The sequence below is a fragment of the Mytilus galloprovincialis genome, chromosome 4 (assembly GCF_965363235.1).
Source record: "Mytilus galloprovincialis chromosome 4, xbMytGall1.hap1.1, whole genome shotgun sequence".
Taxonomy (NCBI): Eukaryota; Metazoa; Mollusca; class Bivalvia; order Mytilida; family Mytilidae; genus Mytilus; species Mytilus galloprovincialis.
The window spans coordinates 26,249,116-26,321,204 of NC_134841.1; the positions used below are offsets into that span (position 1 = coordinate 26,249,116).

A 72,089-nucleotide genomic window follows, 5' to 3' on the forward strand; every position below is an offset into this window, starting at 1 on the left:
TGATGTTTAGACGAGTTGTATATATATATATATATATATATATGTAGGACTCAAATCTATGATGGGTTCCAAATCTATGGCAGATTCCTGATCAATGGTAAATGTGACGTCATGCCATCCCAAATCTATGGCAGATTTTTTACAATCCTAATCTATGGCGGATTTTTGTTGTTTCCAAATCTGTGGCGAATTTTGAGCAAAATTAATGGAAAACAATGCAGTACATATATGATCAATGATTTGTCTGAAACCAGTGGAAAAGTACGACATGTCTATAAACATTTGTGAAATAATGGTCAACCAAATCGTGATGATAACCATTTCTTTTTGTAAATGATGGAATTCCTCAATACAGACTTCAGGCTTGAAATGTTGTGCCCCGTAAAAATTAAAAAAATATATGTAATCATGGTACATATATGTAACCCATTCCTGAAACCAACTAGTAAGTCCCTTAACAAAAAAGTTTAAACAAAATATATAAAAAAACAGTTTGAATTTTCAAATAATATTGATTTTATCGTTAATACATCTTTTTAAATCAAATAGATATCCGTTAATTTTATCTTTCACTTAATAAACTTTTCCAACTGCAGATAGTAAAATATTTACTATAACTCCTTTTTTAATAATCCAGTCCCTAGCTTGTTCATCGCGGGTTTGGACCCTCTTCCGAATAATAGGTCACATCTTCCTTTAAACCATCTGCAAATTGTTGTCCAGGATATTACCTTCATCTGGAATCGTGTTCAAATCTATGAGCTTCGCAATCGTTTGTGGCGGCGACCATGTAATATTGCGTTATTCCATTGTGACGCAATTTAAAGATCTGCCATAGATTTGGAGAAAACAAAAATCTGACATAGATATATAATTTCTGTTCTTTCGAATTCAGAGGAAAAGGGGGAGGGGGTAATCAATAAATATATTTAAAGTTTGAATTATTTCATGAGACGCTTTCAATTGTTTTTTAAAAACAATGTTAGATACTTAACATTCTTTTTGCGAATCGCCTGTATGCAGTGTGTCTCGTACAATTAAAGAAAAGAAACGAGCCGCTATGAGAGGAGCACACTTGCCGAAGGGGAACCAACTGTTTATAAAGTAACAAATCCATTAAACGTTATAACCATGATGCCAATTAAAAGAAAAAGAATTTTCAAGATGCTAATTTCAGAAAAAAATGATAAAAAGGATTTATTGTTTTAGTAAGTTAAGGGACTCTCCGTTGTGAATTTTCCTTGGTGTTCGATATATTTGTTAGTTTACACTTTAACCCTCTTAATCAAGATTTTTTCAATGTGATCTTTCACAAATATTTATAATGAATAGGACGATTTTTATCCTAGTACCTTTGATAACTATTTACATGTCCTGTCGTTTATTTTCCTCTTGGTAGAAGTGATTTTCCCTTACCTTCAATAAAAGAGGGACGAAAGATACCAAAAGGACAGTCAAATTCATGAATCGAAAATAAACTGACAACGCCATAGGTAAAAATGAAAAAGACAAACAGACAAACAATAGTACACATGGCACAACAAAGAAAACTAGAGAATAAACAACACGAACCCCACCAAAAACTAGGGGTGATCTCAGGGGCGCCGGAAGGGTAAGCAGATTCTGCTCCACATGTGGCACCCGTCGTATTCAATAAATGGTACGTTTCTTTATTTTTAAATGTATACATCTGTATTTGTATTGCATACGATCGTGTTTTTTTTTACAGTTTTGAAGTATTGCATTAAACTTCTCCGGAAGGAACGCGGTCTATATTAGAGCGCCCACAAATATGTTAAAGCTCGACAAATTATTCTTGTGCCTATCGCACGTCATGAGTCTGTCGTTCTAGAGTTTTCGTTGGTTAATGTCATATTTGTTTTTCGATTCGTTTTCAGCATACATCAGAACGTTAGTTTTCTCTTTAGAATTAGTTCTCATTTTTATACGCCCGTCAAAATTTTGACGGGACGTATTATGGTATACAAATGTCCGGTGTCCGTCCGTCTGTCTGTCTGTCCGTCTGTCTGTCCGGCGTAAACATGTCGCACCGTAACTTGAGAACGACTTATCCAAATTTCATGAAACTTAATATAGTTGTTTCTTATAATGGTCAAATGATCTGTATACTTTTTGGTGAAAATAAGATTTAAACTTTTTGAGTTACAGCACTTTGTAACTAAAACAGGGGTATGTTTTTTTTTCACATGTCGCACCGTATCTCAAAAACCATTCTTGATTATTGATTAAAACTTTACACACTTCTTAGTTATATTAATCTTAATATCTGTATACTTTTTGGTGATGATTCAAAATTTCATTTTTGAGTTATTGAGTATTTCGTAAAAAAGGGGGAGGGCTTTTTTACATGTCGCGCTGTATCTCAAAAACGATTTATGATTATTGCTTAAAACTTTACACACTTCTTTGTTATATTAACCTTAAGATCTGTATACTTTTTGGTGATGATTCAAAATTTCATTTTTGAGTTATTTAGTATTTTGTAAAAAAGGGGGAGGTTTTTTTTTTACATTTCGTGCCGTATCGCAAAAACGATTTATGATTATTGCTTAAAATTTTACACACTTCTTTGTTATATTAATCTAAAGATCTGTATACTTTTGGTGATGACTCAAAATTTTATTTTTGAGTTAATGAGTATTTTGTAAAAAAGGGGATGTTTTTTTTTACATGTCACGCAGTATCTCAAAAACAATTTATGATTTTTGCTTGAAACTTTACACACTTCTTTGTTATATTAATCTAAAGATCTAGATACTTTTTGGTTTGATTAAAAATTATATTTTAGTGATATTTAGTTTTTTGTAAAAAAAACAAAAAAAAAAAAAAAAAACAGGGTGTCTCAAAAACAAATGGTTATTGCTTAAAATTTTCTCAGAAACTATTTATGATTATTGCATAAAACTTCCACATCAGACGTCGGGCGTATCATGCGCTCATGGCGCAGCTGTTTATTGTTTATGCCAGGATCTTTTCAAAGTAACGTTACGATATAGGTTTGATCATTTAAGAATTCCGTAATGTACCTTTAGTTGTTATTCTTTTTTTGTTCTCCGGTAGTTGCCTCATTTGCATTCCTACATATCCTTTTTATCTGTATTTATCTTTTAATTTCGATAGCAGAATTTTTTTTTCATAATCACATGGAAACATAACTCACATAACATTGCATGTCTAAATTAACCTTAGGTGACTTTATGTGTACATCTGACTGGCTTAAAACTGGAATTCAAATAGATTTCGGGAAATGTTTGCCTATCCAAAATATGGATAATAAGGACAGTCTAAATATAAACATGAACTTTAATCATAAATGATTATCTTCACATCTAGTTACAAAAATGACACATACATTGTAGAAGTCCGACACACTGAGTTGGATTTTAAGCGTGATAGCTAGTAAGATTATAATCCGTTACACTGTCAGTATACATTATTTGACCCCAAGACAAGATAAAAAAGACAAGCATCGTGTTGCTAATTTTGTAAATTAATAATCCAGATATGAGTCAAATAGACCAGATAACAACACTGGAAGCATTCACACGAATCAACGATTTGAAATCTAAAACGTAACCACTATAAATTGCAGACTCCTGGCATGAAACATGCACATAAAGAATGTGGCGGGGTTAAACATTTTTGTTAGCGCTCGACCCTTCACTTACCTGGGTCAGTGATGGAACAGCACAACATTAGAATAAAATGCAATAATAAACTGTTTTGTTTGGCTAATCTCTTATTTACGTATTATCTAAGCTCAAAATAAGAACAAAATATAATAATATATTCTTTTTTGTTGGGCTAATCTCTTATGTATGTATAACCTAAGTCTCTTTTCATTAACATTTCTACACTTGGTGTTTTATTAACCTGATTTATTTGGACAATTAACATTTAAACTGAATTTGTTTATTACACTTGTCCACCATACAACAGGTAAATGTCCTTTCAAACCATTCTAGCGTACACTTTTTTAAATGCTTTACATACAATTTTAATTGTATTCCCCATCATATATATATGTAACATATACTAATATTTTATGGTGTCTCGCATCATTTAATGTCGAAATTTATAAGAAGTTGTCATTAACATATTTCCTATTTAATAACAAAGCATATATATTTTCATGTATAACAGGAGAGTAAATATTCATACAACAGATCTACAACAGTGTAGTTAACAATGACAGTTGCCATTGTGACTGGAGGAGCAAAAGGTCTTGGGAAGGCGTTTTGTGAAGCTCTTCTGAAAAGAAGTTACAAGGTAAGTTAGTTATGTTTAGGTCACAATTATGGCTATTCATCCAATGATACTATTAGGGTTTGTAGCATAGTTTTTATAATTTATTAAGAGAAACGAAAATGTTATTTTAAGTAGCCGTCAATTTGAATAGAAGTTTCCTTTGAAATGTTGAAAAAAACCTAGATAAGTCAGTATGGGTTTATATATCGAATTTAGGGGACCAAGCGTGACTTTTGTTTCTGGAATAATTTTGCCAGTGCCGACACGATGCACGAAAATTACACAAAAATATTTAAGGGCTTGAAAAAATAAACATAGGACAAAGAGACTATTGTAGGTATAATTTGGACGAGGAAGTAAAAATTATAAAAGTTTGACACCAAATAAAACCTGGGACTTTTGTACTAACCATATAATACCGGTATATCCTAGAGAAAACTGACATTAAAAGAGATACTTTGAGTTGAGTTTTAAAATTCATAGGTATTTCTTCTTCAGAGACCTAACAAAACAAGCTTTAAAAAAAAAGGTTTTATAGCAGGTTTCTTTTATGTTTTGGTAAAGACTAGATTAGAATGATGAACAGTACAGATATAAGAAAATAATTTAAAAAAAATCCTTCAATTTACTAGTAACTAGCCTTGGTGAACCTGACGGCTTGCAATAACTCATGACGGAATGATGTCAGTATTTTTCAATTTAATCAACGAAACAAAATACCCACAGAGATGTTATCTCTCAATCGATTTATGACTTTCGAACAATGGTATTATACTGTTGCCTTTATTTATCTCTGGTTGTGTGATCAATGAAAGCATGCAAATTGTTTCAAACTGGCGTATTACGGACAATAAAATCCAAATAAAGAGATTGTTGTTTGATGTTATGTTGGATGGTCATTTTTTAAAGGGAAAAAAACTATTTAACTTTTCAGAACGTGACAGTGAAGTTACATTATCCTGACACTTACATTGTATATAATCTTATAGTACATGTATCGTCATTATTATTCTTTGTGTGGTGTTGTGTAATTTAAACTGACATTTAATTATCTTGTCGTTTTTGTCTGGTCTATACGATCTCGACAATTTACACATCTGAGATTAAAAAAAATAGACGTTAATCAGTTTAAATAAAAGGATATTTTAACGTGAGTTTAACTTGATCTTTTACAATGTGTTGGTATGTTTATCCTATCTTATTACAGGATATAGATGATTTTTTTTTGGCTATTTGCTTTTGTTGTCCTTATATATTTAATTCTTTCAAGTTATGAAAAGAAAACATTTACACAATGACGATCGTGCATTCAAATCATATTGTACAAAGGAGTAACTTTAGTGTGAAGGTATCTGATGCGATATAAATTGTTTCTACTACCTGGAAAACCCATATCTTAGCATGAAATGAGACCAGGGGTAGTTCCTAGAATATATATAATGCATTGACAAGAATATATTTATTTGCATTCAATTTTCCATATCCAATCATTTAAATTTTCAAATACTAAAAGTATGAAAAAACATTTCTTTAAAAGTGACGATGTACTTGATATTCAAATAAGGTATAACATTTCTATTATATAGTATATTTATCTCTATAAACATCCGTTCAATAACACAGAAAATTACTCTTTTCTATTTGACCTGCAAAGTGCAAATTTAGTAATCAATACAGTTTCTTTAAAGTATTAGTTTTTTAAAGTAATCCGCATTTGTATTTAAATTTGAAAAAGGTTGAGTTTTTAAAATAAATAGGATTTCATTTGTAAAAAGTGTGTACTCTGCTGTAATAGTAACGCTATAATGAAATATTCCCTCTGAAAACACTGGATCTGATCCTGTTAAACGTACACTGCCATGAATATAACTAGATAGTAAATAAACTCATCATAGATACCAGGACTAAAATTTGTATATACGCCAGACGCGCGTTTCGTCTACAAAAGACTCATCAGTGACGGTCGAATCCAAAAAAGTTAAAAAGGCCAAATAACGTACGAAGTTGTAGAGCATTGAGGACCAAAATTCCTAAAAGGTAATCTATGCATGAGGTAGAAAGGCCATAGTATTTCGAAAATTCAAAATTTTGTGAATAGTAAATTTATAAACATAACCATATCAATGATAATTCATGTAAGCACAAAAGTGCTGACTACTGGGCTGGTAACTCCTGAATTTAAATTACATTCAACTCTCGACTAAATGTTATGAGGTGTTCCTATCCGTCGGTCTGTATGTTTGTTTTTTGTTTTGTTTTACTCTACTTAGAGGCATTATGCTTTTCATTCTGTGTGAGGTGTGTTCTTTTGTTTGTTCATCCGTACAAGGTAGTTTGAAGGTGAAGTCCAATCAATATGACACTTAGAACACATTTTCCTTTTGATTTGATCTTTCTAATTGGAATGTCAAAATAGAGTTTTGACCCTTATTTTACGGTCCACTAAAGATAGAAAATGATATTCCGAATGGGGCATCCGTGTACTATTGACACATTCAATTATTTTACTTTTTAGAATGATATCGTTATCAAATTATATTAAAACGCATTTGAAATGTTTAATAGGATATGATTTTTGTATTTGTTTTATTTTCTGAACATAGAAATGTGAAATTAGTATATTTTCATGTTAACATGTTTGGTTAAGGAAATTAAAAACGGAGCTGGGGTTGCATCAACTTGATACTTGAGAAAAGTTCATTGTGAGGTGCCACTTGTAAATTATTTGCTTTATAACGATCTTGAGCACTGATTAAACAGTTTGAACAGTGTTATGCTTCTGTGGCCTTTATTTAACCATGGACATATCATAGTGAGAACGGAGAATAGTGTCTAATATAATATAATCTTGTTATTAGTATAGTTTATGCTTTATAAAGCTCTACACAAAACAAACCACATATCCTGTGCATATCCACCAATCTCATGTCTTTACAAGCCTCTTGTTATAAATTTGAATATTTAATAGTATCGAAAGTAGAAATACCGCATCACAATTGATGTAGTGGTAGAATAAGGGTGGATGTTCCAATACTCAATAGTTTAGACTAAAACATTAACTTGATAACGAAACCATGTTGTTGCTGTTTCTTCCAGGTGTGTTTTTGTGATGTTGATACAGATGAAGGTGAAAACACACAACAGTTCTTAGCAAAACAATATGGAAACGGAAATGTTTATTTTCAAAAATGTGATGTGCGAAGTGAAAATGATTTCACAGGTATGGCATAATTCCAAATACATATGGTATTTCAACGCCAATAAATATTTTATTACAAAATTAAAAATAAAATTGTTCATGTAGACAGGTCTTAAAAAAAACCTTTATAATATCTAAATTTATGATTTGATGTTACCATATATATGTAGGACTCAAATTTATGGCGGTTCCAAATCTATGGCAGATTCCTAATCTATGGCAAATGTGACGTTAAAAACGCCAAACAACTCAAATCTATGGCAGATTTTTGTTTTCTCCAAATCTATGGAAGATCTTTAAATTGCGTCACAATGGAATAACGCAATATAACATGGTCGCCTCCAAAAACGATTGCGAAGCTCATAGATTTGAACACGATTCCAGATGAAGGTAATATCTTGGACAACAATTCGCGGATGGTTTAAAGGAAGATGTGACCTAAAATAATTATTCGGAAGAGGGTCCAAATGTGCTGTACTAGTCAAAACCCGCGATGAACAAGCTAGGGCACCACTTTTTTCAGTACCGGATTATTAAAAAAAGAGTTATATTAAATATTTTACTATCTGCAGCTGACAAAGTTTATTAAGTGAAAGATAAAATTAACGGATATCTATTTGATTTAAATTGTCAATAAATAAAAAAGATGTATTAACGATAGAATAAATATTATCTGAAAATTCAAACTTTTTTTTGTTAAGGGACTTACTAGTTGTTCTAAGGAACGGGTTAAATGTAGGAACCATGATTATATATTTTTTTTAAAATTTTTACGGGGCACAACATTTCAAGCCTGAAGTCTGTATTGAGGAATTCATCATTTACAAAAAAAAAATGATTACCATCACGATTATTTCACAAATGTTTATAGACATGTCGTACATTTCCACAGGTTTCAGACATGTCATTGATCATATATTAAAATTTGCCATAGATTTGGAAACAACAAAAATCCGCCATAGATTAGGAAATTACAAAACTTGCCATAGATAAGGATTGTAAAAAATCTGCCATAGATTTGGGATGGCATGACGTCACATTTGTCATAGATTAGGAATATATTATAGATATGGAACCCACCATATATTTGAGTCCTTCATATATGCACGATATTATTCTGTAATATAAGTCTTTGTGTGATTTTGTCATTTGATTGGGGACTTTCCGTTTTGAATTTGACTCGGAGTTCAGTATTTTCGTGATTTTTTCTTTTAAGCAAAATCAATATATAAATTTGAGAATGGAAATGGGAATTATGTCAAAGAGCAACAATCCTACATAAGAGCAGACAACAGCCGAAGGACCACCAATAGGTCTTCAACACAGCATGAAACATGTTTTGTGAGATCGCAACACTCATCTATACCTCTAGCCAATGTAGAATAAAGAAACACACATATCAATACGTACAGTACAATAGTTTGTGTTTGCTTCTTTACGACGGGTTTTAAACTTGTACCATTGAAAAATAAAGAAAAAATAAATTTTAAGTTTAAATTTAACTAGAACACACCCGCGAAATTGCGAGCAATAGAGCTTGTGGGATATTGTGTCTGGAGAATTTCAATAAAAGATTTTATATCTGGAGAATTTCAAAAAAGGTATCAAAATTCATAGGTACTTGGAAACAGCTTAAGTGCGTTATTATTTTCTGTTTAATTCCATTATTTTCACGTTTCTGTATACTATTAACATACGTTTACTATAAATAAAGTGTATTTGCTATTAGCTATGAATTTTCCTAGACGATCACTGCTATATTATTTGGAGAGTCTCTATCAACGCAATAATTATTGCCCTGTCATCGAGTACTCTTATGAAATTTATGTGCAAGTTTAAAACTAGAAGTCCTGTTTGACTTACATTTGAAAGCGAAATTACGGACACTAAAGCTTGGTTTAAAGTATGTTAACTATTTTAGGCTGAATTTTTGTAAAAAAAAATCATGTCTGGAGAATTTAAGAAATGATATAAAAAGGCATATAGTTACACGGAGACAGGACAATATTTCTAAGCCCTCTCTTTTTTTTCAAAGTTCGTTATTATTCTGTTTTCTGTAATATTCCATTATTTTCGCGTTTCTTTATACTTTGAACCTTTATTATAAATATTAAAGTGTATTTATTTTTCTATTTTCTATTAATTTCTATAAAGTTTCTTCTCCACTGCTATATTATATAGAGAGTCTCTATATATCATAGTAATATATTAATCATAGTATACATGAGGATGATGCAGATAAACGTGAAAATAATGGTCTTGTCCCCGTCCGAGTACTCATGAAAATTGTGTGTAAGTTAAAACCGAGGTTTACGATCTTAAAACCACGATATGGACAACGCTCTGATTGGCTGATTTATTTATCATTTTGTTATGATTGGTTATCAATGTTAAAACCGGTAGTCATGTCAGACTTAAAAGTCGGTTTGATGACGGAAACTCACTACTATATTGTATAGAGAGTCTCTATATATTATAATTGTATATTAATCATAGTATTCATGCAGATAAACGCAAAAATATTGTCCTTTCCCCGTCCGAGAAGTTATGAAAATTATGTGTAAGTTAAAACCGAAATTTAATAGTAGTGGTCTTACAATATAAAACCACGTGTGACATGAAAGTCGGTTTGATGACGGAACCAATATTCGGACGCCTGAATTTTCGTTTTTCTCCCAAAATAACCCAAACTGAAAAGTCATAAGAATGGAGGACAAATGCAACTATGCATGGTACCTATAGGACACAGAGGCATGATGATTAAATTATTGTGGAAGGAAGAGAAGCGGACACACAAAATGAGGTCTTCTCGTTAATAGTACAGATTCATGTATAATTACATGTTTACACAAGCTATTAGACGAGGAATCATATGTAAATTGTTTAACACATCAGATGCTTACATAAAAGACAGACGATTTAAATATGGACATACGTTTCACACATACATGTATAAGTCATGGAACTCATAGACAATATGCAACCCATGGCCTTTTTATTTATTTAGTTTCTTATGTTAAAGTTTTCAGTGTATGGAAACATGTATCAGTAATAAAAAAAGAATGATAACCTCGATAATAAGAATGAAATTTAAAAAAAAACGGTGTTAGAAAATGTCATACTCTGTGTTGATGTAATGTGGTAAATCAAACTGATATACATAAAAAAATAAGATTAATAGGTTTATGCAGAATACTTAATTGTTTTAAAATAAACCAGAAAGAATTTTTAGCAGAGGTCAATATCTAGAACGTCAAATTGACCTTTGACCTTGACCTCAATTTTGAGGTCATAGGTCATTGATCTGAAATAGAAAAAAACCCAGGTCAATCACTTTTATGGTTGTGGAGAAATACCGATTTCAAACACAAAAGGGGAGACAACTTATAAGGGTTAACCAAGAGTCTTCGACTTAAATAGGTTGAAGTTGCGCCTTATTGTAAACAGTAATTTGGCAAACAAATCATATCATTTACTGTAACAGTTTCTTTTGAATAACGATAACAAGCAAAATTCAAAATTTATAACATGACCTTGACCTTCGACCTTGATCTCAATTTCAAGGTCATAGGTCAGTGAACACAAAACGGAAGACCGGAGGTCAATCACTTGTATGGTTGTGGATAAATACTGATTTGAAATACATAAGGGGAGAAAACTCCTATAAGGGTTAACCAAAACACTTTGACTGAAATAGGTTGGAGTTGCGCCTTATTGTTAACAGTTATTTGGCAAACACATCATATAATTTACTGTCACAGTTTCTGTGGTATAACGATAACAAGCAAAATTCAAAATTAAGAACATGACCTTAACCTTTGACCTTGACCTCAATTTCCTTCAAATGGACCAAGGACTTCATATCAAAAGACTGTAGGCCTCTACGACTTATAACGTATGAATTGATCCAACAAATCGCCTATCTTAAATTTTCAAAGGGAAATAACTCCCATAAGATGTCTTCCGATCACTGAAGTCAAAATAAACCAAATCATTCTCAAAAGTAGACGAACAATTTGGTGAAAACAGTTTGCTAAAATCTTTTACGGTTTTAGAGATATAACGATAACAAGAAAATGTCACTCCTTGTTGATGTAATGTGGTAAATCAGACTGATATAAAAAAAATAAGATTAATAGGTTTATGCAGAAGACTTAATTGTTTAATAATAAACCAGAAAGAATTTTAAGCAAAGGTCAAAATCTAGAACGTCAAATTGACCTTTGACCTTGACCTCAATTTTGAGGTCATAGGTCATTGATCTGAAATAGAAAAAAAACCAGGTCAATCACTTTTATGGTTGTGGAGAAATACCGATTTCAAATACAAAAGGGGAGAAAACTCTTATAAGGGTTGACCAAAACACTTCGACTTAAATGGGTTGAAGTTGCGCCTTATCGTAAACAGTTATTTGGCAAACGCATCATATCATTAACTGTTACGGATAATTTTCAATAAAGATAACAAGCAAAATTCAAAATTTATTACATGACCTTGACATTTGACCTTGACCTCAATTTCCTTCAAATGGACCAAGGACTTCAAATCAAAAGACTGTAGACATCTACGACTTATAACGTATGAATTTATCCAAGAAATCGCCTATCTTAAATTTACAAAAGGAAATAACTCCCATAAGATGTATTCCGATCACCCAAGTCGTCAAAATTAACCAAATCATTCTTAAGAGTAGACGAACTATTTGGTGAAAACAGTTTGCTAAAGTCTTTTACAGTTTTGAGACCCCCGTTACTGTACAACATCATTGGCCAAAATCCATTCGATATGTTGTAAGATAAAAAAAAAAAAAGCATCTCAGACGGCAGAAGAAAAAAAAGAAGAAAAAAAATAATCAGAAGAAAAACAAAAGGTCTTTACACGAAAAGAGGAAAGACCGACTAATTAGAAGAAAAAAACAAAAGGTCTTTCCTCGAAAAGTGGAAACACCTAATAATAATAGTGATGACTGTATTAAATAAATAATTATAAAATAACGGAAATCATTTTAATTTCTTGTAGCATTGTTTAATGGTGTCCTTACAAAATACTCCTCGATTGATTTGATAGTGAATAATGCTGGAATTATACACGAAAAACAATGGAAAAACTGTGTTGATATTAACTTGGTAAGTGTTTTATTTGGAAAACGAATTGGGAGAAATTGTCAACTTAACTTACAAAGTGTTTTGTTTAGACAACTTCGCGATATTATGATTGCAAGACATACATACACAGCAATAAAATGTATACGAGAAATTAGTATCAGTTGCGTTTTATTGAAAATCTTTGATTCATTATTCCACTCATTTTAATGTTTGGTTAAAACCAAGTAGTGGTATAACATTCAAAGTTAAGTATATGGCTTAACAGAACAATAAAAAGTAAAATAATAAAAGTACCGAACTCCGAGAAATATTGAAAACTGAAAGTCTCTCAATAAATGGCATATCAAAAGCACAAGCACACCAAACGAATGAATAACCAGTGTCATATTCATGACCTGGTATAAATATCTTTCTGATGTAGAAAATGGTGGATTAAACCTGGTTTTATAGCGAGCTAAAACTCTCACTTGTAATACAGTCGTTTCAAGTTACATAATATCGAAAACAATATGTGAACAAAACAAACACACATAATAGATACAAGTGTCAAAAAGGGGTACAGCAGTCAACAATGTCTTAATCACTATAAAAACAAACAAATATATCAACAAAAATATAAAAAGGCATATAGACAAAGCACATAAGCAAAACCGAACAACAAGAATACTAAAATTACCAAAGCACAATAACGCAATGACAGAATGTTTAAGTACCGATACATGACAAATGGACTGTTAGTCTCTGTCTATTATCAGCCCGGTATCTAGTACTTCGGTACTGGTATAAAATTACAAATATTGTTTGATTACAATTTGACGTTAAAAAGTTTAATTGAAAGGAATATTTCCCCCATACAAAACTCTGATTCCTTTCCAGATTCGGCTATAGTTGATGCTCTTCAACATTTGTATTAGGTTTTAGAATTGTAAATATTTTGGCTTCGAATATCACTGAAGATACATTGATTGTCGAAACATGTTTCTGGTTCAGTACAATTGTATCGTTGATGGTATACTATGTAAAAGAAAATAAACCTAACCAACTGTTATTTCGTTTGGGAATCAATGAAATAATTAATATTTCATAAGATCAATAGAATTATAAAAAAAAAAACTCTTTAAAGAGACCAGGCTTTTAATTATGTACGCTAGACAGGAGACGTATGACTTTATAAAATACAGTACTCAAAACAGGTTTACACTGCTTTTTATGTTTTCAGAATGGCGTAATACAAGGATCAATGTTAGCAATGGATAATATGAAACATGATGGAGGTGTAATAGTAAACGTGTCATCATTATCAGGTGAGAAAGAAAAAAATCACAAAAAGTACCAGGCTTACGTAGTTTTATAAGTTCTTTAATTTCTTTTCTAAAGATAAATTGATGATGTCCTATCACTCAATAACTCAAATTTTAATGAGTGCTTATATCTCATCTCAGTGAATTGTATACTAAGGATAAATCTGTAAGTGGGTCTGCTTCATATCTTGATCTATTTCCCAATATTGACACAAAATGACGACTTATGAGACTATTTCAACTTTCCAATTATAAACTTCCCAATTCTCAGCAGTAACATACCCGCTGTTTCGCAAAGTCGTTTACATATCTCAGTAAATACGTAACGCATGTTCACACTATGCAGTTCTCAAAACAGATGTGTGTTCCTTTCACTAAACACTGCTCCAACAGACTTATGGGGTGAATGACAACATAATTTTTAAAACGAAATTCACTAATGGAAAAAAATAACTGAACTTAGACGAAAATTCAAAACGGTACGTCCCTCATAAAGCGACTCATTTCCGCGATCTTAAATGCTAATTTAGTCATATGATCTGTAATTCTAGTGATTGTGTCCTATTCCCGAGATTGTGACATATTGATTGAATGTGGATTCGCATGACGGATGATTCATGCATTAGAGGTGTAGTTTATCCTGTCGACGCATCCGATTTCGCTCTTTTTAAAGTTCATGCGATATTCTCAGATTTGTTTTTAACTTTAGTTGGTTAATCCTTAATCGATTTACGATATTGGAACATCATTTAACTACTGTTGCGTTAATTTACACACTTACAATATATGTTATAAGTTTCGCCTTCACTTTTGCATGTGAAATCAATAACCTTGTTGAAGAGCTTTGAACACCCGAATGTTCCAAAAGTTGGATCAAATCTATTCCAAAGGGAGGGCATTTTTTTAGAAGTTAACTTATGGAAAATGATTTATTACCAATGACATTTAAATTCAGGTCAGAAGTGCTTATACATTTATATAATTACTTCAATGCTGGTGATACACACAGGATAGAAACGTCCACCCGTAATGTTCACACAAGAATCATCATTTGAACTGGAATCAAAACAATTGAAAAGCCAAATAAATTATGAAGTTTAGATAAAAACGTATAACAAATATTATAAGGTAAATTATAAATCCATCATCATAAGATCTTTATCATCTGAAGATACTTTTAAAATGTGATCCAATGTTTCAAATAGACATAGATGACGACAGGTTATCCTGGTGTTTTCAAATGATATACGAGGATATACAAGTGGTTATGTAATCAAAAGGGTGCATAGGTAAATGTCAACGAAAAAGCAACCAAACGAAAAGAAACACGAAAAGACATGTAGAGAACAACAGTCGGAATTCAACAATACCCACTTGCCTCTACAATATATCTTGCTCTAAATTGTTTAAAGGCCGTACTAGTTGGTTATCAATTGAACAGAAACAATCTAAGATCTTAATTTAACGCATCCATGCAGATTTTACATTCTTTCACCTTTCTACAGCACATGACTTCACCCTGGGTTTTTGGTCGCGTTCTTGTTATTCCGTCTCTACTTTTCTTTATTATTTTGTTGTTATCGTTTGTTGTTTTGGACACGTTGTAATCTGTTTTCCTAAGACTGACGATTTTATTGCCTTTTTGGTGTCTTCTTTTATTTTTACAATTGACAAGGATTATAATTGTATACCCATTTAAATTCTATTTTGTTACTTTTGAGGGATTTCATTCGGTTATTTGTTGCAATTAAATTTTAAGTGTGCGACAAATACTATATCTAAGAAACGTAACTGATAAGTTTAGGCTAAAACAATTATGAGTCTTTAGCCGATAGTTCGATTGGCCTTCAGGATTCTATAATAATGCTAGGATATAGTAAAATATACCCACAGAAAGTTGGCGTTAACTGGAAAAGGTTTAAAATTGATGAACATTGTAAATATGTTTTTGTGGTCTTTCAATGAATACTATACAGTTATTGCCCGCTGAGGAGGTGAATATACAAAATTGTCAACCCGATTAAGGGTTATTCATCGAGAGCTTTAGTGAGGCAGACTCCTTCTGTAAAATATAGATGACTTTGAAAGGGTCGTTTTCAAGAGATATCGTCAGGACTAGATGGATTAAAAAAGCATAGACATGGTAAAACAACAGACGAAACGAGATAAATGCAGAATCAAATATTTTTCGATAAGAAATACGGGTAAACACCAATCTGATTAAAATTCAGATTTGTTTTAACTGTTGTGGTCGCAAACATTCTCTTTATGATTTTTTTTCATTGACACTTTCTTTTGAAAGAATGCGTCAAGGAAAAGAGGATATGAAATAAGATTGGGAAAACATAACATTTATAGAAATTGTTAACTAATGAATATTGGAACAGAGAACATTGATTAATTACATTTTATTACAGGTGTTCTTCCAACATTATATGCTCCGGTTTATGCTGCAACAAAAGCCGCCGTGGTCAATTTTACTAGAAGTTGGGCTGTAAGTATTCAAATGTTAAAATAAGACTGTAACAAAATAGACAGTTGGTGATTCAAATTTTTAACATAACTAAAAATAATTGCTTAAATGACAGAACTTATAAATAACGACCAAATATAATTAAATACATACACCTTTTCTATTTTATAGTACCCATTAACTTAAGATTCATGCAAAAGGTGATTTGTTGATTGAATGCCTACATATATTTCTTTTCATTTTGAAAATTTGGATCAGAATCCAATAAATTTTTAATCGCAGATATAAAATACATGAAATGTACTTTGCAGTGCCTGAAAAAAAAACTGCATTACATCACATTGTAAACTTCTATTTAATTTGATTTCATGATAAGACAGTATTGAAATAATGTTTTTTTTTTCAAAATATTCGCCAAATAGCCATTGGGTGACAAAATTAAAGACGTGTAGCCTTTTTGGGTGTTATCCCTTTTTTTGATAAATTGTATGATTGATATATATTGAATGGCATTATGCTTCAATAAAATTTGACTCAATAGCTAGTGTTATATTTGTTTAATGTAAATAGTTTAATGCATCCATGAAAAAGATCGTTTGATATCGTTAAGTTTCTGATATTTTTGTGATTCCATTTAACAGTGTGATCCTGTTCAACAAAGCGAACAAATTGGTACTGAGGGGTTATTACTCTTCTTAATTTTTGCCAAATTTAAATTAACAATTTCTAAAAGTACATTTGTGTAGTGATTAACTCTGAGACATTTATAATCATCTACGTAAAAGGTTACGACAAATTTGTCTTTTTTCTCATTTTTTTCTTGTAAAATTAAAGCATACTTTTACATTCGATGTTCATAAAAGATGATATGACATTAAAACTTGAAACTATGAAATAATAAATGAATGAATAGATAGTTTATTAGGGTGCAACCTGAATATATACAATTTAATGTACATTGTGTATTAACATAATGATGCAGCCAGCCGAATAGGTGTATGATGCACTATCATGTTTTAACTTTAAATAACAATGTGTTATGCGTTATGAATATTAAGGTGGCAGAAACCAGTTATTTTACAATAAATCTTTAGAATTTCATTGGTTTATGATTTTATTTTCTTGAAAATTCATTCAAGCTTGTATACAAATAAAATGTATGGTTTCAAGGAACTAAGATGTGTGCGTGCTTATGTAAATATATAGAAAACCTTTAAATTTGGGTGTCTGTCCAGCATGGAGATTTAAAAATTTATAAATGCATTGCAAATAAGGCAAAACATGTGATGCTCTGATACCAATCTAATCCTCACCTGCAGAATCCTGCTAAAAGCCGACAAGAATTTTAGCCAAAATTCAAGAGAGAAAGGATATTCAGTGAATTAGACCCTTGTCCGAACCTATCCTTACCATCAAAATCTCAAGATATTTTTGTTTACATAAAACTGAATTTTTTCCCCACTTTGATTGGATGCCGTCAAGTGAGGAGACCACAATTTTGACATCTGATTGGACCTATATGTGAAGGAAATCCCCAACCTGTGTATGCAACTACTTACTTGTGTAATACAGTAGCCTAGAATTTACATTCATTTATTTTTTCAGTCCACATGATGCAATTATATACCTCAATACTTAACTATAACAAAATTTCTGCGTGGGACACATGTTCTGGTACACCAAAACTGGTACCTGCCACCTTTAACCACTCATTGAAAACAATATATTTCCATTTTTTTTTTAGTCTGATTGAGTTCTATAGTCATTTACCATTAAAAATACATGCATTTTATATGGTTACAGCACAAAAGAAAACATTAATAGGCTTTGTAAGACCAAATTTATTAAAGCATTATTTGCGTCTTTTGCCGTCAAACTGCTTTAAATGCAAAAAAATTATAAAAAAATGATTGTGTTCATATTTAATAAATTTTATTGTGTGAGTTTTCTGGTACAGTGTATAAATTATCCAACAGTTTTTAAAACTACTTAAGTTTATTGTTTCATGCATGATATAAAACCACTTACAACTGATCTCAAGAAGTATTTTCCCATTGTTTGAGGTATTAAATAGTCTCAATTCTTGTCACTATCATTGTTCTGTTGACTGCAGTGCTGAAAAAGGCTTAGTTATGAGTAAACTAATATTTTTGGTACATATGTTTCACTTTGTAGATCCATGATGCCCTAAACTAAGTGTACATTTATTCGCAATCAGTCTCATATCTCTACTCCCCATGAGCTAGCTGTGTAGGCCGCATGTTGAAATTGTAGAATTGCCACACCATTGCTGATGAGAGAGACCAGTTTTCTTATTTCTGTAGCCTGTCCTACAGTATCAACTATGTAGTAGACCTATAAAAAAGGAAGAATTCATATATTCATAGTTAAAAAGTAAATAAATAAGAAAATGTCCATATCATATGAAATAAATCATTATAACAGGTAATATACAGTATAATCATCTTTTTCTTGAACTATGCTGAGGCTTATTTTACTTTTTCCTCTCTTTGTAATTGCTATTTCTATATAATTAATGATATAAAATCATTGTTTGGTGAACATAATCATTTTAAAACTAATCAATTGAATGTCATTGTTTGTATTGGGATACAGAGTTATCTGTCTTGATATTTGATAATTCTTAAAATCCATGTAAAAATTATTTGCTTGCAAACAGACCTATACATTGACTGTGAATAAAAGAAATATAATACCACACACCTGTAGAACTCTTAAAAAGGCACATTTTGTGATATGTTAAAAGCATGTTTAGGCTTAAGGTGGCAGAAACCAGTTATTTTACAAAAAATCTTTAGAATTTCATTGGTTTATGATTTTATTTTCTTGAAAATTCATTCAAGCTTGTATACAAATAAAATGTATGGTTTCAAGGAACTAAGATGTGTGCGTGCTTATGTAAATATATAGAAAACCTTTAAATTTGGGTGTCTGTCCAGCATGGAGATTTAAAAATTTATAAATGCATTGCAAATAAGGCAAAACATGTGATGCTCTGATACCAATCTAATCCTCACCTGCAGAATCCTGCTAAAAGCCGACAAGAATTTTAGCCAAAATTCAAGAGAGAAAGGATATTCAGTGAATTAGACCCTTGTCCGAACCTATCCTTACCATCAAAATCTCAAGATATTTTTGTTTACATAAAACTGAATTTTTTCCCCACTTTGATTGGATGCCGTCAAGTGAGGAGACCACAATTTTGACATCTGATTGGACCTATATGTGAAGGAAATCCCCAACCTGTGTATGCAACTACTTACTTGTGTAATACAGTAGCCTAGAATTTACATTCATTTATTTTTTCAGTCCACATGATGCAATTATATACCTCAATACTTAACTATAACAAAATTTCTGCGTGGGACACATGTTCTGGTACACCAAAACTGGTACCTGCCACCTTTAACCACTCATTGAAAACAATATATTTCCATTTTTTTTAGTCTGATTGAGTTCTATAGTCATTTACCATTAAAAATACATGCATTTTATATGGTTACAGCACAAAAGAAAACATTAATAGGCTTTGTAAGACCAAATTTATTAAAGCATTATTTGCGTCTTTTGCCGTCAAACTGCTTTAAATGCAAAAAAATTATAAAAAAATGATTGTGTTCATATTTAATAAATTTTATTGTGTGAGTTTTCTGGTACAGTGTATAAATTATCCAACAGTTTTTAAAACTACTTAAGTTTATTGTTTCATGCATGATATAAAACCACTTACAACTGATCTCAAGAAGTATTTTCCCATTGTTTGAGGTATTAAATAGTCTCAATTCTTGTCACTATCATTGTTCTGTTGACTGCAGTGCTGAAAAAGGCTTAGTTATGAGTAAACTAATATTTTTGGTATAATGTTTCACTTTGTAGATCCATGATGCCCTAAACTAAGTGTACATTTATTCGCAATCAGTCTCATATCTCTACTCCCCATGAGCTAGCTGTGTAGGCCGCATGTTGAAATTGTAGAATTGCCACACCATTGCTGATGAGAGAGACCAGTTTTCTTATTTCTGTAGCCTGTCCTACAGTATCAACTATGTAGTAGACCTATAAAAAAGGAAGAATTCATATATTCATAGTTAAAAAGTAAATAAATAAGAAAATGTCCATATCATATGAAATAAATCATTATAACAGGTAATATACAGTATAATCATCTTTTTCTTGAACTATGCTGAGGCTTATTTTACTTTTTCCTCTCTTTGTAATTGCTATTTCTATATAATTTATGATATAAAATCATTGTTTGGTGAACATAATCATTTTAAAACTAATCAATTGAATGTCATTGTTTGTATTGGGATACAGAGTTATCTGTCTTGATATTTGATAATTCTTAAAATCCATGTAAAAATTATTTGCTTGCAAACAGACCTATACATTGACTGTGAATAAAAGAAATATAATACCACACACCTGTAGAACTCTTAAAAAGGCACATTTTGTGATATGTTAAAATCATGTTTAGGCTTAAGGTGGCAGAAACCAGTTATTTTACAATAAATCTTTAGAATTTCATTGGTTTATGATTTTATTTTCTTGAAAATTCATTCAAGCTTGTATACAAATAAAATGTATGGTTTCAAGGAACTAAGATGTGTGCGTGCTTATGTAAATATATAGAAAACCTTTAAATTTGGGTGTCTGTCCAGCATGGAGATTTAAAAATTTATAAATGCATTGCAAATAAGGCAAAACATGTGATGCTCTGATACCAATCTAATCCTCACCTGCAGAATCCTGCTAAAAGCCGACAAGAATTTTAGCCAAAATTCAAGAGAGAAAGGATATTCAGTGAATTAGACCCTTGTCCGAACCTATCCTTACCATCAAAATCTCAAGATATTTTTGTTTACATAAAACTGAATTTTTTCCCCACTTTGATTGGATGCCGTCAAGTGAGGAGACCACAATTTTGACATCTGATTGGACCTATATGTGAAGGAAATCCCCAACCTGTGTATGCAACTACTTACTTGTGTAATACAGTAGCCTAGAATTTACATTCATTTATTTTTTCAGTCCACATGATGCAATTATATACCTCAATACTTAACTATAACAAAATTTCTGCGTGGGACACATGTTCTGGTACACCAAAACTGGTACCTGCCACCTTTAACCACTCATTGAAAACAATATATTTCCATTTTTTTAGTCTGATTGAGTTCTATAGTCATTTACCATTAAAAATACATGCATTTTATATGGTTACAGCACAAAAGAAAACATTAATAGGCTTTGTAAGACCAAATTTATTAAAGCATTATTTGCGTCTTTTGCCGTCAAACTGCTTTAAATGCAAAAAAATTATAAAAAAATGATTGTGTTCATATTTAATAAATTTTATTGTGTGAGTTTTCTGGTACAGTGTATAAATTATCCAACAGTTTTTAAAACTACTTAAGTTTATTGTTTCATGCATGATATAAAACCACTTACAACTGATCTCAAGAAGTATTTTCCCATTGTTTGAGGTATTAAATAGTCTCAATTCTTGTCACTATCATTGTTCTGTTGACTGCAGTGCTGAAAAAGGCTTAGTTATGAGTAAACTAATATTTTTGGTACATATGTTTCACTTTGTAGATCCATGATGCCCTAAACTAAGTGTACATTTATTCGCAATCAGTCTCATATCTCTACTCCCCATGAGCTAGCTGTGTAGGCCGCATGTTGAAATTGTAGAATTGCCACACCATTGCTGATGAGAGAGACCAGTTTTCTTATTTCTGTAGCCTGTCCTACAGTATCAACTATGTAGTAGACCTATAAAAAAGGAAGAATTCATATATTCATAGTTAAAAAGTAAATAAATAAGAAAATGTCCATATCATATGAAATAAATCATTATAACAGGTAATATACAGTATAATCATCTTTTTCTTGAACTATGCTGAGGCTTATTTTACTTTTTCCTCTCTTTGTAATTGCTATTTCTATATAATTAATGATATAAAATCATTGTTTGGTGAACATAATCATTTTAAAACTAATCAATTGAATGTCATTGTTTGTATTGGGATACAGAGTTATCTGTCTTGATATTTGATAATTCTTAAAATCCATGTAAAAATTATTTGCTTGCAAACAGACCTATACATTGACTGTGAATAAAAGAAATATAATACCACACACCTGTAGAACTCTTAAAAAGGCACATTTTGTGATATGTTAAAATCATGTTTAGGCTTAAGGTGGCAGAAACCAGTTATTTTACAAAAAATCTTTAGAATTTCATTGGTTTATGATTTTATTTTCTTGAAAATTCATTCAAGCTTGTATACAAATAAAATGTATGGTTTCAAGGAACTAAGATGTGTGCGTGCTTATGTAAATATATAGAAAACCTTTAAATTTGGGTGTCTGTCCAGCATGGAGATTTAAAAATTTATAAATGCATTGCAAATAAGGCAAAACATGTGATGCTCTGATACCAATCTAATCCTCACCTGCAGAATCCTGCTAAAAGCCGACAAGAATTTTAGCCAAAATTCAAGAGAGAAAGGATATTCAGTGAATTAGACCCTTGTCCGAACCTATCCTTACCATCAAAATCTCAAGATATTTTTGTTTACATAAAACTGAATTTTTTCCCCACTTTGATTGGATGCCGTCAAGTGAGGAGACCACAATTTTGACATCTGATTGGACCTATATGTGAAGGAAATCCCCAACCTGTGTATGCAACTACTTACTTGTGTAATACAGTAGCCTAGAATTTACATTCATTTATTTTTTCAGTCCACATGATGCAATTATATACCTCAATACTACTATAACAAAATTTCTGCGTGGGACACATGTTCTGGTACATGTGATTATGGACTTTCCGAATTGATTTTCCTCTGAGTTCAGTATTTTTGTGATTTTACTTTTTACACCAAAACTGGTACCTGCCACCTTTAACCACTCATTGAAAACAATATATTTCCATTTTTTTTAGTCTGATTGAGTTCTATAGTCATTTACCATTAAAAATACATGCATTTTATATGGTTACAGCACAAAAGAAAACATTAATAGGCTTTGTAAGACCAAATTTATTAAAGCATTATTTGCGTCTTTTGCCGTCAAACTGCTTTAAATGCAAAAAAATTATAAAAAAATGATTGTGTTCATATTTAATAAATTTTATTGTGTGAGTTTTCTGGTACAGTGTATAAATTATCCAACAGTTTTTAAAACTACTTAAGTTTATTGTTTCATGCATGATATAAAACCACTTACAACTGATCTCAAGAAGTATTTTCCCATTGTTTGAGGTATTAAATAGTCTCAATTCTTGTCACTATCATTGTTCTGTTGACTGCAGTGCTGAAAAAGGCTTAGTTATGAGTAAACTAATATTTTTGGTATAATGTTTCACTTTGTAGATCCATGATGCCCTAAACTAAGTGTACATTTATTCGCAATCAGTCTCATATCTCTACTCCCCATGAGCTAGCTGTGTAGGCCGCATGTTGAAATTGTAGAATTGCCACACCATTGCTGATGAGAGAGACCAGTTTTCTTATTTCTGTAGCCTGTCCTACAGTATCAACTATGTAGTAGACCTATAAAAAAGGAAGAATTCATATATTCATAGTTAAAAAGTAAATAAATAAGAAAATGTCCATATCATATGAAATAAATCATTATAACAGGTAATATACAGTATAATCATCTTTTTCTTGAACTATGCTGAGGCTTATTTTACTTTTTCCTCTCTTTGTAATTGCTATTTCTATATAATTTATGATATAAAATCATTGTTTGGTGAACATAATCATTTTAAAACTAATCAATTGAATGTCATTGTTTGTATTGGGATACAGAGTTATCTGTCTTGATATTTGATAATTCTTAAAATCCATGTAAAAATTATTTGCTTGCAAACAGACCTATACATTGACTGTGAATAAAAGAAATATAATACCACACACCTGTAGAACTCTTAAAAAGGCACATTTTGTGATATGTTAAAATCATGTTTAGGCTTAAGGTGGCAGAAACCAGTTATTTTACAATAAATCTTTAGAATTTCATTGGTTTATGATTTTATTTTCTTGAAAATTCATTCAAGCTTGTATACAAATAAAATGTATGGTTTCAAGGAACTAAGATGTGTGCGTGCTTATGTAAATATATAGAAACCTTTAAATTTGGGTGTCTGTCCAGCATGGAGATTTAAAAATTTATAAATGCATTGCAAATAAGGCAAAACATGTGATGCTCTGATACCAATCTAATCCTCACCTGCAGAATCCTGCTAAAAGCCGACAAGAATTTTAGCCAAAATTCAAGAGAGAAAGGATATTCAGTGAATTAGACCCTTGTCCGAACCTATCCTTACCATCAAAATCTCAAGATATTTTTGTTTACATAAAACTGAATTTTTTCCCCACTTTGATTGGATGCCGTCAAGTGAGGAGACCACAATTTTGACATCTGATTGGACCTATATGTGAAGGAAATCCCCAACCTGTGTATGCAACTACTTACTTGTGTAATACAGTAGCCTAGAATTTACATTCATTTATTTTTTCAGTCCACATGATGCAATTATATACCTCAATACTTAACTATAACAAAATTTCTGCGTGGGACACATGTTCTGGTACACCAAAACTGGTACCTGCCACCTTTAACCACTCATTGAAAACAATATATTTCCATTTTTTTAGTCTGATTGAGTTCTATAGTCATTTACCATTAAAAATACATGCATTTTATATGGTTACAGCACAAAAGAAAACATTAATAGGCTTTGTAAGACCAAATTTATTAAAGCATTATTTGCGTCTTTTGCCGTCAAACTGCTTTAAATGCAAAAAAATTATAAAAAAATGATTGTGTTCATATTTAATAAATTTTATTGTGTGAGTTTTCTGGTACAGTGTATAAATTATCCAACAGTTTTTAAAACTACTTAAGTTTATTGTTTCATGCATGATATAAAACCACTTACAACTGATCTCAAGAAGTATTTTCCCATTGTTTGAGGTATTAAATAGTCTCAATTCTTGTCACTATCATTGTTCTGTTGACTGCAGTGCTGAAAAAGGCTTAGTTATGAGTAAACTAATATTTTTGGTACATATGTTTCACTTTGTAGATCCATGATGCCCTAAACTAAGTGTACATTTATTCGCAATCAGTCTCATATCTCTACTCCCCATGAGCTAGCTGTGTAGGCCGCATGTTGAAATTGTAGAATTGCCACACCATTGCTGATGAGAGAGACCAGTTTTCTTATTTCTGTAGCCTGTCCTACAGTATCAACTATGTAGTAGACCTATAAAAAAGGAAGAATTCATATATTCATAGTTAAAAAGTAAATAAATAAGAAAATGTCCATATCATATGAAATAAATCATTATAACAGGTAATATACAGTATAATCATCTTTTTCTTGAACTATGCTGAGGCTTATTTTACTTTTTCCTCTCTTTGTAATTGCTATTTCTATATAATTAATGATATAAAATCATTGTTTGGTGAACATAATCATTTTAAAACTAATCAATTGAATGTCATTGTTTGTATTGGGATACAGAGTTATCTGTCTTGATATTTGATAATTCTTAAAATCCATGTAAAAATTATTTGCTTGCAAACAGACCTATACATTGACTGTGAATAAAAGAAATATAATACCACACACCTGTAGAACTCTTAAAAAGGCACATTTTGTGATATGTTAAAATCATGTTTAGGCTTAAGGTGGCAGAAACCAGTTATTTTACAAAAAATCTTTAGAATTTCATTGGTTTATGATTTTATTTTCTTGAAAATTCATTCAAGCTTGTATACAAATAAAATGTATGGTTTCAAGGAACTAAGATGTGTGCGTGCTTATGTAAATATATAGAAAACCTTTAAATTTGGGTGTCTGTCCTGCATGGAGATTTAAAAATTTATAAATGCATTGCAAATAAGGCAAAACATGTGATGCTCTGATACCAATCTAATCCTCACCTGCAGAATCCTGCTAAAAGCCGACAAGAATTTTAGCCAAAATTCAAGAGAGAAAGGATATTCAGTGAATTAGACCCTTGTCCGAACCTATCCTTACCATCAAAATCTCAAGATATTTTTGTTTACATAAAACTGAATTTTTTCCCCACTTTGATTGGATGCCGTCAAGTGAGGAGACCACAATTTTGACATCTGATTGGACCTATATGTGAAGGAAATCCCCAACCTGTGTATGCAACTACTTACTTGTGTAATACAGTAGCCTAGAATTTACATTCATTTATTTTTTCAGTCCACATGATGCAATTATATACCTCAATACTTAACTATAACAAAATTTCTGCGTGGGACACATGTTCTGGTACACCAAAACTGGTACCTGCCACCTTTAACCACTCATTGAAAACAATATATTTCCATTTTTTTTAGTCTGATTGAGTTCTATAGTCATTTACCATTAAAAATACATGCATTTTATATGGTTACAGCACAAAAGAAAACATTAATAGGCTTTGTAAGACCAAATTTATTAAAGCATTATTTGCGTCTTTTGCCGTCAAACTGCTTTAAATGCAAAAAAATTATAAAAATAATGATTGTGTTCATATTTAATAAATTTTATTGTGTGAGTTTTCTGGTACAGTGTATAAATTATCCAACAGTTTTTAAAACTACTTAAGTTTATTGTTTCATGCATGATATAAAACCACTTACAACTGATCTCAAGAAGTATTTTCCCATTGTTTGAGGTATTAAATAGTCTCAATTCTTGTCACTATCATTGTTCTGTTGACTGCAGTGCTGAAAAAGGCTTAGTTATGAGTAAACTAATATTTTTGGTATAATGTTTCACTTTGTAGATCCATGATGCCCTAAACTAAGTGTACATTTATTCGCAATCAGTCTCATATCTCTACTCCCCATGAGCTAGCTGTGTAGGCCGCATGTTGAAATTGTAGAATTGCCACACCATTGCTGATGAGAGAGACCAGTTTTCTTATTTCTGTAGCCTGTCCTACAGTATCAACTATGTAGTAGACCTATAAAAAAGGAAGAATTCATATATTCATAGTTAAAAAGTAAATAAATAAGAAAATGTCCATATCATATGAAATAAATCATTATAACAGGTAATATACAGTATAATCATCTTTTTCTTGAACTATGCTGAGGCTTATTTTACTTTTTCCTCTCTTTGTAATTGCTATTTCTATATAATTTATGATATAAAATCATTGTTTGGTGAACATAATCATTTTAAAACTAATCAATTGAATGTCATTGTTTGTATTGGGATACAGAGTTATCTGTCTTGATATTTGATAATTCTTAAAATCCATGTAAAAATTATTTGCTTGCAAACAGACCTATACATTGACTGTGAATAAAAGAAATATAATACCACACACCTGTAGAACTCTTAAAAAGGCACATTTTGTGATATGTTAAAATCATGTTTAGGCTTAAGGTGGCAGAAACCAGTTATTTTACAATAAATCTTTAGAATTTCATTGGTTTATGATTTTATTTTCTTGAAAATTCATTCAAGCTTGTATACAAATAAAATGTATGGTTTCAAGGAACTAAGATGTGTGCGTGCTTATGTAAATATATAGAAAACCTTTAAATTTGGGTGTCTGTCCAGCATGGAGATTTAAAAATTTATAAATACATTGCAAATAAGGCAAAACATGTGATGCTCTGATACCAATCTAATCCTCACCTGCAGAATCCTGCTAAAAGCCGACAAGAATTTTAGCCAAAATTCAAGAGAGAAAGGATATTCAGTGAATTAGACCCTTGTCCGAACCTATCCTTACCATCAAAATCTCAAGATATTTTTGTTTACATAAAACTGAATTTTTTCCCCACTTTGATTGGATGCCGTCAAGTGAGGAGACCACAATTTTGACATCTGATTGGACCTATATGTGAAGGAAATCCCCAACCTGTGTATGCAACTACTTACTTGTGTAATACAGTAGCCTAGAATTTACATTCATTTATTTTTTCAGTCCACATGATGCAATTATATACCTCAATACTAAACTATAACAAAATTTCTGCGTGGGACACATGTTCTGGTACACCAAAACTGGTACCTGCCACCTTTAACCACTCATTGAAAACAATATATTTCCATTTTTTTAGTCTGATTGAGTTCTATAGTCATTTACCATTAAAAATACATGCATTTTATATGGTTACAGCACAAAAGAAAACATTAATAGGCTTTGTAAGACCAAATTTATTAAAGCATTATTTGCGTCTTTTGCCGTCAAACTGCTTTAAATGCAAAAAAATTATAAAAAAATGATTGTGTTCATATTTAATAAATTTTATTGTGTGAGTTTTCTGGTACAGTGTATAAATTATCCAACAGTTTTTAAAACTACTTAAGTTTATTGTTTCATGCATGATATAAAACCACTTACAACTGATCTCAAGAAGTATTTTCCCATTGTTTGAGGTATTAAATAGTCTCAATTCTTGTCACTATCATTGTTCTGTTGACTGCAGTGCTGAAAAAGGCTTAGTTATGAGTAAACTAATATTTTTGGTACATATGTTTCACTTTGTAGATCCATGATGCCCTAAACTAAGTGTACATTTATTCGCAATCAGTCTCATATCTCTACTCCCCATGAGCTAGCTGTGTAGGCCGCATGTTGAAATTGTAGAATTGCCACACCATTGCTGATGAGAGAGACCAGTTTTCTTATTTCTGTAGCCTGTCCTACAGTATCAACTATGTAGTAGACCTATAAAAAAGGAAGAATTCATATATTCATAGTTAAAAAGTAAATAAATAAGAAAATGTCCATATCATATGAAATAAATCATTATAACAGGTAATATACAGTATAATCATCTTTTTCTTGAACTATGCTGAGGCTTATTTTACTTTTTCCTCTCTTTGTAATTGCTATTTCTATATAATTTATGATATAAAATCATTGTTTGGTGAACATAATCATTTTAAAACTAATCAATTGAATGTCATTGTTTGTATTGGGATACAGAGTTATCTGTCTTGATATTTGATAATTCTTAAAATCCATGTAAAAATTATTTGCTTGCAAACAGACCTATACATTGACTGTGAATAAAAGAAATATAATACCACACACCTGTAGAACTCTTAAAAAGGCACATTTTGTGATATGTTAAAATCATGTTTAGGCTTAAGGTGGCAGAAACCAGTTATTTTACAATAAATCTTTAGAATTTCATTGGTTTATGATTTTATTTTCTTGAAAATTCATTCAAGCTTGTATACAAATAAAATGTATGGTTTCAAGGAACTAAGATGTGTGCGTGCTTATGTAAATATATAGAAAACCTTTAAATTTGGGTGTCTGTCCAGCATGGAGATTTAAAAATTTATAAATGCATTGCAAATAAGGCAAAACATGTGATGCTCTGATACCAATCTAATCCTCACCTGCAGAATCCTGCTAAAAGCCGACAAGAATTTTAGCCAAAATTCAAGAGAGAAAGGATATTCAGTGAATTAGACCCTTGTCCGAACCTATCCTTACCATCAAAATCTCAAGATATTTTTGTTTACATAAAACTGAATTTTTTCCCCACTTTGATTGGATGCCGTCAAGTGAGGAGACCACAATTTTGACATCTGATTGGACCTATATGTGAAGGAAATCCCCAACCTGTGTATGCAACTACTTACTTGTGTAATACAGTAGCCTAGAATTTACATTCATTTATTTTTTCAGTCCACATGATGCAATTATATACCTCAATACTTAACTATAACAAAATTTCTGCGTGGGACACATGTTCTGGTACACCAAAACTGGTACCTGCCACCTTTAACCACTCATTGAAAACAATATATTTCCATTTTTTTTAGTCTGATTGAGTTCTATAGTCATTTACCATTAAAAATACATGCATTTTATATGGTTACAGCACAAAAGAAAACATTAATAGGCTTTGTAAGACCAAATTTATTAAAGCATTATTTGCGTCTTTTGCCGTCAAACTGCTTTAAATGCAAAAAAATTATAAAAAAATGATTGTGTTCATATTTAATAAATTTTATTGTGTGAGTTTTCTGGTACAGTGTATAAATTATCCAACAGTTTTTAAAACTACTTAAGTTTATTGTTTCATGCATGATATAAAACCACTTACAACTGATCTCAAGAAGTATTTTCCCATTGTTTGAGGTATTAAATAGTCTCAATTCTTGTCACTATCATTGTTCTGTTGACTGCAGTGCTGAAAAAGGCTTAGTTATGAGTAAACTAATATTTTTGGTACATATGTTTCACTTTGTAGATCCATGATGCCCTAAACTAAGTGTACATTTATTCGCAATCAGTCTCATATCTCTACTCCCGATGAGCTAGCTGTGTAGGCCGCATGTTGAAATTGTAGAATTGCCACACCATTGCTGATGAGAGAGACCAGTTTTCTTATTTCTGTAGCCTGTCCTACAGTATCAACTATGTAGTAGACCTATAAAAAAGGAAGAATTCATATATTCATAGTTAAAAAGTAAATAAATAAGAAAATGTCCATATCATATGAAATAAATCATTATAACAGGTAATATACAGTATAATCATCTTTTTCTTGAACTATGCTGAGGCTTATTTTACTTTTTCCTCTCTTTGTAATTGCTATTTCTATATAATTAATGATATAAAATCATTGTTTGGTGAACATAATCATTTTAAAACTAATCAATTGAATGTCATTGTTTGTATTGGGATACAGAGTTATCTGTCTTGATATTTGATAATTCTTAAAATCCATGTAAAAATTATTTGCTTGCAAACAGACCTATACATTGACTGTGAATAAAAGAAATATAATACCACACACCTGTAGAACTCTTAAAAAGGCACATTTTGTGATATGTTAAAATCATGTTTAGGCTTAAGGTGGCAGAAACCAGTTATTTTACAAAAAATCTTTAGAATTTCATTGGTTTATGATTTTATTTTCTTGAAAATTCATTCAAGCTTGTATACAAATAAAATGTATGGTTTCAAGGAACTAAGATGTGTGCGTGCTTATGTAAATATATAGAAAACCTTTAAATTTGGGTGTCTGTCCAGCATGGAGATTTAAAAATTTATAAATGCATTGCAAATAAGGCAAAACATGTGATGCTCTGATACCAATCTAATCCTCACCTGCAGAATCCTGCTAAAAGCCGACAAGAATTTTAGCCAAAATTCAAGAGAGAAAGGATATTCAGTGAATTAGACCCTTGTCCGAACCTATCCTTACCATCAAAATCTCAAGATATTTTTGTTTACATAAAACTGAATTTTTTCCCCACTTTGATTGGATGCCGTCAAGTGAGGAGACCACAATTTTGACATCTGATTGGACCTATATGTGAAGGAAATCCCCAACCTGTGTATGCAACTACTTACTTGTGTAATACAGTAGCCTAGAATTTACATTCATTTATTTTTTCAGTCCACATGATGCAATTATATACCTCAATACTACTATAACAAAATTTCTGCGTGGGACACATGTTCTGGTACATGTGATTATGGACTTTCCGAATTGATTTTCCTCTGAGTTCAGTATTTTTGTGATTTTACTTTTTACACCAAAACTGGTACCTGCCACCTTTAACCACTCATTGAAAACAATATATTTCCATTTTTTTTAGTCTGATTGAGTTCTATAGTCATTTACCATTAAAAATACATGCATTTTATATGGTTACAGCACAAAAGAAAACATTAATAGGCTTTGTAAGACCAAATTTATTAAAGCATTATTTGCGTCTTTTGCCGTCAAACTGCTTTAAATGCAAAAAAATTATAAAAAAATGATTGTGTTCATATTTAATAAATTTTATTGTGTGAGTTTTCTGGTACAGTGTATAAATTATCCAACAGTTTTTAAAACTACTTAAGTTTATTGTTTCATGCATGATATAAAACCACTTACAACTGATCTCAAGAAGTATTTTCCCATTGTTTGAGGTATTAAATAGTCTCAATTCTTGTCACTATCATTGTTCTGTTGACTGCAGTGCTGAAAAAGGCTTAGTTATGAGTAAATTAATATTTTTGGTATAATGTTTCACTTTGTAGATCCATGATGCCCTAAACTAAGTGTACATTTATTCGCAATCAGTCTCATATCTCTACTCCCCATGAGCTAGCTGTGTAGGCCGCATGTTGAAATTGTAGAATTGCCACACCATTGCTGATGAGAGAGACCAGTTTTCTTATTTCTGTAGCCTGTCCTACAGTATCAACTATGTAGTAGACCTATAAAAAAGGAAGAATTCATATATTCATAGTTAAAAAGTAAATAAATAAGAAAATGTCCATATCATATGAAATAAATCATTATAACAGGTAATATACAGTATAATCATCTTTTTCTTGAACTATGCTGAGGCTTATTTTACTTTTTCCTCTCTTTGTAATTGCTATTTCTATATAATTTATGATATAAAATCATTGTTTGGTGAACATAATCATTTTAAAACTAATCAATTGAATGTCATTGTTTGTATTGGGATACAGAGTTATCTGTCTTGATATTTGATAATTCTTAAAATCCATGTAAAAATTATTTGCTTGCAAACAGACCTATACATTGACTGTGAATAAAAGAAATATAATACCACACACCTGTAGAACTCTTAAAAAGGCACATTTTGTGATATGTTAAAATCATGTTTAGGCTTAAGGTGGCAGAAACCAGTTATTTTACAATAAATCTTTAGAATTTCATTGGTTTATGATTTTATTTTCTTGAAAATTCATTCAAGCTTGTATACAAATAAAATGTATGGTTTCAAGGAACTAAGATGTGTGCGTGCTTATGTAAATATATAGAAACCTTTAAATTTGGGTGTCTGTCCAGCATGGAGATTTAAAAATTTATAAATGCATTGCAAATAAGGCAAAACATGTGATGCTCTGATACCAATCTAATCCTCACCTGCAGAATCCTGCTAAAAGCCGACAAGAATTTTAGCCAAAATTCAAGAGAGAAAGGATATTCAGTGAATTAGACCCTTGTCCGAACCTATCCTTACCATCAAAATCTCAAGATATTTTTGTTTACATAAAACTGAATTTTTTCCCCACTTTGATTGGATGCCGTCAAGTGAGGAGACCACAATTTTGACATCTGATTGGACCTATATGTGAAGGAAATCCCCAACCTGTGTATGCAACTACTTACTTGTGTAATACAGTAGCCTAGAATTTACATTCATTTATTTTTTCAGTCCACATGATGCAATTATATACCTCAATACTTAACTATAACAAAATTTCTGCGTGGGACACATGTTCTGGTACACCAAAACTGGTACCTGCCACCTTTAACCACTCATTGAAAACAATATATTTCCATTTTTTTAGTCTGATTGAGTTCTATAGTCATTTACCATTAAAAATACATGCATTTTATATGGTTACAGCACAAAAGAAAACATTAATAGGCTTTGTAAGACCAAATTTATTAAAGCATTATTTGCGTCTTTTGCCGTCAAACTGCTTTAAATGCAAAAAAATTATAAAAAAATGATTGTGTTCATATTTAATAAATTTTATTGTGTGAGTTTTCTGGTACAGTGTATAAATTATCCAACAGTTTTTAAAACTACTTAAGTTTATTGTTTCATGCATGATATAAAACCACTTACAACTGATCTCAAGAAGTATTTTCCCATTGTTTGAGGTATTAAATAGTCTCAATTCTTGTCACTATCATTGTTCTGTTGACTGCAGTGCTGAAAAAGGCTTAGTTATGAGTAAACTAATATTTTTGGTACATATGTTTCACTTTGTAGATCCATGATGCCCTAAACTAAGTGTACATTTATTCGCAATCAGTCTCATATCTCTACTCCCCATGAGCTAGCTGTGTAGGCCGCATGTTGAAATTGTAGAATTGCCACACCATTGCTGATGAGAGAGACCAGTTTTCTTATTTCTGTAGCCTGTCCTACAGTATCAACTATGTAGTAGACCTATAAAAAAGGAAGAATTCATATATTCATAGTTAAAAAGTAAATAAATAAGAAAATGTCCATATCATATGAAATAAATCATTATAACAGGTAATATACAGTATAATCATCTTTTTCTTGAACTATGCTGAGGCTTATTTTACTTTTTCCTCTCTTTGTAATTGCTATTTCTATATAATTAATGATATAAAATCATTGTTTGGTGAACATAATCATTTTAAAACTAATCAATTGAATGTCATTGTTTGTATTGGGATACAGAGTTATCTGTCTTGATATTTGATAATTCTTAAAATCCATGTAAAAATTATTTGCTTGCAAACAGACCTATACATTGACTGTGAATAAAAGAAATATAATACCACACACCTGTAGAACTCTTAAAAAGGCACATTTTGTGATATGTTAAAATCATGTTTAGGCTTAAGGTGGCAGAAACCAGTTATTTTACAAAAAATCTTTAGAATTTCATTGGTTTATGATTTTATTTTCTTGAAAATTCATTCAAGCTTGTATACAAATAAAATGTATGGTTTCAAGGAACTAAGATGTGTGCGTGCTTATGTAAATATATAGAAAACCTTTAAATTTGGGTGTCTGTCCTGCATGGAGATTTAAAAATTTATAAATGCATTGCAAATAAGGCAAAACATGTGATGCTCTGATACCAATCTAATCCTCACCTGCAGAATCCTGCTAAAAGCCGACAAGAATTTTAGCCAAAATTCAAGAGAGAAAGGATATTCAGTGAATTAGACCCTTGTCCGAACCTATCCTTACCATCAAAATCTCAAGATATTTTTGTTTACATAAAACTGAATTTTTTCCCCACTTTGATTGGATGCCGTCAAGTGAGGAGACCACAATTTTGACATCTGATTGGACCTATATGTGAAGGAAATCCCCAACCTGTGTATGCAACTACTTACTTGTGTAATACAGTAGCCTAGAATTTACATTCATTTATTTTTTCAGTCCACATGATGCAATTATATACCTCAATACTTAACTATAACAAAATTTCTGCGTGGGACACATGTTCTGGTACACCAAAACTGGTACCTGCCACCTTTAACCACTCATTGAAAACAATATATTTCCATTTTTTTTAGTCTGATTGAGTTCTATAGTCATTTACCATTAAAAATACATGCATTTTATATGGTTACAGCACAAAAGAAAACATTAATAGGCTTTGTAAGACCAAATTTATTAAAGCATTATTTGCGTCTTTTGCCGTCAAACTGCTTTAAATGCAAAAAAATTATAAAAATAATGATTGTGTTCATATTTAATAAATTTTATTGTGTGAGTTTTCTGGTACAGTGTATAAATTATCCAACAGTTTTTAAAACTACTTAAGTTTATTGTTTCATGCATGATATAAAACCACTTACAACTGATCTCAAGAAGTATTTTCCCATTGTTTGAGGTATTAAATAGTCTCAATTCTTGTCACTATCATTGTTCTGTTGACTGCAGTGCTGAAAAAGGCTTAGTTATGAGTAAACTAATATTTTTGGTATAATGTTTCACTTTGTAGATCCATGATGCCCTAAACTAAGTGTACATTTATTCGCAATCAGTCTCATATCTCTACTCCCCATGAGCTAGCTGTGTAGGCCGCATGTTGAAATTGTAGAATTGCCACACCATTGCTGATGAGAGAGACCAGTTTTCTTATTTCTGTAGCCTGTCCTACAGTATCAACTATGTAGTAGACCTATAAAAAAGGAAGAATTCATATATTCATAGTTAAAAAGTAAATAAATAAGAAAATGTCCATATCATATGAAATAAATCATTATAACAGGTAATATACAGTATAATCATCTTTTTCTTGAACTATGCTGAGGCTTATTTTACTTTTTCCTCTCTTTGTAATTGCTATTTCTATATAATTTATGATATAAAATCATTGTTTGGTGAACATAATCATTTTAAAACTAATCAATTGAATGTCATTGTTTGTATTGGGATACAGAGTTATCTGTCTTGATATTTGATAATTCTTAAAATCCATGTAAAAATTATTTGCTTGCAAACAGACCTATACATTGACTGTGAATAAAAGAAATATAATACCACACACCTGTAGAACTCTTAAAAAGGCACATTTTGTGATATGTTAAAATCATGTTTAGGCTTAAGGTGGCAGAAACCAGTTATTTTACAATAAATCTTTAGAATTTCATTGGTTTATGATTTTATTTTCTTGAAAATTCATTCAAGCTTGTATACAAATAAAATGTATGGTTTCAAGGAACTAAGATGTGTGCGTGCTTATGTAAATATATAGAAAACCTTTAAATTTGGGTGTCTGTCCAGCATGGAGATTTAAAAATTTATAAATACATTGCAAATAAGGCAAAACATGTGATGCTCTGATACCAATCTAATCCTCACCTGCAGAATCCTGCTAAAAGCCGACAAGAATTTTAGCCAAAATTCAAGAGAGAAAGGATATTCAGTGAATTAGACCCTTGTCCGAACCTATCCTTACCATCAAAATCTCAAGATATTTTTGTTTACATAAAACTGAATTTTTTCCCCACTTTGATTGGATGCCGTCAAGTGAGGAGACCACAATTTTGACATCTGATTGGACCTATATGTGAAGGAAATCCCCAACCTGTGTATGCAACTACTTACTTGTGTAATACAGTAGCCTAGAATTTACATTCATTTATTTTTTCAGTCCACATGATGCAATTATATACCTCAATACTAAACTATAACAAAATTTCTGCGTGGGACACATGTTCTGGTACACCAAAACTGGTACCTGCCACCTTTAACCACTCATTGAAAACAATATATTTCCATTTTTTTAGTCTGATTGAGTTCTATAGTCATTTACCATTAAAAATACATGCATTTTATATGGTTACAGCACAAAAGAAAACATTAATAGGCTTTGTAAGACCAAATTTATTAAAGCATTATTTGCGTCTTTTGCCGTCAAACTGCTTTAAATGCAAAAAAATTATAAAAAAATGATTGTGTTCATATTTAATAAATTTTATTGTGTGAGTTTTCTGGTACAGTGTATAAATTATCCAACAGTTTTTAAAACTACTTAAGTTTATTGTTTCATGCATGATATAAAACCACTTACAACTGATCTCAAGAAGTATTTTCCCATTGTTTGAGGTATTAAATAGTCTCAATTCTTGTCACTATCATTGTTCTGTTGACTGCAGTGCTGAAAAAGGCTTAGTTATGAGTAAACTAATATTTTTGGTACATATGTTTCACTTTGTAGATCCATGATGCCCTAAACTAAGTGTACATTTATTCGCAATCAGTCTCATATCTCTACTCCCCATGAGCTAGCTGTGTAGGCCGCATGTTGAAATTGTAGAATTGCCACACCATTGCTGATGAGAGAGACCAGTTTTCTTATTTCTGTAGCCTGTCCTACAGTATCAACTATGTAGTAGACCTATAAAAAAGGAAGAATTCATATATTCATAGTTAAAAAGTAAATAAATAAGAAAATGTCCATATCATATGAAATAAATCATTATAACAGGTAATATACAGTATAATCATCTTTTTCTTGAACTATGCTGAGGCTTATTTTACTTTTTCCTCTCTTTGTAATTGCTATTTCTATATAATTTATGATATAAAATCATTGTTTGGTGAACATAATCATTTTAAAACTAATCAATTGAATGTCATTGTTTGTATTGGGATACAGAGTTATCTGTCTTGATATTTGATAATTCTTAAAATCCATGTAAAAATTATTTGCTTGCAAACAGACCTATACATTGACTGTGAATAAAAGAAATATAATACCACACACCTGTAGAACTCTTAAAAAGGCACATTTTGTGATATGTTAAAATCATGTTTAGGCTTAAGGTGGCAGAAACCAGTTATTTTACAATAAATCTTTAGAATTTCATTGGTTTATGATTTTATTTTCTTGAAAATTCATTCAAGCTTGTATACAAATAAAATGTATGGTTTCAAGGAACTAAGATGTGTGCGTGCTTATGTAAATATATAGAAAACCTTTAAATTTGGGTGTCTGTCCAGCATGGAGATTTAAAAATTTATAAATGCATTGCAAATAAGGCAAAACATGTGATGCTCTGATACCAATCTAATCCTCACCTGCAGAATCCTGCTAAAAGCCGACAAGAATTTTAGCCAAAATTCAAGAGAGAAAGGATATTCAGTGAATTAGACCCTTGTCCGAACCTATCCTTACCATCAAAATCTCAAGATATTTTTGTTTACATAAAACTGAATTTTTTCCCCACTTTGATTGGATGCCGTCAAGTGAGGAGACCACAATTTTGACATCTGATTGGACCTATATGTGAAGGAAATCCCCAACCTGTGTATGCAACTACTTACTTGTGTAATACAGTAGCCTAGAATTTACATTCATTTATTTTTTCAGTCCACATGATGCAATTATATACCTCAATACTTAACTATAACAAAATTTCTGCGTGGGACACATGTTCTGGTACACCAAAACTGGTACCTGCCACCTTTAACCACTCATTGAAAACAATATATTTCCATTTTTTTTAGTCTGATTGAGTTCTATAGTCATTTACCATTAAAAATACATGCATTTTATATGGTTACAGCACAAAAGAAAACATTAATAGGCTTTGTAAGACCAAATTTATTAAAGCATTATTTGCGTCTTTTGCCGTCAAACTGCTTTAAATGCAAAAAAATTATAAAAAAATGATTGTGTTCATATTTAATAAATTTTATTGTGTGAGTTTTCTGGTACAGTGTATAAATTATCCAACAGTTTTTAAAACTACTTAAGTTTATTGTTTCATGCATGATATAAAACCACTTACAACTGATCTCAAGAAGTATTTTCCCATTGTTTGAGGTATTAAATAGTCTCAATTCTTGTCACTATTATTGTTCTGTTGACTGCAGTGCTGAAAAAGGCTTAGTTATGAGTAAACTAATATTTTTGGTACATATGTTTCACTTTGTAGATCCATGATGCCCTAAACTAAGTGTACATTTATTCGCAATCAGTCTCATATCTCTACTCCCCATGAGCTAGCTGTGTAGGCCGCATGTTGAAATTGTAGAATTGCCACACCATTGCTGATGAGAGAGACCAGTTTTCTTATTTCTGTAGCCTGTCCTACAGTATCAACTATGTAGTAGACCTATAAAAAAGGAAGAATTCATATATTCATAGTTAAAAAGTAAATAAATAAGAAAATGTCCATATCATATGAAATAAATCATTATAACAGGTAATATACAGTATAATCATCTTTTTCTTGAACTATGCTGAGGCTTATTTTACTTTTTCCTCTCTTTGTAATTGCTATTTCTATATAATTTATGATATAAAATCATTGTTTGGTGAACATAATCATTTTAAAACTAATCAATTGAATGTCATTGTTTGTATTGGGATACAGAGTTATCTGTCTTGATATTTGATAATTCTTAAAATCCATGTAAAAATTATTTGCTTGCAAACAGACCTATACATTGACTGTGAATAAAAGAAATATAATACCACACACCTGTAGAACTCTTAAAAAGGCACATTTTGTGATATGTTAAAATCATGTTTAGGCTTAAGGTGGCAGAAACCAGTTATTTTACAATAAATCTTTAGAATTTCATTGGTTTATGATTTTATTTTCTTGAAAATTCATTCAAGCTTGTATACAAATAAAATGTATGGTTTCAAGGAACTAAGATGTGTGCGTGCTTATGTAAATATATAGAAAACCTTTAAATTTGGGTGTCTGTCCAGCATGGAGATTTAAAAATTTATAAATGCATTGCAAATAAGGCAAAACATGTGATGCTCTGATACCAATCTAATCCTCACCTGCAGAATCCTGCTAAAAGCCGACAAGAATTTTAGCCAAAATTCAAGAGAGAAAGGATATTCAGTGAATTAGACCCTTGTCCGAACCTATCCTTACCATCAAAATCTCAAGATATTTTTGTTTACATAAAACTGAATTTTTTCCCCACTTTGATTGGATGCCGTCAAGTGAGGAGACCACAATTTTGACATCTGATTGGACCTATATGTGAAGGAAATCCCCAACCTGTGTATGCAACTACTTACTTGTGTAATACAGTAGCCTAGAATTTACATTCATTTATTTTTTCAGTCCACATGATGCAATTATATACCTCAATACTTAACTATAACAAAATTTCTGCGTGGGACACATGTTCTGGTACACCAAAACTGGTACCTGCCACCTTTAACCACTCATTGAAAACAATATATTTCCATTTTTTTTTAGTCTGATTGAGTTCTATAGTCATTTACCATTAAAAATACATGCATTTTATATGGTTACAGCACAAAAGAAAACATTAATAGGCTTTGTAAGACCAAATTTATTAAAGCATTATTTGCGTCTTTTGCCGTCAAACTGCTTTAAATGCAAAAAAATTATAAAAAAATGATTGTGTTCATATTTAATAAATTTTATTGTGTGAGTTTTCTGGTACAGTGTATAAATTATCCAACAGTTTTTAAAACTACTTAAGTTTATTGTTTCATGCATGATATAAAACCACTTACAACTGATCTCAAGAAGTATTTTCCCATTGTTTGAGGTATTAAATAGTCTCAATTCTTGTCACTATCATTGTTCTGTTGACTGCAGTGCTGAAAAAGGCTTAGTTATGAGTAAACTAATATTTTTGGTACATATGTTTCACTTTGTAGATCCATGATGCCCTAAACTAAGTGTACATTTATTCGCAATCAGTCTCATATCTCTACTCCCCATGAGCTAGCTGTGTAGGCCGCATGTTGAAATTGTAGAATTGCCACACCATTGCTGATGAGAGAGACCAGTTTTCTTATTTCTGTAGCCTGTCCTACAGTATCAACTATGTAGTAGACCTATAAAAAAGGAAGAATTCATATATTCATAGTTAAAAAGTAAATAAATAAGAAAATGTCCATATCATATGAAATAAATCATTATAACAGGTAATATACAGTATAATCATCTTTTTCTTGAACTATACTGAGGCTTATTTTACTTTTTCCTCTCTTTGTAATTGCTATTTCTATATAATTTATGATATAAAATCATTGTTTGGTGAACATAATCATTTTAAAACTAATCAATTGAATGTCATTGTTTGTATTGGGATACAGAGTTATCTGTCTTGATATTTGATAATTCTTAAAATCCATGTAAAAATTATTTGCTTGCAAACAGACCTATACATTGACTGTGAATAAAAGAAATATAATACCACACACCTGTAGAACTCTTAAAAAGGCACATTTTGTGATATGTTAAAATCATGTTTAGGCTTAAGGTGGCAGAAACCAGTTATTTTACAATAAATCTTTAGAATTTCATTGGTTTATGATTTTATTTTCTTGAAAATTCATTCAAGCTTGTATACAAATAAAATGTATGGTTTCAAGGAACTAAGATGTGTGCGTGCTTATGTAAATATATAGAAAACCTTTAAATTTGGGTGTCTGTCCAGCATGGAGATTTAAAAATTTATAAATGCATTGCAAATAAGGCAAAACATGTGATGCTCTGATACCAATCTAATCCTCACCTGCAGAATCCTGCTAAAAGCCGACAAGAATTTTAGCCAAAATTCAAGAGAGAAAGGATATTCAGTGAATTAGACCCTTGTCCGAACCTATCCTTACCATCAAAATCTCAAGATATTTTTGTTTACATAAAACTGAATTTTTTCCCCACTTTGATTGGATGCCGTCAAGTGAGGAGACCACAATTTTGACATCTGATTGGACCTATATGTGAAGGAAATCCCCAACCTGTGTATACAACTACTTACTTGTGTAATACAGTAGCCTAGAATTTACATTCATTTATTTTTTCAGTCCACATGATGCAATTATATACCTCAATACTTAACTATAACAAAATTTCTGCGTGGGACACATGTTCTGGTACACCAAAACTGGTACCTGCCACCTAAAACTCCGACTGCAACAATCTCAAATAAACCATCTTTCTTGATAACCTTTACATTTTTAAACATGTAATTTTTCGTTTTCACCTAATTTTCATTATCCAAGAAGGCAAAAACTAGAAATTAAAAAAATAAAATAAAATAAAATAAATCAGTTGTTTCACGGTCAGGCAACTTGACCCCATGAAAGTAAGATTGGTGGCAAATGTAAAATATGTTGATCCTTGTGAAGCATATGAAATCAAGGGACCGGATTAGTCTATTCGTACTTCTGAATTTTTCTTGTTCGTGTATTCTCCTCGAATATCAGGTTAAAATTCATTCCATTATATGTGGTTTGGTATCGTCTACTTGAAGTAAAAATGTTAAACACGAAGTTTCTTATCATTGTTGTTCATGCAATCTTTCAATTTTAAATGAACTTAAACCAATTTGTATACATGAGATGTAATGCAAGGCATCAATCACAAGAAAAGCATCCTCTATAATTACATCAATGACAATGTTCAAATTACAAATATGGACTGTTATCATTTGGGATATAAAACATTTATTATTATAATTAATGAGATTATTTTTTTAGCCTACTGTTGTGTTCTTTATTTTGTTCTGTATACTTGAATCAGCAGTAACAACAACGGATGCATTTTTATTACCAATAAACAATAAAAAGTGTTGACCTTAAATAGTTGATAAAAAAAAAAAAATCATATCGAAACGCTTCATAGTATCTACCAGGCCCGAATTCGCCGTATTTTTTAGCTCACCTGGCCCGAAGGGCCAAGTGAGCTTTTCTCATCACTTGGCGTCCGGCGTCCGTCGGCTTACGTCGTCGTCCGTCGTCGTCTTGCGTTAACTTTTACAAAAATCTTCTCCTCTGAAACTACTGGGCCAAATTTAACCAAACTTGGCCACAATCATCATTGGGGTATCTAGTTTAAAAAATGTGTCCGGTGACCCGGTCAACCAATCAAGATGGCCGTCATGGCTAAAAATAGAACATAGGGGTAAAATGCAGTTTTTGGCATATAACTCAAAAACCAAAGCATTTAGAGCAAATCTGACAGGGTTAAAATTGTTTATCAGGTCAAGATCTATCTGCCCTGAAATTTTCAGATGAATCGGATAACCGGTTGTTAGGTTGCAGCCCCTGAATTGGTAATTTTAAGGAAATTTTGCTGTTTTTGGTTATTATCTTGAATAATATTATAGATAGCGATAAACTGTAAACAGCAATAATGTTCAGCAAAGTAAGATCTACAAATAAGTCAACATGACTAATATGGTCAGTTGACCTCTTTAGGAGTTATTGCCCTTTATAGTCAATTTTTAACCATTTTTCGTAAATGTTAGTTATCTTTTACAAAAATCTTCTCCTCTGAAACTACTTGGACAAATATAACCAAATTTGGCCACAATCATTATTAGGGTATCTAGTTTAAAAATTGTGTCCGGTGACCTTGCCAACAAACCAAGATGGCCGCCATGGCTAAAAATAGAACATAGGGGTAAAATGCAGTTTTTTGGCTTAAACTCAAAAACCAAAGCATTTAGATCAAATCTGAAAGGGTGTAAAATTGATTATCAGGTCAAGATCTATCTGCCCTGAAATTTTCAGATGAATCGGACAACCCATTGTTGGGTTGCTGCCCCTGAATTGGTAATTTTAAGAAAATTTTGCTGTTTTTGGTTATTATCTTGAATATTATTATAGATAGAGATAAACTGTAAACAGCAATAATGTTCAGCAAAGTAAGATTTACAAATGAGTCAACATGACCGAAACGGTCAGTTGACCTCTTTAGGAGTTATTGCCCTTTATAGTCAATTTTTAGCCATTTTTGTAAATCTTAGTAATCTTTTACAAAAATCTTCTCCTCTGAAACTACTAGGCCAAATTAATCCAAACTTGGCCACAATCTTCTTTTGGGTATCTAGTTTGAAAAATGTGTCCAGCGACCTGGCCATCCAAACAAGATGGCCACCACGGCTAAAAATAGAACATAGGGGTAAAATGCAGTTTTTGGCTTATAACTCAAAAACCAAAGCATTTAGATCAAATCTGACAGGGTATGAAATTGTTTATCAGGTCAAGATCTATCTGCACTAAAATTTTCAGATGGATCAGACAACCCGTTGTTAGGTTGCTGCCCCCTGAATTGGTAATTTTAGGGAATTTTTGCAGTTTTTTGTTATTATCTTGAATATTATTATAGATAGAGATAAACTGTAAACAGCAATAATGTACAGCAAAGTAAGACCTAAAAATAAGTCAAAATGACCAAAATGGTCAAGTGACCTCCTAAGAAGTTATTGTCCTCTATAGTCAATTTTTAACAATTTTAATAAAATTTGTACATTTTTTCTAACATTTTCCACTGAAACTACTGGGCCAAGTTCATTATAGATAGAGATAATTGTAAACAGCAAGAATGTTCAGTAAAGTAAGATGTACAAACACATCACCATCACCAAAACACAATTTTGTCATGAATTTATCTGCGTCCTTTGTTTAATATTCACATAGACCAAGGTGAGCGACACAGGCTCTTTAGAGCCTCTAGTTTGTACTCTTTATTGAGCCTCTAGAAGTAAGAACAACAATCTTACCCGGAGACACTATAACTGAATAATTCTAAAATGCCATGGCCGGTTTACAGAAATATTAGCAAGGATTTTGTTTCACAAAGAAATGATATATTTTGACAAAATAGAAAGTCATTAGCACATGCGGAAGTTAATCGTACCAGAAATTAGAATCACAAAAATACTGAACTGAAGTGATCTGAATGTCTAGATAAATCTTGTTTAAAGCGTTGACATTGTTAAAATGTATAATTTAAATTTATCCTTGAAATCTTTTAAGATGAATCCAGCAGTAACTCAAAATCACATACGTATGGTTACAATGTGTCCTGCATTCGCGGATACAGACATTATCAAAGATATCAAAGAAGAACAGTTTCAAGGCAAACAATTTGTAGCTCCTTTCATGGAAAAGCTTGGAATTATGCCGTATGTATTCTTGTTATGATTATACTTAATGCGTTTTTCATAATGTTTAAAAACAAGGTTGTTAAAAAACTGAACTAAAAACATCACAGAAACTTAATGTAAATGGCAAAACATATTAAGAAATATTTAGAAATAATTCAATCGTTTTGAGCGTTTTTTCTTAGTAAAGTTTGACTCCATTGTTGGCTCTTGTCAGTGATGATTAAATGGTGTTATGAAAAATGGTAAAATGTTGAAGTGCGATTAAAAATCATAAGTCAAGAATTACTGGAACCACTTTTGCTTGCAGAAAAAGCAACCCAATGTGATCTGTATTATCACAACGTTAACCCAATGTGATCTGTATTATCACAACCCAATGTGATCTGTATTCTCACAATCAAATGTGATCTGTATTCTCACAATCCAATGTGATCTGTATTCTCACTATCCAATTTGATCTGTATTCTCACAACCCAAATGTGATCTGTATTCTCATAACCCAATGTGATCTGTATTCTCGCAACCCAATGTGATCTGTATTCTCATAACCAAATGTGAAAGTGCAATAGTGAAGAGCTATAAACAAGAGCCAAACAAAATAACATAAATGGGAGAAAATATAAAATACAAATGTAAAGTAGAGACATAAAGCGTTTTCTATGAGATTCTAGATTACAGATATTTCATTACTTCTACATTGCACTATGATTAACTGCAAAATCGTTCTGTTATCAAAACACCCCTGGGCTTAATGCTACAAAAGTTATGTCACATATGTGGGTTGTAAGGACATGATGCCTCATATTTGGTTCCTGTAACAAATATTTAATATTTTAAATGGCCAGCGCTTCCGATCTGGTATTGTAACGGTATTTAGACACAGAAAGATGAGTAGATGAAATTTTCGCAGGAAAAATGTCACCATTTAATTCGAAATACAGAAATTAGCTCTCCAGTTATTCATGGTATTATTGCGAATACTTGCTATCATTATGATTCCTTTTATATCCTGGAAAATATTTTCATTCAGTTAATTTGCTACACATACGTCATTTATACGGTTTGTTTTTAACTCAATTGATTGGTTGATTGATTGGTTGATTCATGTTTGCTTCACGTTCAGTGCCAAATGATTCATGCATGTTCAAGTTTTTTATTAGAAATTCTGTATTGCTTTAATGGTTATCAGTGTAATAATACAAATACATTTTTATAGCACAACATGACATAATACAACAGAGATGCAAATCAATGTCATGTATTGTCCAGTAACAGTTCATTCCTAAGATTAAGTGCATTAGATAAGAATTTACACAAATTACGCAAATCTTTGACATTTTCAGTGCTGAGAAACTGAACTAATTTGAACGACGATGGATGCCTATAATTATAAGGTTTAATACACTGTCTTCTTATATCTCTATAGCATTCACAATAGTCCATAATAACGGCCTACTTCAACATACAAATTATTTATAAACAGATTAAGATCCAAAAGGTTAACAAAGATAATAAAATGTGTACAAGCTAATTTTGATTTTCTATACTACTGTTTTCCAGTTAAATGATGAACAAAATTTAACAGTTTAGAAATATTTTATTACAATGTATTTTTGTTCAAGTGCCTTACCTTCAATTTAACATTACTAGTCATTATACTTCATTGCCTTTTGTTTATTTAAATCCAAATTAACCCGAAGTTAGATCAAAGCAAGGAGGATCAATATCATTTAAAACAAATATACTATGATGAATTTTGCGTGACTTCTTCTGAATAATGATCATTTCTATCTTAATTTAGCTGAAAATATGATCTTATTCATACAAAATGGTGTTCATCTTATTTAAACAGTTGTAAAGGAATAGAAATATGACAAAAATAAAGTACGTGATGACTACTTTATTATAATGTTTCCGGTTTATATCTCCGTTATCAAAAAAAAAAACAAAAACAAACTGTTTTAGTATACAACAATGGAAGAGGTAAAGCTACTTCCATGGTATGTACAATAGTGAAAAGCATCGTGTGATACAGCCACTTTTTTCTCGTTGAAAGCAACCTAATATTTAGCCATTATTTTTCCGCTGAAAGCTACCTAATATAACATGTAGTAACATGACCGTTGACACAAGCATATCATAACATTCTGACCCTGTCGTGACCATAAGTATCACTTCGTTTAGAGGTGGCGGTTGTTATGTATACATTTGGAACCATAATAAAAAACGTAAAATGGCTTTAAAAGAAAAGAAAAATCCTACTTTAAAAAACTTCATTCAAAATCATGCTATGAGTCTGCATGAGCTCATCAAATACCAAAAGCCTATTTCTTTTTTTACAGTCTTGAACGTGTAACTGAAGCATTCCTCAAAGTATTAGACGATCAGGACAACAATGGCAAATCTCTGATAGTTACAGCAAATGTTATGGACTATGCAGCTTTTCCAGATCCATTGCAACCAGCCAACAAATGATACTTTCAAGTTGCATTTTGTTAGTTTTTTTAATTAGTTTAGAAATTTATCTCCTTTATGTCAGTTATGTTATCAATAAAATATATTTTTTTTATAAATCTTTAAGTATGTTGTTAGTACAAATATTCACGGTATCCATAAATTTGAAAGACATCTTTATAAAAACTATCAAGTTCACCACCATCCTTTAAAATAGAAATTTGATATATGTCAGATAGGATAAATCAAAGCAACAGTAGTATGCCTCTGTTCGAAATTCATAAATCGGTTTAGAAAAAACCAAATCCGGGTTACAAACTAAAACTGAGGGAAACACATAAACTATAAGAAGAGACCAACGACACAACAGAAACACAACACTGAAATACAACGCACACAGACACGTACTATGATATAACAATGAAACACATTGCTCAGTGTGATATTTCAATTAAACTTAGGATGGATAATTACTACACACACGTTCTACGACGTCCGACTAAAAGATTGACAAAACGAACGGAAATGTTTTGATTGTTTCTCAATCTAATAAAACATGTATATTTCATGACACCAAATCATATAAGGTGTCTGGTAGTTCAGTATCCACGTATCATGAGAATTATCCTTGGTGACAATTATAATTACAATTACGCTTGACCTTTACTTATCATAGATTGTGTTAATTTTATAGAATCACCATGCTATTCAATTATGCAGTGTCTCCTTTGTGGGCTTGGTATTGACAGTCTACGTGAATTGGTCATTTATTTTCTATGACAAAGGAACGATTTTGAAAATGTTCAGCTTCATCCGCCGACATTGTCATCGAGATTAAATAAAGATCTCCTGACACGCGATTCCGTGTTGTTTTCTTTGACAATTATTGTAAATAAAACAATTTATTTTTCTATTCAATAATACAGTAATTTATTTTTTCGATTGTTTGTATTTTTAAATATAAAAAAGGAGTAATTGTAGTTTTGAATGCTTACCGTCTTATTTTCTGGTTATAAAATAACTTGTATTATAAACTTAATATAAAATTTGATGTATGCTTTTCACTCCTACAATGTCTAGAAAAATTACAAATAATGATTTATTGAGAACAACACGCGTTTAATCAACGACTTTGTGGACGAACAAATAGAAAAAAAAATATGAATGATGATGGCCTAGACATTTGTAATAGGAAAATGCAAGACTACTTTTCAAAAATGTTTGTTTTAAATGCATTTGATACACACATTACACAGTGATGACGGTTAAACTACAAAAATCGCTTCTGGAGCAAGAAATTTTTGAAGTCGAATTGTCTTTAAATATCAATAGGTCTGTACCATTGCTGCTGGACTGTAGGTACCAGAGATGATAATCAGTTCAGTGGTCAATTCTTCTATGCTGTACGATTTAACTTACTTTGTTTTTCACGTCAGTTGACTGAATTTAGCTATTCTTTTACACAAAATAGGAGGTGTTGTATGATTTGCCAAAGTGACAACACTTTACAAGAGACAATTGACAATTGGCACATCAATTAACAACTATAGATTACCGTACAGTAAAAAAATAATGAACGAAAACAAATATGATAACTAGCAACAACCACTGAATTGCAGGCTCCTGGTTTTTGACATGCACATATAGACAGTTGCGAGGTCAAACTAGTTTGAAGGCGCCAACCACCCATTAACCCTTAATCTTCTTATATCTATAAACCCATCAGATCGATATAAAGCAGAAATACATTTAAAGAAACCACAGAACAGATTTTATGTAATTTTTGAAACCATAGCTTGATATGTTTTTATGTATTTATATATTCTTGGTTTTATTTTTTTAAGCTTTTCTGATGAAGTTAGTATTTTGTAGCCTATAATTAGTAACTCGTGGCCACGACTTATATACATATTCTTCTGGAAGATAGAATGACCCAAATCAGCTTTCATAGATTTTTCCACTGCAGGATATGACTTATTATTCTTATTCTTAAAGTAGTACAGATGTAGGCATAACAGGAGTTTATATGTAGAGTTGTTTTGCCTGGTTTCCAGAAGTGCAAACTCTAAAATTTTGTCAGTCTTCAGTGTACATTGATTAACACCGTGGTATTATAACTGGTTAGTTTCGTAAATTCTTTTTCTCATTCACTATAACTTCGTATTTTCAGTAGATACGAATAACATATAAATCTTTAATACTCAAAGGTAATAAAAACTTATGGAAAAATGCATAGACATAACCCTTAGAGTAATTAATGTCAAAAATAAAGATTAATTTTAATTTGGATTATTGAGTTAGTACCGTAACATATCAATATATGTAAGGAATTGAAAACAACTGTCTCCTGTCTGACTCAGCATTTATAAGCACGCGATATGCATATGTGTTTTGAGTGTACTATTCATTAATGGTCAAGGACGGTTTGTTTTGAGAGGCTGCAAGAACAGTTGATTTAGTAAATGTTGCATTTTCTTCAAATAATAATAGTGTCATAACTGCACATTGAAGTGTATTTTAATGTATTTGCAATGATTATATTGAAATGCACCCACCCTGCCTATCGGAAAACATTGCTATTTGAAAAGTAATTGTATTTACAAATGCTATGCACCTGATGAATTGAAATAATATGTATACTCACTTTCCATTTGAATTATTAGGCGATAAATAGAAATGACGTTTTCAAAAGCATGGACCATGTTCGATGTCTTATTGGTCATATATAGGCGACAAAATATATACCAGTTTCACTTTGGCCACCAGACAGACACTTGTTATCGACATCGACAGCAAGTACTGTCTGCAAAAGAATGCAGCAATTACTTTTTTTTAATACTTTATTTGAATGATTATCAAATACATTAGCATTGATCAATTCTCACTACTACTAAAAGATCTACAGGTAATAGCGAAATTTTAGTACATTTAGAAAGGCAGTATAGCTACGTGTATCACAAATATAATCTTTGACTTTTTTCCAAGAATAAAGACATTGTGTATATATAAAATATGAATGAAAGCTGTTTTTATGCGAATATTTACATTCTTTTTGCGATAATTTAATTTCTATTAAAAAGCAGATTTTTTGTCGGGCCTAATGTATATGAAAAACAATTGAAATATTACATTATTATGAGTAAGAGATATACGAATGCATAAATGATCAAATCATCTACTTTTTAACGACTTAAGGTAAATTTCATGACACACTCGATTGTTAACGATCAACGAACCCATTATGGACACCCCACATTTTAAACTTATTATTGACAGATCTATATTAATATACATATATATAAATTAGATTATTCAAAAGAAATTACACAAATGACATAGCGGAAGCTGAAATTAAGGAATGGTGATAAATTAATTTTAAATTATCTCAGTGTGAAATCCACTTAACAACAATTAAGTATTTACAAAATAGATCGATATAAAAGTACCAGTTCGGAAATATCTCAACCAAATTCAATGTAGATATGGTCGAATAAAAAACACAACAGTATTTTAGTAATGTCTTATTCTGAGTTACTGTTGGCTGAATCAGTGTCGTGACTGACTCAAGTTAAAACTAAAAAGGGCAAACCTTCTTTTGCCATATTTTTCTCTCCCCAGACAACAATGAAATATATCGGTTTAAAACAGTCTTTAATCACGAGGGAAAACAATACATTGTGATGAAAAGTTTAAAACTAGACATTTCAAAACTAAAGATTGTGAGTTAGAAATTTCAAAAAACAATTTAAATTAAGAAACCATATTCGATATCAAGGTTACTTGAGTAGACAGGTCATAAAACTTGGGAAGTCCTTCTTTAATATATAAGTAGAAAACGGAAATGAGACTTTTACAATTACGTTAGCTAATAAATTGGAAGGAAGTCATTGTTGTCGTAAAAATGATGAAAATGTCAAAGGTAGACAAGACAGACTTGTTATTATCAAGCATCTGCTCCTTAAAGAAAAGTTTAAGGAATACGTGTTGTGTTTTATATACAATTTTAAGCAGCCGATTTTTCTTTGCTAATCAGTTTTTATTTATTTTTTTCTCATTAAAGTTATATTGTTTGTTATGAAATTATCGTATAAATGCAATCAAACAAGTTTTTAACACCCTTTTGGTCTTCTCTTGTATGGCATGGCAGTAACATAATGATATGACTTGATTGAAATGTTATGTGAACGCAATGATCTTCAAATTTATAATTTTGGTTGTTTGTTGTTTGTTGTTTGTTGTTTAACGTCACTCATAGTGCCCTTGTGTATAGATTGTGGTAGATTTCATTATTTAATGAAGTCGAAGTCCACAGAAAGAACTTGCAATCATTGCCAAAAAAGATCGGAGTAGAACGCACATCGGCACGTGTGGGGTAAGAACTTACAACCTCAGAGTTGACAGGCTTTTTATCACTGCACATGAACTTCATGAACCACTCATCTATCGAATAGATGTTTATTTTTAGCCGTGTCGTTGTGATATTATGTTCGAATTGTTAGTTTGAATGTTACTTTGGTATCTTGAGTTTTCACCTCTCTGTTAAAGTTAAAGTCCAATCTTTTTGCATTTATCAAGCTATCAAGCCACGATTTGAAATGAAACAATAATTTCTCATCATCAGAATTATTAAAAAAAAGAACAGAAAAGTCCATATTCACAACTAACTATATAGTAGTGGCTTCATATAAAACCAATTCAGTCGTCACGACTACACATAAAAAAAGAGTTTATTTTAAAGATTTTTCATCTGATGTTCAGATTTAATCTAGTTGATTGATACCATTTTTTAAATAAATTCTTTGAGTTTAATCCAATTTGACGAATAATTTCTTTTATCTGTCGATCTTACGATTTAAAGTCACAATAATGTTAAATGTCATTAGCACGTAAAACGACATGATTATAACAGATTTTTTTTATGATATTTTGTCAAATGCCAAATATTATAACTTTGTTTTCAACTTTTGTATTGGATCAGTACAGTAAATAGATATCTACTATGAAACGGTATTAATGACAGAAAATGTGGGATGTACGCCAAAATTGCAACAATCTCGCACCTCTCACAAAGCAACCCCTTCCCCTAAACTGAAATTAGTCATCATCAAGTACACGTGTAAACAATGCATAGTTCTTAATCGACACGGTTCTGCAATAGATATGTTTACATTTTGTTCAACCCAGATTTCATTTATGCAAGAACAATTAGACAAGAACTACATACTAGCTCATACAGCAACGTTTGTGTGAAAATAAAAGATAAAAGAAAACATGTTGAAAACCATCAGAAGAAAACATTCAAAAGTAACGTTCGCAAGAGCGACACTCTGTTTTTCCTTTTTTTTTGCATTGAATGTATCAGTGTTTAAACGAATCAGAAGGCAAATACTAAAGTTATTATTAATACTAGAGGTTACTATGTCACAATGTACTTAGAGTGTTTATTTTTAAATTAGGATAACTGTGAGGAATAGTCATTTTCTGACATAAAGCTATTACTTTTACTTTCATTACTGCAATTATTTTGTAAATTTTATGAATGCAATATGTATTCAACCAAAACCCTTTATTTCAAAAAAGCAAATAATGACAAAGGTTAAGTAGCTTGCAAGACAATAATTTTCCATAAAGATTAAGTCTCAACGTTATCAATTTAGATTAATTATGATTTAATCATAGGCTTCAAGGAAGTAATCTGAATAGAAAGTAAAAATAATTTGTAATCATCATCTTACATTCAACAATCTTTAAACTTAAATTTTAATAACATTATTTAGAAGATGCAAGCACGATCTTATTAACTTTCAAATCCACTTAAAATTGAAATTAAGCCTTCAAAACCTTGTATTGGTTTGTTTTTGAATAATTATGAAAACTAGTACTCTTAAGGATTTTTATCTGCTATTGTTTTCTTTTTTCGCAAACAGTGAACCATCAACATTAACATATTTGTTTCTTGATGACATTCCTAAATTCAATAAACCTTTCCTCGTGTATCCCTTAAAACTTGAACTAAAGAATACTGTAGAGGCAAGAAAGTCTACTTTATATCTATATTTTCTTGAAATGGTGGACAACTGACATCATTGATATACGACATACACAATGATTTCACTTTCCCAATGGTCAACTTGCTATTCTTGAGTAAAAACATACCGTTTTCACAAAGCCTATGGTCTTTACATATCTCGACATATCTTTGGTCTGATTATCGCAATTTCACTAAAAAAGATGCATATAAAAACACCACCAAATCTAGATTTTTAAAATTCCTGATCTTTGGAGTTTTCAAAGACAACATGCCATTTCACCTGAATTTATGAGACAACAACTAATTTAAGATTCTTTAAGAAGACGGCTGTCAATTCTGTTACAGAAATTCCAGACAATAGCATTGAATGGTGTCTGTTAGATTGTGATTTACTATGTTTGAAAACGAATGCTTGCAGTCAAATTGTACATTAAGTTATCGTAAAGATGTCGATAAATTTGATTATCTCACAATTATGTAAGGATTGTCGTAACTTCCTCATAATATTTTATGAAATGTCCCAATAAAGTTTATATTAAATGTTTCAAGTATTGATTAAGACATGGTAAATAGTGTTTACTGCTGCTATATGGATGAGGGGTTTGCGACACGATTTTGAGTCATAAACAAAGACAAATCAGTTTCTGGCATATGTCGGTATGTATTGAATAGAATTACACTGTTATAAATCTTTGCGTCAAAAGTTGATAATAGTTATCAAAACAAGGATTATAATTTAAAACGCCAGACGGGCGTTTCGTCTACACAAGACTCATCAGTGACGCTCATATCAAAATATTTATAAATCCAAACAAGTACAAAGTTGAAGAGCATTGAGGATCCAAAATTCCAAAAAGTTGTGCCAAATACGGCTAAGGTAATCTATGCCTAGGATAAGAAAATCCTTAGTTTTTCAAAAAATTTAAAGTTATGTAAACGGGAAATTTATAAAAATGACCACAATATTGATACTGGGCTGGTGATACCCTCGGGGACGAAACGTCCACCAGCAGTGGCATCGACCCAGTGGTTTAAATAGTTTTCAAAGGAACCAGGATTATAATTTTGTACGCCAGACGCGCGTTTCGTCTTCACAAGACACATCAGTGACGCTCATATCAAAATATTTATAAAGCCAAACAAGTACAAAGTTGAAGAGCATTGAGGATCCAAAATTCCAAAAAGTTGTGCCAAATACGGCTAAGGTAATCTATGCCTGGGATAAGAAAATCCTTAGTTTTTCGAAAAATTTAAAGTTATGTAAACGGGAAATTTATAAAAATGACCACAATATTGATACTGGGCTGGTGATACCCTCGGGGACGAAACGTCCACCAGCAGTGGCATCGACCCAGTAGTTTACATAGTTTTCAAAGGAACCAGGATTATAATTTTGTACGCCAGACGCGCGTTTCATCTTCACAAGACACATCAGTGACGCTCATATCAAAATATTTATAAAGCCAAACAAGTACAAAGTTGAAGAGCATTGAGGATCCAAAATTCCAAAAAGTTGTGCCAAATACGGCTAAGGTAATCTATGCCTGGGATAAGAAAATCCTTAGTTTTTCGAAAAATTGTAAACAGGAAATTTATAAAAATGACCACAATATTGATATTCTTGTCAACACCGAAGTGTTGACTACAGGGCTGGTGATACCCTCGATATAAATGATACCAGTTCTTTGGGGTTAGTTCCTGGCTTATCTAATTATTTCCGAATTCATTAACAACAGCAAAGACCCCAACACCACAAAGAAAGCTAACATTTTTTATTATTCGTGTTTTTAGTTCCGCTTGATTCTAGTTTAAGTTTTAATAAAAACTGCTGTAATCGGCTATAAGACCGGATTTGATATCTCATAAGCAACACGACGGGTGCCACATGTGGAGCAGGATCTGCTTATCCTTCCGGAGCATCTTAGATCATTCCTAGTTTCGTGTTGTTTATTCTTTAGTTTTCTATGTTATGTCATGTGTACTATTGTTTGTCTGTTTGTCCTTTTCATTTTTATCCATGGCGTTGTCAGTTTATTTTCGATTTATGAGTTTGTCCCTCTGGTATCTTTCGTCCCTCTTTTATTACATACGAAATTTGAAATAACAATTTCACTTTTAAAAATTCCTTTCTATGATCAATAACGTTCGATTGGTTCATTTTGTAATTGTCACATGTATGCATTAAACTAGTTTAATACTGCATTTTGATCTGGAATGGAGATTATGTTTTATTAATATAATTATAAAATAGATGTACATTCTAAATTGGCTAGTGGTATAGGGGGAGGGTTGAGATCTCATAAACATGTTTAACCCCGCCGCATTTTTGCACCTGTCCCAAGTCAGGAGCCTCTAGTCTTTGATAGTCTTGTATTATTTTAAATTTTAGTTTCTTGTGTACAATTTGAGGTTTAGTATGGCGTTCATTGTCACTGAACTAGTATATGTATTTGTTTAGGGGCCAGTTTAAGGACGCCTCCAGGTGCGAGAATTTCTTGCTGCATTGAATTCCTGTTGGTGACCTTCTGCTGTTGTCTGTTCTGTGGTCGGGTTGTTGTCTCTTTGACACATTCCCCATTTCCATTCTCAATTTTATGTAGAATGTTATAATTCGTTATGTATATAGTTATTTTATTAGTTGCAATTATAAACTCATCAAAAATAAATCATACATTTGATCACGAAATATTATTATCAAAGTGTAAATACCGACAAGGAAGGATTGTTTCTTGTTTCTGTTGCTCTCTGTACTCCAACACCGTTGAATCATTGGAATGTAATTTTGTCTTATATACATCAAAGAGTTAATTAATGAACCAAAGTAAAATTATTTTTTCAAATAAAGAAAAACGTCTTTTCTTGGCAATTGACACTCCGCTCTCATAAGTGGGAGATTCACCACTTTCGTGTTTTGCCAAAATTGACATCGTCCTTCAGTTACGCAGCTGTCAATCAAAAATCAATCCCCTACGCTTAACATTTCTTATTCTGTACAAAATTTTCTAATTAACATAATCATTACAGAAATGACTATGAAGTATTGTCATCTTTCTTGTATGTGACTGATTAATTGCAGCAATTTTGCATCATATCTTGACAATCTTATATCTAAATGAAATTTTGTTGACAAATTGTTATTGGGTTCTGCTGCTGTATGGATTGTCATGATTCTTTGTAAATTAAATTTTATATGATTTACTATATTCAAAAAGGTAAATGACCCCATTCAATAAAAGTAAGGATGTCGTTGCTATATTTCAGTAAGAATATTTATTGACGATCTTCCATGTTTTTAATTATACTGATATTTTGAAATAAGAAATATTAACGTTTATATTATATTTTCAAAAATAAAGAATGTCCAAGAGGGGCGAAAGATACCAGAGGGACAGTCAATCTCAAAGATCGAAAATAAACTGAGAAAACCATGGCTATAAATGAAAAAGACAAATAATAGTACACATGACAAAACATAGAAAACAAAGGACTAAGCAACACGAACCCCAACAAAACTGTGGGTGATATCAGGTGCCCCAAGGTATATGAACATGAGATAAAAAGATGGCATTGGTATATAGTAGAACAGAAGTAAATGAAGAAGATAATACACAGGCTTATTTTGATGACAAGTCGTTGTACATCGAATGTTTATTTATTACTAACACCAATCCGTTTCTTTAAGCTTTTAGTATTGAAATTTTGAAGATATTAATTCTGTTTTTTTTCTAAAGATTTTGTCCCTCGACTGATCATAAATTTACTGTATCCGATTTTCTCTGAAGTACAGTCGCTTATATTAAGAGTATATGACGGCAGGAACTGTACTGTGAGTTTGCCAGTTGACAATGTTTGATACAGTATTATTCACATGATTTAGTATTATCTTATGTTACATTGTTGTTGTCTATCATTTTAAAATGTATATATTAATTTTAATTTTTTTGAATGGTTTTCATTTATGTTCGTATGTGTCTTTTGTTATTGTAAACATCGAAGCTGAAATGGAATCAAATAACATTATACATGAAGCAATATCAAATCATGGTGAAATAAGCGTTATGTTCCGTTTCTAGGCGACATTTATACTACATGTACACCGTGCATGGGTAAAAGGCCCAAATGTGAGTAAAGATGTGTGTTCCGGGGTTATATAATTGGTAAGTGATTATGTGTGTGTGGTTGGTCTTTCGGGACTGGGTTACATAAATTAACAACTATTCAAAATAACGCCTGAGAAATGTAATAAGTCTATTATGGCAGCTAAATATTTTCAATAATTTTGAAAAAAATATAACTTCTATTACTAGTACATGTTTTACTTGTCAACTTCCTTCCGATTACCGAATCCCGTTGTTTGTTTGAAGAAAGATTCATGATATTCATTCTATAGTTTCTAAGGGATGTTTTGTAGAGTATTTTATTCCTTTATTCTATTTTGAAGTTTTGTTTTGTCTTGGTTCGTTCTCTTGTTATGCATTTTGATTGATATTCGACATTATATCGTAACAATTTAAAGATTTCACATAAAACGGGATAATATTTAAAACAAATCATTATATTTTGTCGTCGATTGATTATTTCCGTTACAAATTATTTCTAGGATTCAATCCGTTCTTCCCAGCTAACTGTTACTTGGTAATGATGACCTCAAAATATTCATTGTTAAACATTTTCCATAGAACAGATTTTTTTCTCATATTTGTTGATTTGCTGGATATGTAAAAAGTACAAAACACAGCAACTCCTATAGAGTAATATACAAATTAAAAAGCCTTCCATGTACGAATACTTTTAGAACTAAAAAAAAAGCCTGTTGTTATTTCAAATATTATTCTAAAAAGTAAAATCACAAAAATAAATACTGACTCCGAGGAAAATTTTAAAAAAATGTCCGTTATCAAATGCAAAATTAAAAGCTCAACACATCAAAAGAATGGATATCAACTGTCATATTCCTGACTAAGTACGGGCATTTTTAGGGGAATTAAACCGGGTTTTTAAGCCAGCTAAACATCTTACTTGTATGACAGTCGCATCAAACTTATTCTGTTACATCATGAAACAGGTAAGATTTCTTGTCCTGCTACCTGAACCAGATAGAACATTTGAAAATTTGCTAATAGATAGAATTAATACTAAATATGTAGTGCATACGCGTTTCTGTATTAAATTCATAATAACTCTCAGAAACAAACATTGGAAACCTAGGGATATAAGACGAATATATGACAAGAAAAAAAAGAGACAAACCATTTTTAAATTTTTGCCTCGGAGAGTAGTAATTTTAGATTTGTCAAATATGTCCTAACTTTATAATGGGAATGCATAGTAATCATAGATCAATATCACTTTTCATACTTTTATAGTGTATTTCGATCAAGGCTCATCAACTTTATTAAGCCTTTTAATATATTATTTTCGAGCGTCACTGGTGAGTCTTTTGTAGACGAAACGCGTGTCTGGCGTACAACATTTCAATCATGGAATCTATGATGAATTTATTTTCATGTCATTTATATTTTTCATGAACAAATATGCAAAAAGTTGTTTTAGAAGAACTTTATAGCTGAACTAAAACATCAGTAAACTTTCAATCCATGAATAGAATTCAAATTGCAGATGAATATCGTAGAAGAGGGGCGAAAGATACCAGAGGAACAGTCAAACTCATAAATCCAAAAGAATGAAAAAGATAAACAGACAAATAATAGTAACCAAAAAACAATCATAGAAAGCTAAAGACTGCGGAACACGAACCCCATATGTCATGGCTTTTTTTATGTTCTCTTTTGTTTCTGAGATTATAAGGCACATTAGCTAGACATATATTTTAAGACAATAAAGCAAAACTTTAGAGGTTATGTCGAGTGCTGGGGGAAATTGTTAAAAGTTCAGGCAGTTCTTAATTCCACCATAAAACATAACTCTAGAGGTTGTGTCGAGTGTGGGGGAGAATTGTTAAAAGTTCATGCAGTTCTTAATTCCACCATAAAACATAACTGTAGAGGTTATGTCGAGTGTGGGGGAGAATTGTTAGAAGTTCAGGCAGTTCTTGTTTCCTGTTTGTTCAGGCCAATGAATAATGGCTAGACAGTGGACAAAATAACACTGAATATTAAATGGATCTAAAACATTAAAACACTTCATTACAGCCAAAATATTTATTTTAATGCATCATACTTATTTTCATAATAACTCTGAGGCCACTTTGTCTACGTCTCGTTCACTCATGAAGATGGTAAGTATAACGATTAATGATGGGTGATCATGAAGAATTATTACGTCTCTCAAACTAAAAGCTTTTTACATCCGTAAATGTCAATGATAATTATGATACAAACAAATAAATTACAAAATATCCTTATTCTTTTTCTAACAACTAATATGTTACTTGGCATTCCCTAGTAATGCAATTCAAACATCTATTTTGTTTTTCTAATAGATATCATAAATGAATTATTTCTAAATAAAGACAGTCATGTGAACAACTTCTTGAAATAAGCTGGCGGAAAATAAAAACTCAAATAATTTACTTTTCCGAACACCGAAAACACCATAGTTCTGCATATAAACTAAAATCACATCTTAACTAACAATTACATGTACTTAAAACTTCAAAAATAAACGATTGAATATGAACATCTCTTCGACATGATGAACCCCTATTTCTTGTAACACTTATCACAACAGTACGCGTTTTGATGACGTGAGAATGCACAACATTGGCATGGAAATAGGCGTGTCTGTCGCAGAAATCCACGTTTGTTCATATTTCCATATTCATTTGAGTCTGGTTCATTTTCTAATGCACTCCGGCAAATCATACAAGCCACACTATTTTCATTTCTCTCTAAAGCACACAAGTTACAAAGGTCTGTGACGTCATCTTCACTTCCGCCACGAACAGTTACTATGCAAACACAAAGACACATAAAGATAATCTTCTGCATTGTTCAAAATTGGTTTTATCTGAAAAAAAATTGTAACATTGTTATATAAACACGTGTATTTAGATAAAAATTGATATCATTGTCATTGTCTTGAAAATAAAAAAAAATCACATTTTTGTTTAAAGCAAATACAAGAATATACAGTTTTTATTTTAGTAATCTAGTTTTCCCAACAGACTTCATGACCAATCTTACAGATTAACAACACCGTTGTCGTCATATACTAATTTAAATATAAATGGATGTGTGGATACTTATCATAAATGTTTAGTTTGCTAAAGTCTCAATCAAAAGAAACATACTATTAGATTAATTGAATTAAATAAAACACACAATGACAATGAACTTACAATAAGTCGTCCAATATTTTTTGTAATACGTATTCTGTATGATTTTAGGAATATGTTGAATGGCAGACACATACTTTGAAGCCTGTTTTGAAAAAAAGACTCCCGAAAACATAATTTATTGGTTCAAAATGATGAACAATTGACAGAAAAACCTATAAAACCACATCTTTCGATAGTATAGACAAACAAGTAAAAGAAGACGAGTGTGCAGCTACAACAATTCTAATAATGTGACACAGATATTCATTAACGGCCAATCAAATCATGATGGTGTCAGTAACACTGTCGACGGAAGTACTTCAGCTTTTCGTTAGGAAGCCTGGGTTCGATAGTTTCCTTGTCACTTCTATGGTGAAAATCCTGATAAAATAGTTCGCAACTGACCATTTTAGATTTAAGTTGATATGTGAATCAGACCTAACTGCCTCTGTAGTATTTTTTTTTATTTCAAATTCGATGGAATAAATGTGTTTAATATAGTCACCAAACTTTGAAATATGTTGTTTATGTAGTTGAAAATGAAAAAGTTTGCTCAAACATTTCATTCAAAAAATTGTTTCTGTATTTATGAAATAAGTTACTACTGAATATTACGTTCTTGCATTTTAATCATAACGTTTCAAATTGAACTAATTTCAATTTTCCACGAAAATAGATTTCACACAGATAAATTCTATTCATTTTTGAAACTAGTATACATTTTCGTTTAGGTCCAGCTGAGGAACGTCTCCGAGTGCACCATTGGTGGCCTTCGGTTGTTGTCTGACCTTTGTGCGGGTTGTTGTTTCTTTGACACATTCCCAATTTCCATTCTTAATTTTGTTTGGGAAAGGAATAGCGTGAGTCGATAAAAAAGATATTGTAATATAATGTTTGTCAAAAATTTTTAAACATTTGACTTATTTAGTTTTCTTACGTCTGCGTTCTGTTCTCAGAAAATGTTTGTAATTTGAACAATTTGTCAAATTTTGAAATCTTTATTTTGTGAACTTGGTTGTGATAATTAACGCTTGAAACACATATTTTTGAAAAGATTTTTGTACATTTTCTTATATGTTTTTTCGTCAACTTAAACCACATTTAATCTTGAAACATTGAACTTAATAACAGGGCAAAGTATGGCCCGTACCGAACTTACTCCTTTTAAAGGGGAATCTTTATAAATTCGAAAATTACACAAATAAGGTGCATTTCTGCATCAGTATTTGCTATTTATCGTGAAAATTTTAAACTAATATCCCCGTAATACCTTAATTATGTCGCATTGATACTCTACCAGTGTCTACATATGTTTTAAAAAGATGTTATAACTGCTGGTGAACTGTTTTCTTGATAGTTAGCTCAGCACTTATAAACATGTAAGTTACAATTTAGTGAATCCACTCTTGGACAATTTTGTAATTATAACTGAAACTAAATTAATCCGGTGTTTTGTTTTTTATTCGGAGAAGTTTTCAGTTAATTGCTTTACATACAAATTTCTCAGAAAATTACGTTGAATGTAAATAAAATCATCATAGATACCAGAACTAATATTTTACACTTACTGCCAGACGCTCGTTTCGTCTACAAAAGACTCATCAGTGATGCTCGAATCAAGAAATGTTTAAAATGCCAAAAAAAAGTACGAAGTTGAAGAGCATTGAGGACAAAAAAATCCTAAAAGTTTTGCCAAATACAGATAGGGTTATCTATTCCTGAGGTAGAAAAGCCTTAGTATTTCAAAAATTCTAAGTTTTGTTAACAGTAAATTTATTATGATGAACATATCAATGATAACTCAAGTCAACACAAAAGTGCTGACTACTGGGCTCATGATACCCTCGGGGAAATAAATCTCAACCAGCAGTGGCATCGACCCAATAGTTCTAAATAAACTCATCATAGATACCAGGATTAAAATTGCACACTTACGCCAGACTCGCGTTTCGTCTACAAAAGACTCATCAGTGACGTTCGAATCAAGAAATGATTAAAATGCCAAATAGAGTTCGAAGTTGAAGAGAATTGAGGACCACAAATTCCTAAAAGTTTTTCCAAATACAGCTAATGTTTATTCCTTAGGTAGAAAAGCCTTAGTATTTCAAATATTCAAAGTTTTATTAACAGTTAATTTATTATTATGAACACATTAATGATAATTCAAGTCAACAAAAAAGTGTTTTGATATTTTCTTACTGCCAGACGCGCGTTTCGTCTACAAAAGACTCATCAGTGATGCTCGAACCAAGAAATGTTTAAAATGCCAAAAAAAAGTACGAAGTTGAAGAGCATTGAGGACAAAAAAATCCTAAAAGTTTTGCCAAACACAGGTAGGGTAATCTATTCCTGAGGTAGAAAAGCCTTAGTATTTCAAAAATTCTAAGTTTTGTTAACAGTAAATTTATTATGATGAACATATCAATGATAACTCAAGTCAACACAAAAGTGCTGACTACTGGGCTCGTGATACCCTCGGGGAAATAAATTTATTATGATGAACATATTGATATTTTTTTAAAATACTTCTTACTCATAAAGGGATAATAGATACGTTTGTGTAGATTATATTTCAAAATCTGACCTGCAAGATGGACATAATTGCTGTTCAAAGTATGAGCTCTAGCTCATCGGAGAAGGTTATCCGATTATATATTAAAATGAGTAAATGTAATTGAAAGAAAAATTTGGTTTTCAAGAGGTGTAGTTTATAAAAGGTTATTTCCTTGTCTTTCAAATAATTTGAGCTCTTGAGTAATATATTTTCCTGTCCTCATATTCCTTGAAAATGACCGTTAAAAAATTGCGAACTTTCTCTACTTTAAGTATTGCATGAAGGGGCATTGTTGATCGTTTTTACATATAAAATAGGCACTGTTATTACCCTATACACATTCCTCATAAACTATAAATCTTTAATTTCCTTGTAGTAAATATATTACACGAGATTGCAAAGCAATTATCTGTAATAATCATGCCGGAAATAAAATTAGTAATTTCCGCGTAAATAGTTCTATTAATCTATAACATTTCCGTAAATGGCTTTCTCTTTTTATTTCTATGTTGTATATATGGTTTTATATGAAGTTTATGAGTTACTTTCTGTCGAAAAAATTTTGAACCATATTGATAAATGGGTCACAAAAAAAGACTTTAAAAAGGTTTGAAACATATTTTTGATTTGGATAGAAATAGTTGAGTTCCATCTGATATGAGAAGATGTGACAATTTAAATATACATAAAAGAGAAAAAATAAATTTAGATACATTTTCTTAAAATAGAATTAAGGTATGTATTTAACAAGATTTTGTTACATTTTAAGCACTAAAGAAAATGTGACTTAATAATATTTTTTTTTCTTTCGATAGTAGTAAATCAGACAAACGAGCGTTATTCAAAATTAACATGAAAAAAAAGATACCAACAATTATGTTCTTACCTTGTAAGCTAATTGATCTTTTAGAACTATTGCAATTTAATGTTGACCGGATCTTTTAAGTATGCAATGCCATTAAAATCCCACAGTCACAGTACGATGTCCAATTATCACACGTCGATTTCCAATAGCAGTCTGATTCCTCTTGTGGATTTTACAAAATCAATCTACTATTTCATAGAAAATTTATAGAACTTTATCACCTACAATAAGAATCCTTTACGCCTTATTGGTATCTGATTTGACATTCAAATTATCTCAGTTTCATTGGAATAAAACAAAATGTTTCAATTGTCCTTTTCCCTTTAATTAAAATAATAAATTGTAAACGCCAAAGGGAATTTGGAACTCGATAACATTTCAAAATTTGTTTTACTATGAACATATTTTACAACTTTTATAGTCTAAACACGCAACACATTAACTTTTGAAAATATTTAAAAACAGTTGATTGAAGAGTTACTGCACGGCGATGAATGAATGACTTTGCGCAATTATTTGATTGTAGCAGGGAATTCAATCGAAATGTAAAATTACAAATGTGAAAAAATGAGTTGATTCTGTTTGTCATTTTTTTATGGACATTTTTAATAATTTTTGTGCATTGTTTAGTCTTTGGTTAAAAATTTGAGGAAACTCGCGTTTGGCGTAAAAAAAATGTTATCCTGGTATCTATGATGATATAAAAAAAAAGAAGATCTGGTATGATTACCAATGAGACAACTGTCCACAAGAGACCAAAATGACACAGAAATTAACAACTATAGGTTACCGTACGGCCTTCAATACTGAGCAAAGCCCATACTTAATAGACAGCTATAAAGGCTCCAAAATGACAATGTAAATCAATTCAATAAGTTTATATACAGATGTTCAAATCTCATAACTTTATTAAGAAGATATTAGACAGAGCCGAAAGATATCAGTGGGACATTCAAACCCATTAGTCAAAAATAAACTGACAACTCCAGGGCTAAAAAAGAAAAAAAGACTATCAGACAAACACGAATACACAACACAACCTAGAAATGGAGGTAAAAACAAAAACTGCGGGAATAGGAGCTAAACCGGCTGCTTCGAAAGCGTAATTCAAGCCTAAGATGATCTAGCGTACAAAATGATAAGCCTGGTATCCTTGATGAGTATTTGTTGGAAAGGGAAAGTAGATGTAAATAACACAAAATAACGAACTCCCAGGAAAATTCTAAGCGGGAAGTCCCAAAGCAAATGTCAAAATCAAAAGCTTACACACATCAAAAAAATTTAAATACTTTTGTTTTGAACATAAAACAAGTCCTTTTGTTTTGAACATAAAACAAGTCCTTTTGCTTTGAACATAAAACAAGTCCCTTCAATATAGTACTTATGACATAGTAGCCGTGCGAAGCTATATATTACACAGGAATGAAACAAGACTTAAATTTTCTAAACTTTAAAATAATCATAATAAAACCTTTATAATGAATACAGCTCGTGTTATTTCTACGAAGAATTATCCCTTGTTGTCTGATGACTATTTATCAATTTGCTTTTATCTTGTTAAATGCCAAAGCATATTAATAAAGCATAGTTTCTATTTTCCATGATTTCATTATATGCAGTAACAATGGTCTCAATTATGAATAAGAGTACTACACATTACACATGTTCCGGACAATATGAGTATTTGAACCATACTTGTACGATCAGGAACATATGTATTCTGACCAAACGCTTTTGGTCCAGGTAACTAACTGATGATTGTTAAAGTTCAAAAGGGGTCACATAATTATAAGTTCCTCAAAATGAAATTCAATCATATAGTAATTAATGTTACATGATTATTAAAATCGTTTAAAGATATTTGATGTGTTCTTGCTCCTCCTGTTACGGTCTAACAATCACATTAAGTTCGTATATATTTAGCTGCAAGAAGACATGATCAATAAATTGAAAACAAGTAGGAATCAAACCAAAAATGTTCTGGAATTATTATTTAAACACGGGAAAAAATTCCAAAGAAAACGGTACATGTCTGACGCCTGTGGTTTAACTTATGGGCGAAAAATAAGACAGCCAGGAGAAAGGCGCTTTAAATTTACGCCAGCGAACACACATATATCAAATTCTTAAAGACTAAAATCTCAATTTGTTAACTCAATATCACAAGATGTCAGCGAAAAGCACAACCTTGTGTAATGTTAACATATATATCTCGATATGATACAGGGCGATAATTGTGTATAACTGGATAGCAATTTTAGCATCGATACAGCCATTTTTAAAAGCTTTAACTTAAATATAAAATTGATAACATTCGAATGTGATATCCTGTTAGTAAAACGTTTTCCTTACTGAGGTCAAGTAATTTGCAACATATGTAAGAATAATGTACAGAAGGAACATCGTCATCCAAAAAGGAAAAAATTACAATTGGGAATTAAAGATCGTCAGTTTTGTCGTGACATAGACTTCTTTTGTGAGCAAATAAAAAAAAAAATACGTTGGACATGAATGTTTCGAAAGAGCTTTTTTTTTACCTTACCAGGAACACTTGGAGTCGAATATTAGATTATAGTGAACAAAACATTTGAAGAGATATATGAATAAAAATGGTATCGAATTCAAGAAAAAGACCATCAATAAGGTTCATATTAGTCACGAACATAACAATCTCTTTCTAGGAAGAAAAAGACTTGTACACTTTCATTTTATTCAATTCTGTAAAATATAAAAAAGAGTCATACAAATATTTAGTAGCAGTATTCTTCAAAACAAACTAGAACAAGGCAATGAAAATAGAATTACTATCAAAAACCTTAAGGTACATATATTGAAACCCTGTATAGACGCCTGTATGTAGAATAAAACCGATAATAATTTTACGATTAGTTGTTGACCTATGATTGTGTATCAATTTTCTCCATCTGTTTTATGTCAAGTATTTATGATGCATGATTTCCATTTTCCATGATTTTATTACAAGCAATAATTATGGTCACAATTACACATAAAGATGACGTTCTATTTGGCAATTGTTGTGTTGTGAACGCGTCATCCCTACAGTCACATAAACAAGTTAATAAAACTACGCATTATACAGTTCTGCGTAACACACCAAATTCTACAATTTGCATAAAAAATCTAAAAAGCATGATAGCGAAATACCTTATAGGAGGCGATCACTTTCAAACAAACAGCTTTATAATATCTTTGTACATACAACACGCAACAATGAATACTGGCAGATTTTGCCACAATATTTGAGATATGTTCCAACATTCACTATCAAAAAAAACCAAGACGTATTAATACTACAGGGTCTTTTATTCACACAATGAATAAAAAGAAGAAACACCAAAAGCACTTTAATAAAGGCAACAGTGGTATACCGATACCCTAAATAGATTGAGAGAAAACAAATCCGGTTAACAAACTAAAACTGAGGGAACTATATCAACTATAAGAGGAAAACAACGGAACAGCAGAATCCTTGAACAAAAGTGCATCATAGAGTTTCTTAAGATTTAAAATAGAGAAAAAGTCTGCTGATTTGGAAACACGTTAGACGTTTGCATATTACATATTGAACAATCCTTTAATTGACTAGCTATGTGAAATATTTATCATAACGACTAATTTCATAGAGGCGTCATGAGAGATATTCATCTTAAATCGTATTACACAGGGAAATGACCAGAACGGTTAATTATTATAAATATTTATAATGAAACACCCTTACAGAAAATGTCCCAATTCCAATCTTTTATATAATACTATCTGATTTTCATTAAATTGTATTGAATTTATTTAAGAGTAAGTAAATTGTACTACAATAACGGCAAGTATTGCTTCTAGGCCAAAATATTATACTGTAATTAACAAAAGAAATAGTAAAGCAAATTTCGGAATGTTACATTTTTATGTGTATGATCAACTTCTTTCACGTATCAGCGGTGTATCCCATGCTTTACGTTTTTCCTTGTTTTTGTTTTTGTCCATTTCATTTTATTGTCGATATCATTTTTTGATGTTGTCAATGTTGAATTCACAAGACATACACATATATCTTAAGATTGGGGAAAATGCGTGTTGTTGATCCGAAAATGATATTTTGACCTCACATCATTCCGAATGGAAGAAAGTAAATTTTGCTCTTAGAAAACGTTTAACTTTTAATGTTATATTGCACAAATATGACTAAGATAGTAACACATGTTTGAGATAAAATTAATTTGTTTTTCATATAAGATGATTGATTGTCGTGATTTAAGGAAGAATTTTGTCGTCAGTGACGATTCCAATGTCATACAAACGTATTATTTACATACACGTATCTAAGCACTGACGTTAGTAATCAAATGAATATAACTTGTATTTGTTGAAGACATGATTATAGAAACTTAAAAAAGATTTGAATATCTCTGAAATCTTAACTGTCCGTAGGAGTTTTTCGATTCACTAGTATACACTCTTGTCGCGTACCAGTACATGTTAAACTTGTTTTGAAGCAATATGTCTGATAACCCTGCATTTTTGTATTATATGGTTTATCTCTAGTAGTGGTTGTAATAAAGGCAACAGTAGTATACCGCTGTTCAAAACTCATAAATCCATGGACAAAAAACAAAATCGGGGTAACAAACCAAAACCGAGCGAAACGCATTAAATATAAGAGGAGAACAACGACACAACATCGAAACGCAACACACACAGAAACAGACCAATCATCAGACAAAACACCACGAGAATAACAAATGTAACATGTAATAACGTGAATGAACAATATAAAAGTTTGACTTAATAATTGTTATATTTTTAATAATTTCAAGGCAATACTTATCTATCTTATTTGCTTAATAATATTAGAGAGATTAATGAATATCCAGACTCTTCAGGCCCTTATCTTTATATAGAAGTTTGAAAACTAAAACTGTTTTTTGCGTTCTTATCTATCTTTAAATGGTATGAAAATTAAAGCTGTAGTTTGGAAGACTATACCAATCCTTTTAGAAATGTATATATCTAAACAAAGAAAAGAAAAAACAACTATTGGATTTCTATGTGCTGACTGTTAAAGCTGACGCTAACGGGTAAAAACTTAGGAGATGTCCCTAATTATAAAACATCAGTAGATCATATTGAGTTAAATTAATATTTAGCTGTTTTTTTTTCTGTGAAATGAACATATGAAGAGAAACGAAAGAGCAATTGAAATATCTGTGATTGTATATTATTTGTGTTTTTCGTCAAGTAATATATATCCAATAGCTATAACACCAAGCTTAAAACTACTATATAACAATCGTGTAGTTTTTTGGAACACAGAATTTCATGTTAACTCACTTATATTCAAAATAAACTATTCAAAGATATCAGGATTCAAATTTTGTATGTGCGCCAGACGCGCGCTTCGCCTACAAAAGACACATCAGTAAAGCTAGAATCAAAATAAGTTAAAAAGATCAAATAAAGTACGAAGTTGAAGAGCAATGCGGACCAAAAATTCATGAAGTTACAGAAGAATACAGCGAAGGTAATCTATTCTTGAGGTAGAAAAGCCTTCATATTAAAATTTCGTATGCACTTTTATCTCACGCAAACGAAATTTTGCGCTCTTTGATTTCATTGAGTAAAATACTAAGGTTTATTCGGAAAAAAATATGGAACTTAACACCATTTGCACCGTACTGATACAGTTAAAAAAAAGTACAAATCTCTAAAAGGGAATGAATGTGATGATGGTCTATCTAATAGATTGTCATTCCAAATGTCATGCAATTTTTCTATATGTTCAAACATCTTACGAACCTTTCATGAGAGAAATCCTAAAACTGACCCCGTTTTTATAGCTAGTTAAAAAATCCAATTGTTTGACAGTTGTGTTGAGTTTGAGTAAAAAGGGAGGGTAACTCGAACAAACAAAAATTCTTAATGTAACGCTTTCTCGATAAACTACAAATTAAGTAAATATAGATACAATGGTAAACAGAATCAAAGCAACACATTGTAAAAAACTTTGAGTCCGAATCGTACCTCAGAATCCAGAAAAAAAATTCACCTTCACGATAGACCAGCAACACCTTATGATGAACTAAAGACATTTCTCATAATATATGTGACTGCATATTCAGTATAATTTGTAATCCCATTAAATATTTCCTTTTACTAAGTTCCTCTTTTCAAATATTTAGTTTGACCACAATGACCAGAAAAAGCAAGATGGATCTTACTCTCATTAAAATTGATGATGAATTGCCGTTGATAAGCTATCCAATACAAGGCTTTGTGTATGTATCAATCGGATTAGGTTGTAAGCCCATATGTAGTCTGTTATAAAGTACAACTTTTTGCGCACATTTCAGTCTCTGTTTTGTTACTTTGAAATGTTCCTTTGAAGTGATGGCCTAAAATTTAATTAAGGTCCTTCTGTTAATGATTAATACCATGTATTCAAGTAAAATTACAATACACAATACATTGGTGACCTCAACTTCAATAGAAATTTTCCTTTAATCTAATGTCAAAGTTAAGCTACAGTATAATATAAAGTATCCCTATTACATTTGCCTGTATTATACCTACAATCATGAGTGACTATAGAATACTGTATATTGGGCACTAGCCTAAAAAGAATACAATACTTGTGCGTTTTGATCGCTATTTTGAATTTACTTTCACCTGGAACGATTAAAGAATGTTTGAAAGCCAGTGTTGTACAAGAACCGAAACAGTTCAAGAGCTATATGACCAATGTGATCTACAAATTATAAGCAAATTCATCTTAGGTCAACTTGCCTGAAAATATTAATATAAAAATAAGATGTGGTATTACTGCTACTAGACAAATCTCCTCTGGTGATCAAATGACGTAAAATGTAGGGTGCCATGCGGTTGTTCATGCCTTCTGGTTACTTATTTAATGAAATATACACACATCTCCTTTTTCAGTTAAATTTATTATATAGTTCATATTCATTTTTGTAGCTGTTTAGAACGCTAGGTAATACATTCAATTGTCTCTTGATACCCATTTAAACAAAAAGGTTATGTTCTTAGGTAACTTAACAGCTTTTTCCAATATTTATTTACTTGATTCGTTTGCTTTTCTATTATCTAATTGGTAACAAATCACAGAGGGCTACTTTAAGCGATTTATTGTATACATTGTAACTGGAGTAATGCAGATACAATCTACTAGTTTATTCTTGAGCGTCATTTTTGCTATTTCTCATTTAATCTGAACAATCTTTATTTTGCCTATCAGTTAATTAGAATATAATTAGTAAATGGTTTAACTCGTATGAATAAATATGAATGTTATAATATATGAACGCTTCAATTTACCTTGACAAAAAGTAGGCAAACATTTTTACAAAATTCAATAACATTAACGATATCATTATTTCTGCACCAGACGCGTTTAAAAATCCAAATTTATTGAAAAAATGAAAAGCACATGTGGATGTGAAATAAAGACAATAAAACTGTGCGGAGAATTCACCAATCATAACAGCTGCTATCAGAGTAATTCGATTTTAAAGATAATTATATATTTTATGTATGACACTAAAATTTTGAAGACGGATGCCTACAGAACATCAGTAAATAAAACATAGTTGA

At 31.2% G+C, this 72,089-nt stretch overlaps 1 protein-coding gene and 2 long non-coding RNA genes across 5 annotated transcripts; 1 reads left to right on the forward strand and 2 right to left on the reverse strand.

Moving 5' to 3' along the window:
- The first annotated feature begins 4,057 nt into the window (after nucleotides 1-4,057).
- On the forward strand, nucleotides 4,058-47,859 carry LOC143071712 (15-hydroxyprostaglandin dehydrogenase [NAD(+)]-like). 2 transcript variants are annotated; one of them, XM_076246213.1, is made up of 7 exons: nucleotides 4,070-4,290; nucleotides 7,366-7,489; nucleotides 12,488-12,594; nucleotides 13,793-13,877; nucleotides 16,292-16,368; nucleotides 45,156-45,304; nucleotides 47,629-47,859. In XM_076246213.1, exons 1-7 carry the CDS (start codon nucleotides 4,210-4,212, stop codon nucleotides 47,759-47,761), a joined length of 756 nt encoding a protein of 251 aa, XP_076102328.1. In that variant the 5' UTR covers nucleotides 4,070-4,209; the 3' UTR covers nucleotides 47,762-47,859. The 2 variants fall into 2 exon arrangements, with proteins under 2 accessions (XP_076102329.1, XP_076102328.1); XM_076246214.1 differs by lacking the exon at nucleotides 45,156-45,304 and having other exon boundaries at nucleotides 4,058-4,290.
- LOC143071713 (uncharacterized) lies at nucleotides 18,258-30,715 on the reverse strand. Of its 2 annotated transcripts, none has more exons than XR_012976956.1 (8): nucleotides 30,496-30,715; nucleotides 28,773-29,099; nucleotides 27,052-27,377; nucleotides 25,328-25,654; nucleotides 23,608-23,933; nucleotides 21,820-22,146; nucleotides 20,099-20,424; nucleotides 18,258-18,702 (listed from the first exon to the last, which is right to left on the reverse strand). It is a non-coding gene; the product is annotated as an uncharacterized LOC143071713 (long non-coding RNA). The 2 variants fall into 2 exon arrangements; XR_012976957.1 differs by lacking the exon at nucleotides 30,496-30,715 and adding an exon at nucleotides 29,783-30,480.
- On the reverse strand, nucleotides 32,420-42,290 carry LOC143071714 (uncharacterized). The gene is made up of 7 exons (XR_012976958.1): nucleotides 41,906-42,290; nucleotides 40,896-41,222; nucleotides 39,172-39,498; nucleotides 37,449-37,775; nucleotides 35,728-36,053; nucleotides 34,004-34,330; nucleotides 32,420-32,609 (listed from the first exon to the last, which is right to left on the reverse strand). It is a non-coding gene; the product is annotated as an uncharacterized LOC143071714 (long non-coding RNA).
- Nucleotides 47,860-72,089: the final 24,230 nt, after the last annotated feature.

Coding starts and splice junctions, on each gene's coding strand:
- LOC143071712 (XM_076246213.1), top strand. CDS start 4,210: ATGACAGTTGCCATTGTGACTGGAGGAGCAAAAGGTCTTGGGAAGGCG. Junction 7,490..12,487: donor AAGTGAAAATGATTTCACAG/GTATGGCATAAT, acceptor AATTTCTTGTAG/CATTGTTTAATGGTGTCCTT. Junction 16,369..45,155: donor ATTTTACTAGAAGTTGGGCT/GTAAGTATTCAA, acceptor AAATCTTTTAAG/ATGAATCCAGCAGTAACTCA.